This window comes from Cupressus sempervirens, chromosome 10 (genome assembly GCF_028749045.1).
Source record: "Cupressus sempervirens isolate cs-2001-9-10 chromosome 10, ASM2874904v1, whole genome shotgun sequence".
NCBI lineage: Eukaryota > Viridiplantae > Streptophyta > Pinopsida > Cupressales > Cupressaceae > Cupressus > Cupressus sempervirens.
Genome location: NC_143127.1, coordinates 155,223,800 through 155,295,888, shown reverse-complemented (window position 1 = coordinate 155,295,888; position 72,089 = coordinate 155,223,800). Strand labels below are relative to the sequence as shown.

The 72,089-nt window shown below is 35.0% G+C and overlaps 1 protein-coding gene across 2 annotated transcripts; it reads left to right on the top strand.

Moving 5' to 3' along the window:
• Positions 1 to 30,807: 30,807 nt before the first annotated feature.
• On the top strand, positions 30,808 to 58,124 carry LOC149533045 (DnaJ heat shock amino-terminal domain protein (DUF1977)). Of its 2 annotated transcripts, none has more exons than XM_089807635.1 (2): positions 30,808 to 32,120; positions 57,711 to 58,124. In XM_089807635.1, exon 1 carries the CDS (start codon positions 31,043 to 31,045, stop codon positions 32,108 to 32,110), a length of 1,068 nt encoding a protein of 355 aa, XP_089663761.1. In that variant the 5' UTR covers positions 30,808 to 31,042; the 3' UTR covers positions 32,111 to 32,120; positions 57,711 to 58,124. The 2 variants fall into 2 exon arrangements, with proteins under 2 accessions (XP_089663761.1, XP_089663762.1); XM_089807636.1 differs by having other exon boundaries at positions 57,166 to 58,124.
• The last annotated feature ends 13,965 nt before the right edge of the window (positions 58,125 to 72,089 follow it).

Below are 72,089 nucleotides of genomic sequence, written 5' to 3'. Positions count from 1 at the left end.
ACCTCAAGCAGGGGTTTAGACTTCTATGACAACAGTTTTTGGTACACCCGGTGGGACACAGATTCAGCTTCATAAGTCCGTTGGTTAGCTAGTTTGAAAATCCATTCACTAAGGAATTGGGTGTTTTTCTTGATGCAATCGACCTTTGGAGGCATTAATTCAACACCATGGCAACTCTATGCATTTTCTAGTTTCATTTAGACCAAGTGTTGGTATGTGTAAAGATCATCTTTGATCTTTTATGTTTTCAAGATTTTCTATGAGATTAGTTAATTGAATGCTTTATCATGGATTCATTTCATAGATATCCTTCCCACTTTCCCCCATATCATGATGAGGCTATTCCTCATCCCTCTCACTTCCTCCATCATCCTACCCAGTCCCCCTTGGAACCTCATAGTGTTTGCATATCAAAGGCAATATTACTCTATGATCACTTAGATAGCTTGGGTTTTAAGTTTGCTAAACTTGGAAGATTTTTCAACTATGTTGAAAATCCATACCTAGATACAGATTATGGGGATTTTTCTCACATTATGCTCATTATGACTATTTGGATGGAAGAGTTATAGAATGACAGGGAGACATGGGAAGATGGCCCTCTTATTCATAGCATGGTGTTTGAGGTTTATGATATTTTTGAGTTGGCTCATCATGTTCCCCTTAGAATGCAATAGAAAGAAGAGGAGAGAGAGAGACAAAGACATTTTGAGGAGAATCTTGCAAGGCAAGTTTTTATAGCAAGAGAGGAGGAAATGAGGCTACATTTGACTCATTTTCAAACCAAAGAAGTAGAGGTAGCCCCTTCTCCAAAATATATCATTCCAAGATTTAAGAAGCCCCCTCCATTACAAGAGCTTATTGTTATAACCCCTCCACTCCCTGTACAAGAAAGATGGTTGGGTCATGAGCCTTCCACACCTATCACCATTTCACTCTTTAAGGGTGGACTGGTTGTATGGACTCCTGATGGCCCAAACATGGAATTTTGGGAGAATGAAATGAAGCAAGAAGAACCACAAAGGAAGGAGTTGCAACCTACTAAGGAAGTAAAGGAGGTTGCTAGTGAGAAGAAGGAAGAGGATCCAATCCTCTTATTTGAAGAGCTTCCCTCCTTTGTTGAGGAAGAAGAGGACAATGAGGTTGTTCTTGTTCTTGAGGAACAAAATTTGGCTTTTGAGCCTAGGGTGGAACCTGAGGGTTTGCTACAAAAGGAAGAAAATCCAAATCATGTGTTGTAGTAGGAGGTCTCCCATGATATCAAAGAGGAAGTCTTGCCTTTATTGCCCCAAGTTTAAGAGCTATCATTTGTTGTTCATGAACCACCACACACTCTAGAGGGAGAAACCTTGTTGCAATAGCTACAAGCACAACAAAGGTGATTTGAGGTAGAGCTTTCAAGGAGGCTTGAGGTAGAAGTTGCAAAGAGGCTAGAAGCCCAACAACAAGAGCATGAAGCAATTCTTGCAAGGGAGTTGGCTACACAAAAGGAACAGTGTGAGAAGGAGCTACAAGATAGACTGACGAGCATGATGAGTACTACATTAGAGGTAGAAAAAATACAACTACCCTTCCCTCCCACATCACAAGAGCCTATAAAATTACATGAAATGAAACCCCTTGTTTGCAAGGTTTCAGATGGGCTTGAGGAGGAATACATGTTGCAACTACAACACGAAGAACACACACTAACAACCATACCATCAGAGCCAACCCTTGTTGCCCGAGAGGATACAATTGTCGCAAAGCACAATAGTGAGGTCAAGGCTATTTGCTTAGACCTAAAGCCATCAAGAGGATGCCCTATCAGGCACCTACCTTTGTAAAAATACAAGTTGCCCCTCGGTCATGCTCATTCCAAAGCACGAGGAAGAAGATCACAAAGAGGAGCAAGTATGTTTTTCTCCAAAAAGTAATGCCCCAATCTTGGAAGGATTCATTGTCTTTAGCATTTGGAAAGAGATTTTCCATGCAGCAACATGTTTGTCATGCTTGCTACCATTTTTAGCTACCCATGTGCATGGGAAAAGAAATCAACTTGTGAGGAAGGGTAGCTACTTCAATAAGCTAGTCAATGGCTTTGTTTGATATTTTTGTCTGTAATTACTTGTACATATTAGAATAGGTGTTTTTTGCTTTCCAAGAAGTGCACGAGCACATTTGCTCCTTTTTTGGAGCTTTTCTGAGCTTTTTGGAGCTTCTTGGAGCTTTTTTTTTTTGCTAGTTGCAGAATTTTGTGAAGTTGCAGGTGGGATAATGCATCATTTCTTACTGATGACTCTATGCCTAATGGATTGCTTAAGGCTACTAGTCTATGCTTATTAGGCAAGCATCCCCTCTGATTTGCTAAGAATGTTGACCATTTTTGCCCCCATTCAACCCATTACTGATAATTGATCTAAGAAATCTTCAATGGGCTAGATTCTTTGATGTGGGTTAACATGCTTCTCGGTCAGGTTAACATCTTGTATTAACTCAAGTTCTTCATATGCTGAGCTAGTTCAATTCCTTCATGTGTTGAGCTCTTTCAGTCCCTTCATTAACTAAGTTGGCCCATTTTTCCTTCATGTGCTAACTTGTGGGTTAACACACATTTCTTTGAGGGTTAATATTGTGCGTTAACCATTTTTTCCATTTTGAGAAGTGACTCTTCAACTACGTATTAGGGAATGTGCTGACAAATGAATGCCAAGTGGTGGGCCAGTTTACTCACCATCAGATTAAGGATCATCTATGGTTGTCATTGTGTAAGCTATGCAAATTTGCAAGGTACTTATTTCATCTGACATAGCGAGCACTTACCAAGTTGGCTCATTTTTCCTGCATGTGCCAAGTTGTGGGTTAATGCGCATTTTCTGTTGGGGTTAACATTTTGCATTAACCATGATCACTGCTACCTCTTCAACCGAATGGTCAAGAAATGTGCTGACCAAATGTTGCATGCCAAGTAGCAGATCCTTATTATGTTGGGTTGCTTTTAATCGGATGGTGGTCATATTTTTGCATTGCTTCCTTTTGCTCTTGCAAAGATACAATGGTCATTAGATCTTGGGGCATCTTATGGGTATTTTGAGTGCATCTCAACCATTTGTGGTTATAAAAGAAAATATACATCTACAGTTGGGTTATATTCACTAGTTGAGGAGATTTTTGCAGCATCTTGGTCGTCCATATTTGAATGAAGATCTACATCAATGGTTTACATCTCTATGGGGCAAATCTGATTTTTCCACATGGATCAACTTTATATTTTCATAGCAAGTTAACTTGTGTGTTATCCCATCCCATGTTTTCTTTGACAGTGGTGCAGATTTATTTGTTGCGGCCATGGCACATTGCAAGGATTGATCTTTAATGTTGAACCGACATTTTGGGGCTTGTTCCATGGTGTTAATGCATCTTCATGCCTCATTAATGATTGTAATGATCAAATCTAATGAGATTTGATTTCTTATAGTTGGATGCATTTGTCTTTGCCCTTCCTCTCACTTCTATAGCAAATTGTATTTCATGATTAGATTTAGTTTTGATATTCTTTTATTGTTGCTCTTTGAAACTTGACTCCATCTTGTGGGGTCTAAACTTCAAGTTAGATCTAAGTTATGCCTGAACTCTATAAAGGAAAGTTGTAAATACTTTTTCTGGGTTCTTCTCTGTTTGCATTTTTTGCATCACCACTATGTTATGTAATTTGTTGCCTTCCATTAATGAAATAGTTTTCTTTCCTTACCTCTTTTTTCCATTTGTCAAACCTGCATGTATCTTGCCTTTTGGTGGGTGTTTTTTTCTAGTTTTCAAGGTTTGTATGTTGTGTCCAAACTGTTGATGGTTGCTGTATAAGTGAAGATGTCTTTCCTTTTAGCACTTCAACAAGTTCCAAACCTACAAGTGGATTCTTGGAGATAGAATAGAGTTGAGACTAGTGTATTTTGAACTTTTCATTGATGTGTTGTGCATGTGTGGAAAGAGTCGTAACCACCATTCAATCTCAGTCCATCACCTCCCTTTCCCTTTCTGTATTTTAATTTTAGTTATGTTTCTCCCTTTTCCTCTCAATCAATAGTTTAGGTGCACCTTGATAGTAAGGAAACCAACCTTCTCTGGAGATTCAGCCTCAAAGTGCAAGTCCCACACTTGGAGGTCATTTCCATGTTGCACAAGGTCACTTGAGGGTCAAAATTCAAGTAGGGGTGTAGAATTTTGTGACAACACTTATCAACCTCAGCATTCGTGATAGGTCTATCACCAATCTCGTCCCTACTGAACAATGGATCAAGGACATCTTCAGTATCTTGTTGCATGATCTTCAAAGAAACCTTTATCTTTAAAGCTTTCTCTGCCAAATAAAAGTCATCCTACAATAATCCCTTATACAGATATTGTAGTCATCTACTACATTCATCCAGTGATCTTCAACTACATCTTCATGCTGAAATGTCTTACCAACCAAATACTACACCCTTCCAATATTATCAAAATAGGGGCATAGAGAATTATATTCATCCAAAGGATGTTGATCCGACTCGGACTCAAAAGATGGAATATCCTACCTCCGATCCACATTGAACAGTCCTATAGCAATAGGCCATGCCCAAGTTACTTTGTGCTTCCTTCGTACTTTATCGTATATAGACAAGAGTTGTCGAGCAATCTCCAATAGTATTAGTCTGTCAGTTAGGTATCTAGGGAATTTCTTTGGATTGATCTTTGTACCTGCTACCCTCAAATATGTGAATGTTTGGTACTAGATGTAGTAGGCTTCAACCTCTAAAATTTTAGCCACTGCCTCCTCTAACATCCTCTTCACAAAATCCCCCTCTATGAACTGAATTATTGTGAATATAAAAGCATCATTTACGATCCTATATTCCTTGCTATGCTCTTGAAGCATTTTCTTAACCAACTAAGGATATACTATATATGGCCATGTGTTTGCATCCTGCATGTTGCCCTTTTATAAAGCCTTGGATAATCCATTGCTCTTGCAACTAACAAGTATATCAAATATAATTTCATATAAAACTTTTGGTTATTCTTAACCATGACTAGCTGCTCACCCAAGTTCTCACTAAGAATGGAAGGCCAATCAAGTGGCATCTCCGTTGTTTTGATCGTCTCAATAAAATGCACCATCCAAATGTTTCCTCCTAATAATAATGAATGGTTAAAGTGCAGGCTACCGTACCAAGAAGATCATAACTGGATCCAACTTATCTAGTTTAGGGGTCCTACTATTACTAACCATCTTTCCAATAGAAGTTGGCAATCCCATGACTCTACTCAAGAGTATGATTGAATATCCAATATCTTCCTTCATTTAGCCTCTTGTTATATCCACTTTGCCTGCTTTACACCCTAGATGAGTCTTCTCAATGAGGTACAAAGACTAGATGATCTCAAAAGCTTCATCTACATGTTCCCTATACCACCTCTTTGCTTGTGATAAGCCAATCTAATGAACTAATCTACCCAAGGAAGATGGAACACCTTCTCTATGTTATTGGGTCAAAGATCCAAGATGATCTCTCTAGTTATGCTCTTTACGACACTTTCGTAATGAACATAATTCTTTGCTAAAGTCATGATCACTTCTGAAGATTACACTGATATTGGGTGTGATGTTGCACTAACAAGTCCTGATTAGATCAATGCAAATATCATCAGAGACCTTTCTGTGGCTTTATTGCACAATGCTAGGAATGGCCCAAATCTGTATGACCTAGTTCAATGTTAGATCTCTGAATAGTCATCTTGAAAGAGTGACTTGGTTGGAACACCTTGAAACTTGAATACTATGGGCTTTGGGATCATCTTTGTTGTAGGGGAGGATGATGAAGAAGCCAATGAATTTGCACAAAAATGATGTCTATTAGTTCGAAGTTGAATAAAAACAAATAAACTCAAACCCTACAATGACATGAAGAAAACCCAAAAAACCCAATTGCTTGAAAACACCAAAAAACTTGATTTTAACCCTTAAATGCAAAAAAATGGTACACCTAGTGCACCTTGAAGGTGTGCCTTTATCATTTTAGGCTTTCTTAATAAGGCAGTGTGCAGCAGCACATCCTATATTCACTTAGTGCAAAGGATGTTTTTAATCTAAGGGTGCACAGTAGCGCACCTTAAATAGGTGTTTGTTATGTTTTTAAAGTTTCTTAAGTTTTTAAATATTTTTCATGGTTTTGTAATGAAAAAAGGTGCGCAGCTCTAATGTTGTTTTATTGTATTTTTGAATGTAGGTGAAACAAAAGAAGGGTGATGTGCACCTAAACAGGTGCAGTGCTATGCAATGGAGAGCAGAAGAAGACAGAATGAAAAGTGAGGAGGTAAGGGGGTCCCTAGGTTATATAGACCCAAGACCCAACACAAATGTGGGAGGTGTGCAGCTGCACTGGTGCGCACTACAGAGAGTACCTTTTTCAAAATGATTTGGTGCACTTTCTTTTTGGAAAAAAATGACTTATGCTTTCTGAAATGAATTCTAGAATCTCAATTTTTGAATCAGGACCCAAATCTAATTAGAAACACTAGATGAAACCCTAAAAAAGACTCAAACCCTAGACTAGGATTTTGAAAAGCCAAAAAATAAAGGAGGGGGTCCCCATTTCTAAGCGAAATGGGGCATACATTATGAAACCACAATAGGATGTCTGGTCAGTTGATCCTAAACAAAGCTAGAGAAATAGAAAGTCAATTTTTTTCCAAGGCAAGAAAATTGTGTGCACATGTGCACCAATCAAGGGTGTGCAATGTGTGCCCATAGTTCCTAACTCTAAAAGGGAACACATTAGCATGTGTGCACCTTCAGAGGTGTGCTATGTGCACACCCAAGGCCTCCACTTATAAATACAACCTTTAACCTTGCATATACACACTTTGTATTTTGAGACCCCTCAGAGCCACACCTACACATAATCGCACATCCACATGTATGCATCTTCACACTTAGAGCTTGTCTTCATCTTCAATTGCCTAGGGTAAACCCTCAGTGTGCACAAATGCACTCTACGCATGTGTGCACTCCACTAGGGTGCACATTGTGCACTCCACTAGGGTGCACATTGTGCACAATATGTGCATGAACATGAACTCATAATTTGTGCACCCAAACAAAGACCACACAAATTGCGCACATGTGCATGTGTGCCATGTGTGAAACATGCACATATCAAGTACATTACAAGGAAATGTGTGCATCATATGCACATGTGCATGTACGCTTCGTGCACATATGCACCTTTCAAGCCATATTAGCCAATTTTGTCAATTTTTTGCAGTTCTATTACCAGTTCTATGTCAGTTCCCATCAGTTAGGTCATACTAATTAGCATCCCTCAAGCTTTTGACATCAATGTGTTGATGTATATTTTTTTTGTGTTGGTTAAAATTGCACCATCCACATCATCTATGGTGGCAAAGATATCACCTAAACTAGTTACTTTCAAGTTCCAAGGTGCCCCAAAGAAATCATGATTTGTGGATAAGCACTCAAAGGTTGGAGACACAAAGATGGGCCACATTGATTGGAATATATTCTTGATGTTGTACAATAAACCAAGAGAAAGGTCATAGATGATTTCATTGCTAATCCTAAGCAGACTAGTAAACTTAACCTCCCATCCTGTATTCATCCAATCCTCAAAATTGATCACGGCATAGGTCCACCACTATGTGCTAGAGGAGAAGGTCATAAGAAGCATTACAGGGTAAATGATTCTTGATGTACACCTAATAACGTAGAGAAGTATTAGAGTGGGGTTATTGTTGCACTAAAAGATTGATATGTCAATGCTCGATAAAACCACTTAACTTATAGTACACAAGAGGTGATTAAGCCCTTATCACGAATCGCAAGGGGAGTTTTGAACAAATTTCCAAAAAATCTCCCCCTTAGCATTACCCAAGAGTTTGAGGATTCAAACTTATGACCAAGCTCTAATACCACTTGTTAGAGTGGGGTTACCGTTGCACTAAAAGATTGATCTATCAATGCCTGATACAATCGCTAAACTTATAGTACACATGATGTGGTTAAGCCCTTTTCACGGATCCTGAGGGGAGCACTGCACAAATTTCCAACAAGAAAGTCTTCCTCCTACCACCTACAAACTAGTTCCAAAAGATCATGTATGAGATAGTAGATTAGTTGTACAGGGAACATGAACAAGAGGCAAAAGGCATAGTATGATAGAATTACCTTATCACCCAACACCCTACTACTAAAAGAGCCAAAAGGGTTGACATGACCTAGGAGTACATGATAGATGACATTGGCTACAGTATAGTACTCTTGAGTAGAGTCATGAGACTCCCAACAACTAGTCATCTTGAAACCTGGATGGTCCATTTCATTGAAACCATCAAGAGAAGGGGATTTCCAATCAACTAGATCACCATCATCAACAATAACTTGGATAAGAAACTCATTTCGGTAAAGATAAACCCTTATGTCTACATGACCTCCTACATCGTGTATCTCTTGGGAGCTAAGCCAACATATTACCTAGGTTTAGTAAAGCGAGGGAGCATGCAAGATACAAATGCATGGTTGTACAATGTACCCATAGTTGGTATAAAAGAAGCTCCCGTTCAAGATCCTAGAATGCAGGTTGGTGAACGATGGCTTCATCTTTGCCATAATTTAGTTCATTGAAGGTGATTATGTGAAGAGATTTCCTATAGAGGCTGCTGCCTGAGTGGCACAAGTGGGTGCTTACTATATTAATTTCAACATGTTTACATACACTGGGGTGGTTAGGACTCTCCTATGTCCGAAGAAGCTTCCCCACTATCCATCTAACAAGTTGATACTACTAGAAATAGCTAGGCAATTAACCTCGACCTATGATAGGGTTAGAAAGTAGCATAAAAAGACATGGGTATGACTCATTACTATCAGAGCTTTCGAGGTCAAACAAAAGCAAAAGATTATCACATATGAGATGGAATGGGATCTGTATCCATTGGATGAGTACCCAGTAGCCCACCCACACTTTGACAACATCGAGATGGTACACCTTATGGGAAAAAAATTCATACCTAATGCATTAATCAAAAATCACTAGATGAATTTCATAAATGACTACAATGTTTAGATTACCAACTATTGTAGGATGAGTCTACATTTGGAAAAGAAAGTCGTCAATTTGAATATCCCTATGAAGATATGGAATAATGATAGTGAATATGTGTTAGACCCATTATATAAAAGGATAGAATTTTTGAGAGGTTGATAATGAATGCCAATATTAGTTGAGAAGAAAATGATGACATACAACATAGGGCTAGGAATGTCATTTAGTTGACTTGAGATTGGGTAAGGAAGCCTTTTCAATTGGAGCTAGTTCTAAATGTGTTGACGCTACAAGAAGAGGTCAGGCCCAAGAAAGGTAAAGGGTCCAAAGTTACTATCTTGACATACCAAGAGAAGCCCCTGGTACGATCGGAGATGGCCTGCAAACATGAGCAAGAAGTGGCCTACTTCTGTAGTGACAAGGCTAAGGGGAAGAAAAGAAAGAAGGCAACATTGGAAGAAGAAGCCCAACCAAAGGAGGTTCCCAGTGAAGAAACATCAATTGAAGAGGAAGAAGCTCAAGCTCCACCAACAGAGACCCTAGCCCAAACAAAAGCCTCTCTGTCAATTCCTAAGAGGGCTAGGACCAAGATAATGATAGTGGGGTAGAAAAGGAGGAAGGTAAAGAAGAATAAGAGTGCCTCATCCCCTCAGATTCTAGAAAAAATACCAGAGGTAGAAGAGGAAGAGAAAGGGTAAGAAATTGAATATCTCCCACTCAATAAGAGGACCCGATCAACCAGGGTAATAGAAGAAGAAAGATGGAGTACAACTCAAATGCCTCCTTCCATTCCATAATAGACAATCTAACTCAAGGAGTCTACATACTAGGAGGGATGGATAAAGTCCATAGAAGGAGACAACTCTAATGTCTTTGACCTCTCAAAGTTTGAATTTATGCCCACTAGGACACATCTCAAAGGCGAAGTAATAAGAGACACACCTCAGCAAGAATCTCTAGGTGTGGACTAGAATCAATTGCCTCCACTACTACAAGGACCAATGTGTTAAAATTACAATAGAAAAGGTAAACTTCTTGGGGCGGGGGGGGGGGGGAGGTGAATCTATAGTTTAGACTTTGACCCATAAAACATTCACCACACATCCATCTCATACATTCAATAAGTAAACTGAAATATCATGTAAAACATGTACATCTAAATCATGTAAACAAGTAAACATTCACACATATATGACACCAGATATGATTACCCAAAAACCCTCCAATTAGAAGGTAAAACTGAGGTGGGGATGAGACCCACAAATATTCACTACTGCAATAGTAAAGTGTATCTAATGAAGGTTACAATGTTTGATCATGAGACATGATCTACCCTATGAAAGGTTTGCCCTATTAAAGGCTTACAGAGACTGTTAGGTCTTGCCCTGTTAGAGGATTTCAAAACCCTGTTAGAAGTGTGCCTTGTTAAAGGACTTTAACTCACAATTAAGTAAGCACCTTGTTAGAGGATTTCAATACAGCCTATTAGGACTACTCTGTTAAGAGATTTAACTGATTCACCTATTAGAATGTCTCAGCATTGATCCTGCAGTTAGCACTTTGTTGCTTGATGACAAATCACCTCTAAATTTATGTATTCTTAATCCTTCTTGATCAAATGTCTCTCTATTGTATCATTATTCCCTTCCCGTGTTCCCCTTTAACTGATTCTATAATGCAATTTCAATTCACAATTCCTTAGCCACCATGAATGCTCTGTTTTTGCATGCAAACTTCTCTCTTCGCTCCTTCCACACGTATATGAAGTTTAGGTTTTTTCCTCCTTAAGAAGACCTAGGTGACTTAGGGTTAGGTATGAATCAAAGGCTATGATTCATCCATTTTTCTACTTAAACCTTCCCTTTACCTGATTGGATACATGTAATGCATAGGGATTCCAACTTAAGATTCATCCTTATCACCAAAATATTGTAATTCAATCTTTAACTCAACTCAAAAATGGTTTACATAGTATTTGTGCCATTACAAAAAACTATGACAAAACTGTGTCTCTTGACATTTAAAGTCTCTAATGCTCGACATATACTGATTTCTATACTGAGACTTGACATTTGAATGACTTGGCATGCACTACTTACTTGGCTCTTGAATTACTCGGCATACATTATCTGCTCAATGCTTGAGTGACTCGACACTCACTATGGACTTAGCATGCTCTATCTTATACATGTTGTGCTTAGCATGTACTACTTGTTTGGCATGAACTAAGTAAATTACTTAATATTATAGACACTCACTAGTCAAAACCTATCTGAGATCAACACAGTGTGACTAGTACCTCCACTGCCAAGGAAGCCACCTTCACCTCCTCCTTCACCAAGACAAGAAATTATCCCTATGCCCCTGCCATTCATTCAATTAGACATTCAAGTGAATGGTAGCCCGATGACTTTTAACAGTTGCATACCGATGAGGTTTTGGAGGAGGTGCAAATAGTTGAAGATAGGGAACATACACCATAGGTAGAAGGATATGAATCTCTCCTCTGAGGACTATAATGACCACCCTGTCAATTGATTCATCTGAGATAGAAAACACCCAATAAAGAGTGATAGGGGAAAGAGGTTAGTCTTTAAGATGACCTCATATTTATGCCAGTATATTTCTCCTATGGGCACTACTCTAGCATGGCTAAAGCGAGAAGTGTTAACTCACCAGAGAAGATATGTAGAATACCTAGAGGTTGAGGGGTTAGAGGTATTGATAAAGGTAGTATAGACACCAACACCTATTCTAGATGACCCAAAGTAGGTTGCCTTTGTCATGGGAAATCAGAGAAATGATCTAATAGCACATATAGCTATTCCTCCTCCATATGTGCACATTCAAGACATCTCCCCTAAAACTACTAAATGTAGGAGATAGTACTTGGGAAGGCCACCTATGACATGGCCAAAATTTTGACAACAATAGGCCTTAAACAGGTATTTTGACACCTAGATGAAGATGAGGTCGAGATTTTAAAGCTGAGAAAGTAGAATGAACTACTTTAGGAATATGTAAAGAAGGTAGTTGATCTATTAGACTCTGCCCATCCTAAGGTTACACTAGTAGTTTCCCTCAATAAACAAGCTCTAACCTCACCACCCACAAGTTCATTTGTTGGATGCATGCCAAAAGTGGTGTCATAGTTTTGAGGATAGAGGTGTATGAATAATCGAAGGTGATTTGAACCTCTTGCACAGATTCCAAAAGAACACTGATAGGTTGGTCATAGTGGTAGAACAAAATTTTGGACTAATTGATGAAGTGAGTACGTGTACCAATGACCTAGAAGCATTGAAAACCATCAAGGGTCAAAGGTATCAAGTCCTCATAAGTGTATATATAGTAGATGAGCTAGATAAAATTTGATGATTGGATCAAGAAGGTGTTAAAAAAAAATAAAGTTATGATGGGATTATATGAAGAGATCCAAGATATGAAAAATAAAGCTCAAGAATTGTTTTTGGAGGCAAATAACTACTATAGTGTCGCCAACTTGGAGGTTTTTGAAGATAACTCAAGGAAAAAGTTATGCTTAGTTGAAATAGTGGTGCAACAATTCAGATAATTGTTCGAGACAACATCCTTTAAAGATTATGTTAGAAGAATATTCAAAAATGAGGAGGCACTGACCAAGTTGGACTCCAAGCTAGAAGATTTTGTAGAAACTAGACTAGAAATTAGAAACTACCGAAAAATGGTGTGTGCTAAGTACAAGTCTTTAGACTTTCCAGGAACTAAAGAAATTTATCATTGTCATCCAAAAGTTGAAAGTGACACATCCAAACATAATTTTGGTACAACAATCATAGAACCCAGATGGTGGAAATTAAGATTTTGACAGTTAGAAAATTCTGCCAATTTTGGTCTTGTCATCTAGAGGGGCGCTAGTGAAAAGGTGTGCAAAATACTAAGGTGCACCAATAATTTTGATAAGTGATGGTGTCACCAATAGTTAACTGCTAGTTTTTATTTTTTAGCATTCCATGCATCAGAAACACATTTTGATGGCAGTTCAACTCCCAAAAATCCTAGGGAAGATCGAGCTTGCATTTTTAGAAGTCTCGATGACTCCCATATCTTCTCATGAATTCTTTCTTCTTATCTTCTTCTTTTTATTATTATTCTAAGTTCATGTAAAGACTCATGCCTATTAATTTATTTAAACAAGGGTGGAGACCTACTTAGCACCATTTAGAGAGTTAGTTTGTATATAATTAGCTTTATTTTATTAGTTTTAGCATAGTATTTCCATTAGAAGATATCTCACTCCTAACACAAAATAAGGAGAGGGTATCTTTTACATATATGAATGTAATATGTACTCCAAGTGAATACTTTGATGAAATAATAAATACTATTGGTGTTCTCATTCAGAGTGTAGTAAATCTCATTAGAGTGTGTTACTTTTTGTGAATTAACATAATAAGTAATGGAGCTAATAGTTTTATGGTGTTATGATAACTATGCAACCTTTTAATTTTGGTTTTTACCTTATGTTAACAAATTATATTATTGTAATGAATTAGAGAAAGGACCACTATTGTTCTTACATAGCATTTTATCTCATGTGCGTGCACTTTCCGTGGCTACACAATTTGATGAATCATGAAATATCTTTTGGTTTTTATTAAAGTTCTCATCGATGATTGCATTAGTGGAGTTAAGGAAGCATTGCTCCTAATTTTATTGGTTTCCTACCAGGTCCTTTTTATATTTTAATTCACAAATGTATTATTTCTTTGGTTTATGTCCATTAGGATTTCCCTTTCAGTAATTTTATTTAAACTCTCATTACTTTATCTTCATTATTTTCTTTTTAACACATGGTTAAAATATGAATTCATACAATTGCATTGATTAGAAATTACATTCATCATAAATTGGGAAATACAAAAATATCTTGATATTGTGGTTATGTTTCATCAAAGTTGTGCAGAATTGACAGATAACAAGAAAGGCCTTGTTGTGAACATTCACATTTATCTTTGATTGAGCTACCCAACTGGTTGAAAAACAACCATCCAGAACCTTGGAGTTGTCCATTGATCATCTTTCTAAGAGAGGGATTCATGAGAATTTCTTCCATTAGCATCATGCCAAATGATCACTCAATAAGTAGCATTTTCAATCAAGTTAATCCAATTATTTTCACTTCCCCTTCGTCTTTCAACTACATATGTCATTAGATGCCTGATGACTTCTCCCCTATCAGCAGTTTCAATGACATTTATTGATGACTCTATTCATTTTTTGTCCAATGATAATGTGTCAAAATTAGTGACGAAGTGACATTAAAAATTGGGCCCAAATATAGTAGTGTCTTGTCATCTATGCAGAGATAGTTTTAAAAATGATAAAAGGAGGTTCTAAACTTTATTCAACAACCTTCATACAATCAACAAGCTTTACTACAACATTGTCACTGCAATACAACAACTCATGGATTGTGCTACTAGGCACAATACAATGAGTTGCATTCCTTGTCAACTATGCATAGTCTTGTTCACATGTAGTAATAAGGGATTCCAAGGCATCGCGATTTCTCTTTTCCAAGTTGTCCAATATTAATTTCGACATAGTGGAGACACTAAGATTTATGCGCTTGGATTAACTCTAAAGACATTCAAGTATTGGAGAACAAATATGGTTTTCCCTATCATTCATATCATACAGTGCATAATTAGTAAGGATTTGTGATGACAAGTAACTATTGACTATGTCATTCAATAAACCTTGTTTTGGAAGGATTCGTACAAGGTGATATGGAGAATTAGACCTTGGATTTCCATTATCATTTAATAACATGTTATTACTTCCACCATCTGTGGAATTTGGAGAGAACAAGTCTCAACAACATCAATGGAATTGTTCTCAGACAATAGTTTAGGGAACCTATCACAAGGCACCTCTATGTCATTGGGGATTTGTAGTTAAGGTCACCTAAAATATCAAGGTGTGATTTGGAACAAGAACTTGTGCAACTCATACCTTCTCTTTCTATCATTGAAGAGGATGTAGTTGTTGAATACAAAGTTGGAATTTCCATTATTTCATTTTGTACTTCCAATGTATCATTATGGAAATATGGGTTCACTCTAATGCCTTTCATGCAAATTATTGTATTGTTATATGTTATTGCAACCTCCTTCATTGTATCAAATGATCCCAGCCAATGATGGTATTTAGTACTATGATCCCTTATTTATACACCAAATAAACCCCATGGTCATTTTCTTATACCTCTATACAAACTTTATGTTCCAAGTTTCCTTTATTGCTTGAAGTTTGTTATTGGTTTCTGATAGTTATCATCGTCTCCATTGTAATCTTTGAAAAATCAACACCCTTGTAAAATTGGTCATTGTAATTTTGGAAGCTATAGTTAAAAGAAACATTTGTGTGAGGAAATATTCAATGTAGGATAATGGTATAATTAGAATTAGAATGCCCTAACTCAAAGTTTGCTATAATAATTACAATATCCTAGGTTTACAAAGAGTGAGCTTTGTACTAAAAGTAGAAAAGAAAGTTGTTTTAATATTATTTATTCATGTATGAATTTACTAGTCATATGTTATTTGTACATATTTATTTAGTTGTAGAATATAAGGTCTCCAATAGAGAATATATGTTTCTTTACGCTAGCTTTCAAACCTTGTACATGTTTTCAACAACAGCAAGAAGAAGCTAGTTAACAACTAGGACATATTGTATTGTGATCAATAGCTACAATATCATATTTCATATTTTTTAATAGTTGTATGAGGATAATAGGTAATACATAGTCTCAACAGACAATGAAATACTCATAGAAATTAGGAGCTTGCAGTTGAAGGAGTTGGAGCAATCACATCTGCTTCAATTGAGAGAGGTTATCTAATTGGCAATTTTGTTCACTTGGAACACTAGTTCCCTGGGGTAGATGTGTGTACAGAGACATGAATGCATTGTACACATTTGACACTCTTGTCACAAGACATTCACCCAAGTGAGCACCATGTGCATTTAGTGCATGTACCAAAATAAGATCACATTGATTCACGGTAGCTATTTGCAAAGCACTATAAACACATGATACAACCCCACATCGTTCAAGTGTCTCATGGGAGAATAGTCCACTAGAAAGATATTCAAGATAAGATCTTTGATATGCAAATATTGCTTCATGATACCCAGATGGTGGAACAAATTAATGTTGTACATAAGTGTTCTATAGTTTCTCAAAGACTCTTGGTTATTGCACTAAGTCCATACCATTTGACAAGAATTGTGAAACAATATTTACATAGAAAATTATTCCTGAAGCATTTGTTAAAAAATCTTCACCTATCACTGATCTCAAAAAATTCTCAACACATGAATAATCAAATAGTCAAGCATGCCACATTGTGGTAAACTCAATTGGCCCTATAATAGGCCAATCCCAATGCAGCCTTGGAATATATATTTGTTCATTCATTTTTCAAGTTGTGCAATATGCTTTATTTTACAAATCAAAATAAAGTAAATGGACATGTCAAAAAACTATCCACATGCATATTTTATCATCTAAAAAGTAGGTAATCATGTAATGTCACGTTATTAAACCAACAAAACATGACTTAGTGCACAAGTATGAGTCTTGTTGCTCAAATTGAAAAATATAAACTTAATTTTAAATTCAATAATTTCTACTCTTTTACAACAATCTACGAAATCAATCATTTTACTCTTTCACAGTGATTCTTGATTTGATTGCATCTCAATGTAAGAAAAATAACACCAACATTCACAATGGTCAAAGTCTATATTCTACCCTCTTTGTCCACCGCAATATTGTATCTTTTCCTAGTTAGAGACGAGCTCAAACGTCCACAAGCAATGACAAAGTGTATGATGTTTCATCATAATCTAGATGGTGCACCATCTTATCAATAATTTTTCTTGTGACCATAAATAGTTTCTACTAATTTTAAGTAATTGCGAGTAGACTACTATATAGAATTTTTAAGGAGCATTAGACAATTACTTTGCATATGTGTCTTTTCTTCTTGATAGATTTGCCTATCTTATTTGGTCATATATTTGTACTTAATTTATGAAATTTCTAACATAAATTTGGTAAATAGTTGATATGAAAAATCATTCAAAAGGAAGAACTGAATAGTTTATATATTTTACAATACTTTTATCCCCTATATGTCCATTTCGCTTATTTAGGGGTTGTTGAGGGGAAAATGTGAATCAAGGATGTACAACCCTAAGTTTATCACATAACCATACTTACACAACTCAAAGAGGGAGTCAAGGGAATTAATCCTTTCAATCCAAATTCTAAAAGACTGGATCTAGAAATATTAGTGGTAGCCAAGTGAGAAAGGAGCACTGATGCAAGCTAGATCTAGGCAAGGTAAAATAGGGGAAAAGATACAAAATTCCTTAGAAACCCTTGATTATATTGAGAACTAGGGAAAGATATGTGTGTAGGGGGAATGTGAATCAAGGAAACTAGCTCTAAGTTCATCACACAACCACACACACCTCAAAATGATTAAGTTCAAGGAAAGAGATTTTTTTAAACCAACCCTCAAACATGTTAAATCTTAGTACGTCAATGCAATCCAAGTGATAATGGAGTGCCAACACAAGCCAAGATTTAAAAAATATGAAGGTACGAAGGAGAATACATCTTATCCTTGAGATCTTCTAATTAGTTGCTTTTAGATCTATGTAAGATAGGCATGTAAATTAATGGAAGTGGTAAATGAAATGATGAAATGACCAAGAGGCATAAAGAAAATTATCTTAGAAATTTGAACCTTGATTTTTGTGTGCTAAGCTACTTCCAGGAATGAACATAGCTAGATTTGGACTAAAAATTGTGAGACAAACAAAACCTAGAAGTTATTTGGTGATCTGTCAAGGCCAAACTAGATTATTAGGAGCGGCCTCTTCATTGTTGACACATCATGGGCAATCTAATCGACCTTGATGGAATGAGTGATGTTGATTTTGATTTCACAGTTCCAGTAAATAAAAAAAATTGGGTATTTTGATCCACAACTAATTTTTCTTTTTGAGATCTACTAATATATGAGTTTTTGTGTATTGGGTGGCTATATGGGGGTTCACCTTAGTCAACCCCCCATTTCAGTGGTTTCCACTTCCATGAATAGCCAAAATGTCAGATGTAATGTGTGTAATTATTGTGCATAAGCTTTGAATGTGTAATATAAGATCCAAATCCTTATATCCAAACCTTATCATGAAGTTTTGTCCTTAAATTTATGGATGAAGCAACAATGCATATATACAAGGATAATTTAGAAAGCATACCAAACCCTCAAGGATAAAGTACCTTAAGCCATACTCATGATCTATATTTTCTACTCCATGATTGAATCTTGAATGCTTGAATGATAGAATAAGAAGAGGAAGATGAATAACTCTCTTGCTTCAAAGGATGTTTCTAATCCTCCTTACTTCCATGTTGCAAATATGCTAAGACAAATTGGGATATCCACAATGGCTTATCCACATGAGATATGTTTGCTTTGATTTTTCTTGGGCTCATGTATGCTTTCTTTCTTGATTTCCATCTATGCTAAATGAAGCAATTGAGAGTGTTTATATAGGGTACGAATTAACTTTCTCTTGTAAGCTAATTGTGCTAAAAAACCTATTTCCAGACCAAACCCCAAGAAGGGGCCAACAACTAGGATCCAAAATGAGACCTATTCAGGGTTGCACTATGACCCTGACATCTAGGTGCAAAAACCATCAGAGTAGTCTCAGAACCCCAGAAGAGGTCTCACAATCCATAAATCAGGTCCAAATTTTGAAGAAATTTTATTTGAGTGCAAAAAAAGAGTTATGTTGATTAAATGAAAGGAAATGGGGAGGACCTAAGTAGATAGGCCCTACCTCAAGTTTTGCATTGTGAGATAGGAATGCCAAGGAGTAGTCATTAGGTCCTACCTAGATCTCATTTAAGAGGAGGATAGGAGATAGGTGTAAATACATCTAAAATGTGAATTTGCATTAAATTACATTAAATAGGTGCTAAATAGTCATAAATTTAAGTGCTTCCAATTTAGGACGACAAATTTAGCCCCCACTTTAGCTAAATATGACACTATGTGAATATGCAAGCTCAAGTAAAGAATTTTTTTTAGAGGAAAAATAATATACCAAAGTCCAAAAGCCATGATCCTACAAGAAAGTGTTAGTAATTGCATCCTACTGAACACATGTCAGTGAAAATCCAAAATCACTTAGAGCTTACTAAGAATGATTTTGTGAGGTTCATGGGTGCCCATATGCTCCACTATTTTGGCTTTCTCTTTTTCCAAAGGTGAAACATGGTGATATAGCTAACCTTATTAATAGACAATGCATATTGATGAAATATACCTTCAAACTTAGTAGGAAAGTTATCAAAACATCACTCAACAAACTTCAAAGGGATGATAACTAAATCACAATTCCAATGCTTTTGACTATGAGAAAATCATATTTATCTAGCTCAAGTTATGATGAAAAGAGTGAATGCCTATTCTAAATGCATAGAAAGGAACCCCTAATTACAACCTTAATTTACCTTGAAAACATCATAAATAGAGGGTTTTACCATTAATTTGTTACCTTTGTAGTTTGAAGAAGCTGAAGAGAAAAAGTGTTGAAGATGATGACAGAGCTAAAGCCAACATGGATGGAGAATTTGAGAGCAGGCATTGCAACTAGTGATCTGCTTGCTGAGGTGAGTGCTAGTATAAAGTGATTTTTGCCTCGATATGTGTGTTTCTAATTTTTTTGGAGAATATTTTTACTCTCTATGATATATATTTCATGTTTAGAAGAGACTCTAACTGTTAGGATGGACATATGTCAACCTTGATCAACCAAGTTGACCTTGATCAAGGGAGGTCGACCCTAATCAAGGGGAAGTAAACCCTAATTAGGAGGGTCAACCATGTGTATAGTGATCAAATTGGGTCACATTGTGGTGTTGATGTCTAATTTGATGTGATTTATAGGTACTTGTGTCTCTGAGGGAGCATCAAATGTCACAAGTGATGCACTTTATTCAAGATAGTGCAAAGAACATAAGAAGAGAGGACATCCAACTACTTAGAGATGTGGGCTTATATTGGGTAGGCCAACTTCTATTCTTGAGATTCTATTTGGGCATGATTCTAACTCTAATAGAGCAACGGGACAAGGATACTTGTACATTCCATCTTCCCACATGAGAGATCAGTGTTACCCTAGAAGATGTATATCAGATACTCTGCCTTCCTATCAAAGGGATCTCACCGAAGCCTCATGCTGGTAGATATGCAGAGCATATATTTGTAGATGAGGAGTATTGCATAGGACATGGATCACTGATGAGATATAGGGTATATCAAAATAATCTATATGACATCATTATAGGTGATAATCCTTTGGTGAGATAGTGGATATATTATATTTATCTGCATTGTGACCCCAAATGGTAAGTGGATAATATTTCTATTACCTTTCACATATTTGGTACAAATAGTGGAGAGAGATTAAGCATTTTTCACATGGGGTAGGAGTATGCTACCTACTCTATATGTAGAGTTGAGCAAACTTACCAAGTACTCGAGAGATAGCCTAATAGTATCTACGCTCTTATAGGTGTGGTTGTTCATGACTTTTACATGCACAAGGCCAACAAGAGTTCATGTAGCACTAGATTAGAGCCTTTTGAGAGTGTATACATATCCTCATGTTGAGAAGTGGTAGTTTGAAAACATACACTTTTGGAGGGTTAGATTTGATCACATGTGAGGAGATGAGATAGTATGGATACCATACCTTTTGATGGAGGATTGGCCTAAGACTCCATACCAGATAAAATACTCACATAGGAGATTCCTAAAGAGATGAAAGAGTCATGTGATCATGTCACACTGCTATGATCAAGTACTCAGATAGTTTGGCTTACAACAGGGAGTATCGAGAGCAATGTCATGTTTATCATCTTAAAATGGAAGCACTTCAATGTTAAGAGCATTTAGCCCTCCGAATAAGTGGTCTGGGGTCATGTCAAGCACCTTGAATGGATCTTTGCATGAATCTAGTAGTTTTCCCCCTATTTTACTTTTCTCTCTCTGTTTCCAAACTATTTTTGACAAACTGCTCTATGAAGCTGAGGACTTTGGCCTTTGGGTCAAGGACATCCTTTTGGGTCAAGGTCAACCTCAAACCTAACCTAGGTCAAGGATGACCTCTACCATGACCCAGGGTAGGTTCAACATCGTTCCTAACCCCAAGTCCCATTTTTTATTTGTAGGAGTTTCAGGATCTCGGGATTTGAAAAGTTTCTTTTCCTACTTTTGGGTCGGTTATTTCGAGTTTTGAAATGGGAAACTCTTAAATTACATTTAATCTAGGTCCATTCCTAGGGGTTAAGGTTAAATGGGATTTAATGCTCCTATGTTGACCTTCTCTAGGAGTTAGTGCCCTAGATCTTTATGTAAGGAAGCCTTCTTCCCTCATTTTAACATCCACAATCTATTATTCATGAGAGCATCTACAATCTATGCACGAAAGACTGCTATCTACTTTTCAAGATCAAGCATTCAAGTTCTCCATTGAAGATCAAGGATTGAAGCATTCAAGCCTTTGAAGGGATTTGGTTCAAGCATTCAAGATTCATCATTTAAAACCCTAGAGCTAGCCATCATGGTGGTGTGATCTTCCTTCAAGATCCTTTGAACATCTTCAAGATTTATTTGTTCTTCTATCAAGGTGGATTCTAAGCATACAATCATGGAGATTTTGATTTACATTTGTTAATGTTATGTTCAAAGCTTTCATATCAATATACTTGTTTACATTTCAAATACAATTGCATATCTATTGAATATCATAGCTTCATTGTTAGATTTACCTCTACTACTTGCTAGCATTCTTTATTTAAATTATATGATTAAGGTTGACTCCATACCAGGGTTTGACCAAAGAAAACCCCTCATCCAAACAAAAAAACCATTTTTCTTGCAAATACATGTGTGGAATAGCGAATTGGAGAGTAGATTCAAATACCCTTTTCATCGAACTTGTGAGATCCGTGAACATAAATTTTGTTGGAGCAGTGCAGGTTAAGGTCAACTTTTTAGGGTACGATTGTGCCCTAAGGTAAGATTGTGCCCTATCAATAGGGTCAAGATCGACCTCCCTTCAAAAAGGCAAAACATTTATGGGTTTTCTCCGTTTCAACATTTCTAGTCCAAAACAGGTTGTAGATTTTCCAGAAACTACATACAGACATCAGAAAACCATTTTTTTCCTAGATTCAAGGTTAGTATTTGTCTTTTATCTATTTTAGGATTTAAGCACATACTCCCCCATAATAGAAAGATCATATAACCTCCTTTCTCCCTATTTTCCATCACTTGATCCTTTTTTGCATTTAGCATTTTCTTGTGCTTAATCAATTTGGATCACTCCTTTTGGAAATTAGGGTTGTAGAGGGGGTTTCCATTTCCCTTCTATTCACTATGATATACCCATCCTTAGAGATATGTTCAGAGAGTCAGAGCTAGACATTGACCTATAGTTGTCAATATCATCTCTAGTGATACAAATGAGGGAGAGGATATCCCAATGCCAATAGATTTATATGTTGGTTGTATAGAGGAGTGTATCACCTACTAGATAGATGGGGCATGGAGTGAGACCCATCTTCTCACCATACTATCCCACAAGAGATCCATATCCATTCTACAAAGCTCAAAGAGGATCTAAGAAAGAGGAGGATGAGGTGGTGAGAGAGGATGAGGACCAACCAGACAATGAGATGAGAGATAAGGAGATATTTGAGCCAAAGGAGAGAGGATATAAGATACAATTCCCCTTAATAGAGGAGGCAACTACATAGGAGATTCCCCCACAAGATCATGTGATGGATGAGGATCCAAAGTTTACTATGCATGCTATACCATTACGATCATGATGACCACATTCCTAGAGTGGCTAACCACTCCCACGACCAAAGAAATGAGAACATGGAGAGAGTAGTAGGTCCATGCCCCCATCTTCAACATTAGAGAGAGATGCATAACACTCTAAGGGAGAGCCATTTAGGGTTGAAAATAAATTATAGATTAGAATTAGAATTTGAGAAAGAAAATATGATGCTGATGAAATGATATATGCTATGATTGCGGTGATAGAGAGAGAGGGAAGAACTTTGTGAGTGAGGTCATGAAGGACCTAACTATATCTTTGAGGATACTATCCACTCATTGTCATGAGGTCAAAGGACATATAGATCCAAAAAAATTTGCAAATATCTTCACACCTATTTCTCTAGAGCTAAGACCAAGACATGAGAATGAGGAGAGACTCTAATGTCACATAGACGAGTTAGAAAATGAGCTACGAATGATGTAAGAGTACATGATTGAGTGTAGCTCATGTAGGAGCTATATCCACAACACTACATCCCAAAGGGCATCCTCCTCCCACCATATACAAGAGAGATCAAGAAGTCATCACCTGATGGAGCATTGAGATAGATAGAGATATATAAACAAATGATATATTAAAAGCAACTTTTGTATGATTCCTTCATGTATACCAAATTTTGATCATATATGTATGGGAAATTGGTATTTTTATAATTTATGTTTAATTAATTGCATAAAATAACAACAATAGAGAAAATACTAATGTTTCTAAAGTAATATCTAGATAATCTAAACATTATACACTAATAGAACATAATGAATTTTCTATTAGGAGAAACATAAGTATAATAAGAAAAACAAGTTAAACATAATAATGACAAAGATGCACAATAGTAATAGGTTCCTTGAGAAGAACACCATCTATATAAACAATCTTATAAGCACCAGTACCATAAACTTCAGTAACCATAAAAGGTCCTACCAATTAGGACTAAACTTTCCTTTTTTATCTAGTAAAGCATTAACATTCCTTTGATTTTCATAAAGAACAAGATCGCCCATGAAAAAATATCATTCAAGTAATATATTATTATAATGATTTTGAAGACATTTATGATAAGCTCTTAAATTTTCCAATGCATTGATTTTTTGTTCATCTAATACTTCTAATTCTTGTAAATGTTGCTTTCTAAAAGTGTCCTTATCAATAATCCCATGAAACGATACTCAAAGAGAAGGAACTTCTAATTCCAAAGGCATAATAACATCAACAGCATACACCAAGTTATAAGGGGAAGTACCTGTAGAATTAAGAACACCTGTCCTATAAGCTCATAAAGCATATGGTAACTAATTATGCCAATTCTTTCCATGCTTGTTCACCATTTTTAGTAAGATTTGCTCAATGACTTTATTAGATGCTTCATCTTGACCATTAGATTGAGGATAGTAAAGAGTAGAAAAATACTAATGAATGTGACATTTCTCCATAATTTCTTAACTTCTTTATTTTTTAGAGAGGTTTCATTATAAATAATAGAAGAGGGAATACCAAATTGATAAATGTTATTGTGAAGAACAAAATCATGAATAACTTCTATTGTAGTATAATAAAGAGTAACAAATTTAACCCATTTTGTGAAATAATCAATAGCTAAGATATATTTATGTCATTGCGAGGAAGGAGGAAAAATCATACCAATAAGATCTATATCCTAGACACTGAAAGGCCAGGAAACACAATCTTAATAACATAAATGCAATTTCCATTTTACAAGCACATATGGTTTTTAGGCTAATTTGGGGAGTAGTAAGGGCACGTTTGAAGCCCATCTTTAGGTCATGCTAAATCATTCATAAATGATCAATGAATCTTGGTGAGTTTGGTTGGTTATAAATACACAACCTTCTTCTATGACATAACTGTAAATGCCTTTTTGCTTGTAAACACCACATGGTCCATGGTCTGGGTTTTGGGGGTGGTAAGGGCATGGTTAAAAGCCTAGGTTTGAAGGCATTCTACTAATCTAAATTGTAAAGTCATTTCATAATGGCATAGGGTTAATTAGTAATGACCTAGGAAGGTCACTTGGGGTTGGCTTATTTTTGGCTGAAGAATAATTTATGCAAGGTTGAAGTTAATTTTTTATATGCAATTTGTAGCGTTTATTGTCTATTGATAAAATCAAAACTATTACCAAGAAAAAAAATGAAGACCACACTCTTTGTTTCATTTTAATCTTGACCCGCCATGGCACGTGGTGCCCCTTGATCAAACTTTGATTAAAAATGTAGCCCTTCTAACCATACGACCCACAGTACCCTGACTTTGTTGTTGAATCACATGGATGTAAATATGACTTAATTTTTATTTTCTACAAATTGGTTATGGAACACTAATTCACAAAAAAAAAAAAAAAACTTTAATTGAATTTTTTAAGATTTTGATGAGCTATTAGCAAACTTGAAAAACTAATAATACTAGAGGAGAGGGTTGGTATTTTATGTTATATAGGGACTTCAATGGGCCACTTAAGTGACTTTGACCAAAACTTATGATTAACTTCAAATTATAATAAAGTGACATTTTGTAAATCCAAAGGTTTTAAAATAGGTTTTATACTTACAGATTTTTCAAGGACCTTTCAACCCTTGTTTGTGAATTCTTACATCTCTAGATGAACTACAAATCCAACCTTGTGAAGTTTAAGTCCTTAAAGAACTAATATTTTGATGTTGATCAAATATGATCAACACCAACCATTAATTATGATATGATGTGAAGTTGAATTCCTTAAAGAACTAATATTTTGATGGTGACCAAATATGGTCAACACCAACCATTAAATGTGATATGATTTTTGGAGTATCGTGGAAGGAATTAAAAAAGGGGGGAAATTAGGGATGAGGGATCAAATATATTGTGATATACCATAGATTGAGGTTTTAGGGATTTATCAACATGTATGTTGATAAATATAGGTTGGAAAGTTTGACAACTAGAAAGGAAGAGTGGGTGAATAATGAAAGGTATGGCAAGATAAAGAAGTTTGAAAGTTGAATGGGGACCAAGAAAAGTTTGGACTAAGATGAGAAACCATGTTTGGATAAGGAACTCTAAATTTTGATGATTGGAAAATACTCACAAGATTGAGCATGCCTTTAAACTTAGAGACTTAAGGAATCTTATAGGCACACTGGGGGAAATAAGAGGAAACATATGAATGAAAAAGTGTAACCAGAGATATGAAATATAAAAGATGTAAAATTTAGTCCATAATTCAAATTATTACAAAATAAGACATGACAATCACACTTTGCATATTTGTGTGGCTTGATTATTGCCACTTTTGCATCACAAAAATGTTCAATTATCTTTAATATGCTAATGTCTTGAATGGAATCTCAAGACATTGTAATAAAATACTAACAGAGGACACACTTTCATGCTAGGTTTGACTCATGGTTGAATCCCTTGTATCCCTATTTACACTTACATTTTTTTCCATTTAAAAATGCTAATTCCCACTTTCTTTCATGCACTTACCTCATGTCTTGAGACTACTAATTTTTTTTCCATGATTCATTTCAATGTAGTGCTAGAATGAATCAAAATTTTAAACATTAAAATTCAAACTTCAATTTTCTTTCCCCTTTCTATTAGTTTTTATAAGTTGATAAAATACATGCTTGTGTGACATGTTGTCATACCATGGTACTTAAATACATTCAATGTTCAAGTGATTCATTAGGAGAAACATGTTAGATTTGAAGAAAAAAAAGTGAATCGAGACAATATTCAAATTTGTAAATGATAACTACATTTACATATATGTCGTTTGCATGTCAATGACTGATTTCTTACTATTTTTTATTATTGTTGACTTAGACCACTAAGGTGGTTGATCTAGGAGAACATAGACACCTAGCAAGCAATTTTTTTATTAAAATGGTATCCCTAAACACTACCTTGAAAGATAAATTTTCATATTTGTATAGTTTAAAATGGTGAGCAATGTCAAGGTGCATATTACTCACCAAATCCACTATGGGTATCCCTATGATATGTCATGGGATTGCTCACTATACATTGGAAACAATAATCCATTGCCTACAAGGTAGATCTAGCAAGTACAACCTAGTGAGATAGGGTACAGGCTCAAGATCTAGGCCTTTTGGGCTTGGATGTTATGTTTTGATTCCAAAATGAGATGAAGGAAGGATATTTAATTTTGATCTATGAGAGTAGATTCAAGAGAGGGGATTAGGAATATGTAAACTTCAAAATGAGAGGAAAAAGGTATTTGGAGGGTAACTTCTTGACTGTCAAAGTCCTACAATGATTTAATTTCTAGATATGATAGATTGCAACCTAAAATTGTGCAAATTGGAACTTTCTAATATGTGTTAGGAATAGGTTAAACTAGATTTGACCTATACTAGGTATAGGTGAAAAGTTAAATCCATACATGAAACTATCAAAATGAATATCGCAAAGGTGGATCAAGAAAGGTTCTCAAATTGGCTTCTTGATCTATAACTAATGTGCACTCTAAAACCTATAAGTTTAGAAAATGCATTTATGTGTGTAGCTATATAGGGTTTTTCATTAGTCAACTCCCATCTCGTGATTCTTACCTCCATTGATAACCTGTAACAAATGTATAAAGTGCGACATTCTTATGAATCTAGATTGTATGTCTAGAATGAAAATGAATTAGTATATATCAAAGTAAATTCCCAGATCTACCCTACATGTGAATAGAATAAAACCCTAACATGAAGATGCAAATAACATGTACTTGAATGCATGTAAATATGAAGTACCAAAGCATAGATATAAAAATAACAAGGAAATTTCTAATCTCCCAAAGGAAAAAGTACATAAGTAGTCATCATCATACTCTGTTTAAAACTCTATGATGCAGAAAATGATGTCTTGAATGCTTGATTGGAATGTTTGAATGAAGTATTTAATACTCAACCCTTACTTCAATGGATAATATCAAGATAGAGATTTCACCTTGCAATTGCTAATTATAATCAAATTGGCACGTTGACCCTTCCCTTCAGACATTCCTCCCAAAATGAAGTAAATGAGTTGCTTTTATAATGATTTCAAGGGTCAAATTTAAGCAACTAACCACAAATTTGAAAATCATTTCAATTTATCATAATGGGCCCAAGACCTAAAGAGAGAATAAAGCCCTAGAGTATGGGTTGAAGTAGGTTCAACCTATACCAAAAGGTCTTTTTTAGTTTCAAAAATTTGAGCCATAAGAGATTCAATGGTGTAAGGTTTAGACATGTAGCTGATTTTGACGACTTGAATTTCAAGGTAAAATGGGGCCTAGAAGGGAAATGAATTTAGTGTTTGGAGGAAAAATAGAGGAGGATGCATAGCGATTAGATCCTACCTTAATTTTTCTATAAGTTAGAAAGCGAAAGTAGACGATGATGCATATAGATTAATTCCTACACCGATTTGTGCATAAATCAAGGAGGAGAAGTGATTTAATTTGAATTAGGTGTACATTAAATACAATTGTAAAATATTATCATGCAAATACATTAAGGATGGTGTTAAACAACCATTAAATTATAGAACAAACAAATCCTAATAATTTATGATGATACAATATCATGTCCATATAATACATGCATGTCAATATGAGTTTACACCCATTGACCTCTCCAAATTCATGATTGAGCCACAAAAAATTAGGGACTACATAGACTTTGACACACTCATAGAAATAAAAGTACTATTTTTTAACACAATTGTGAATAAGATTCAATGTGACATCAACAATATTTCATCATCACTTCTAGAACTAAAGTATCTAGATCTTGTCTTTCTCTTGAAATATTTATTACACTTGTTGAATGCTTAGTGACTATGCATATTTAATTAACTTAAATTAATGTAATGTCCACATCTTTTTAGCAACTAAGTGGAGTTCTTAGCCTTCACGTTCTCCAAAGGCTAAGTAAAGCATAAGAGGAAATTAAATTAATTTCCTATAAAGTCATTAAATAAATTAAAAATTAAAAGGTGACTTTATATTTAATTAATTTAATTAATTATTGCATTACAAGGGAGAAGCTTCTAGATTGTGAATTAATTATTGGAAAGGGGGAAGCCTCTAGTAATTTAATTTTCTAGAAACACAATTAATTATTGTATTGCAAGGGAGGATTTTCCAGAGAGTGCATTAATTATTGGAAGGGGGAAACTTCTAGTACTTGCAATTAATTAATATTTGATTTCCCTCTAGAAGGGTGTAGGGAAAGTATAAATAGAGGTGAGAGCTTCATTGTTTAGCATCAGATGATGGTGAATTGCATTTGATAAGAACTTGGATGCATAGTTCCGTTCTTGGCATTAGAGGACGTTCATCCTCTCTTGTAACATTCTAGATGTCATTCGCTTGGGGTTTGGCCTTTGGAATTCATTGTTATGTACTTGATTTTATTAGTTTGAGAACTAATATTATTTCAGCATTGGTTTAATCTCTAGTTTGCATAAAAAATCTATTTCAATTGTTGGTTCAGTTCTTGGGCATTTCCAGGGTGCCCATTACAATTAATTTTTGCTATAAAAGTGTATTGCAATTTTAAGAAATTTGTTAGACATTGTAATTAGTGAATCAATATATTATAATCCTATAGCAAAATGCCATTCAAACTCTAATGATATAGGAGTACAACTAACGTCGATGTTTATTGAATAAATTTTCAAAACAAGATTTTTTTTTTATAAGGTAATTAATAATGCTAACAACGTGTCCTCAGACCCTATGCGAGGTCACAAACAGGAGACCTCAACCTCATCATGTAGTTCAAACCTGTGATCCCATTGGATCGTGAAATGCACAAGCCCACGATCATAATGGTCCAATGGGGTTTGAACCTAAGTGGACACAACACCACCACAACTACTTAGCAACACATTAAGTGTTGAATCCAAAGAATAAACTTTTTAGACTAGTATTTTTTTCATTAATAGTAATTATATAATATCATGAAATCCTAAACTAAATTACATATCTAGGGGGAAAGACCTAATTATTGATAGGTGTCCAATAACCATTATGGTTTTTGTCATAGACCCCCCCTCAATTACTACCTTTAAAGAGCCCAAAAAATGAAAAGACATGTACTAATAGTCGATCATCTTTAGCTTTTTTAGTTGGTGATTGGTGGCCCATTTCTGTACTAATATTTGGACATTTCATAAAGATTAGTAGGACATTTAGCCACAAATATTGACATTTTTGAGTGAGCAACTATTGGTGCATGAATGTAGTGAGTACTAGGGGAGCATTTCAAAATGACAAATTTGGACCACTTTGCGCTCCATGATCCCTAAAGAGAGATTCATGAATACCCAATAGACAAAACCTTAGCTTTAAACACTTCACTCACCTAGGAAGGTAAATCGAAAAAATCAACAAAATTCAATGGTGGTTTAGGAGTTCTCGATGCACAAAGTTAGTTCAAACAGCTACTAAATGCTTTCTCCTATTATATGGAATATAAGAATATCTCAAAATAAACTTTTTTATATTTTAAATTATAAATATTTTATCAATATTATAAAATTATATTATATTATTTTATCTTTATTTAAAAAATGTGGTATATTAAAGAAGCGCTCGAGGTTTTTGTTTGCACCAGAGTAGCTCCTTCCTATTGACCTTTACCGGCGCATGTAGGTAACCCTTCGCTTTCCCTGAATATCTCTCCGCTGCATTATTCGTGGCGTCCTTTTTCTTTTTCTTGGTAAAGAATGAGATAGGAGAGGGTTAAGGAAGGATTTAAAATACCTTTGGTTATGCGGATCTGAGCAGTGGGCAACGAGTGTTGAACGCTCATCCTCCATATTGTTTTCGTATCTAAATGGTAGAACAAAATTTCTTGATTTTCCTAGAAACATCCGGCGGTTTTACCCGTCGAATTGATCGAAATCTCCACAAATTTACGAGAAATCTTGCAATACTGGAGATCGGGGGATCCGAATAAAGAGAATTCATGGATGGCAATAAGGACGATGCGCTCAAGTGCCTGAAAATCGGCAGAGAGGCTCTGGCCGCTGGAGATTCACAGCGCGCTCGCAAATTTCTGTCGAAAGCCAGTCGCCTCGATCCGTCTCTTGATGTCGATGAGCTTCTGTCAGCCTGTAACGGAGAAAATGGTAAGGAATCCTCTGCCACAGAAACCCCAGTTTCTAATAATGAAAACATTCCCCCACAGCGTGAGAATTCTGGCGGAAATTCCAGCGGCGGAGTGTCTCGAGGGTATACAGAGGAGCAATTAGAAATCGTTCGCCTAATTAAGCGGAACAGGGATTATTACGCCATTCTAGGGCTAGAAAAGGGTTGTTCTGTCGAGGAAGTCAGGAAGGCGTACAGAAAACTTTCGCTTAAGGTGCATCCAGACAAGAACAAGGCTCCTGGTTCCGAGGAGGCTTTTAAATCCGTCTCAAAGGCGTTTCAGTGCTTAAGTGATGACGAAATGCGCCGGAAGTATGACGTGTCGGGCCCCGACGAGGACTTCGAAATAGCGCACCAGCAGCAACACTTTGCCCGGAGACGCAGGACTCATCAGGGGTTTTACGAGGAAGGGTTCGATCCCGATGAGATCTTTCGGCAATTCTTTTTTGGCGGGGCGAGTCCTCAGGCCGATTTTTTCACTCGCGCACACGTTGCCAGAACGCGGGCAGCTGCCGCCGGCGGCCGGACGCAAGAAGGGGGTTTCAATATGTTCACCCTCTTGCAGGTTTTGCCGATTTTGTTCCTGTTTTTGATCACTTATTTGCCGCATTCCCAGCCTCAGTATTCTCTGGAAAAGGCGCACCCTTATCAGATTCGGAAAATTACAAAGGAATTCGGTGTGCAGTACTTTGTTAAGTCTCCTGATTTCGAAAAGGAGTTTCCACCTGATAGCACAGAACGGGCGAACCTCGAGTTTCAGGTTCTCAGGGACTATAAGGGGCTTCTTATGAGGTATTGTCAGGTGGAATTACAGAGGCGTCAATGGACTGGACAAAAGGAAACCCCGTTTTGCGATAAGCTCAGGCAGTTCGAAAGAGTTAGATGAATCCTCTCTGGTACAGCAGCAATCTCAGATTTTGTTTACACTTAATTTAGATTGATAATTTTATAGGTTGTTAGTGTCGGTAGCTTCTGGGATACGACATTTTTTAGCTATGTATTTTCTTTGCCTTCGTAGAATGTCTGTGGTTTATTTCGGTTATTTACTTATATCATGTTTAGACGAATAATTGGAAGGGCAATTTGAGCCTATTCTGTATGGATATTACATGGCCATTTTGGCTGCATAACTAGAGAAGTACCTATCCGTCTCTACTTTGAAAGTTGTGTTCTTTGCTTTGCAATATAAATTTTGTATTGAATTTTTTAATGCACGCATATATATTTCCTGCCGAGGTTGGCAAAGAGAATGATTGGAAACGAGATTTGTGATAACCGGTAGACCTTGGATGGTGCTATCTGGTGATCATTTATAGTTTATTAGTAAGAAACAGACAAATACTCGATGTTCAACATAAGGTTATTATATTGTAGAAAATATGTCTTCAATGATTGATTCTGTAGGTTTTCATTCAAGATTTTAAATCAGTCCTTTTTAATTGGGTTTTGAAATTTTCCATTGTTGCCACTATCATTGGTTCCTTTTGGTGGTTATTTTCATTCATGTGAGGCAATCTGAGAGTGATTCAAAACTTTCAACCAGGCATGTTATTTGGTTATGAATGTCAGATGCATAAAGGTTCTGGCAATCATTATTCCTAGGTAATGGTGTAGTTACACTATTGATGTTTAGTATTTTGCATTAGCAGCGCTATCTCTCATGATCGGCATATTCTCAAATTCTAGTCTCTAGATCCTTGAGCTGAGTTGGGCATCTGAAAAGTTAATAAATAATCCACAATTCAGGAAGACTTAATTAAATAACTCAATATCAACAACATCTCCCTTTACTATTTTGTTGTTCCACTTCTCTCTTTCTATGTGTTATTGCAATCTGTTTTTCCTGTTAAAGTGTTAAGACCAACTAAGGGCCATACCACTGGAAATGGCTGAAGAACCTAGGATATTCTCCTCATTTTTCTGGAGATTTCAAAATCCATGAACTTATTTTCAGTAATGAGTGGCTTATCACAGACAACTCTGGCCATTTTTAAGGTTTATGTGCCTAGTTGCTAATGACTTTCAATTAATTATTGACTTGCTTTATCAACATTTTAGGAACAAGGATGTTTGAAGGTGTTATAATATCACATTGGGCAAGATCGCTTGGTGTTTTTGACAGGCCTTTTTACACTAATAAAGCCTCCCAAACTACACAAATCTTTATTCTAATTTACCCTACAAGAACTCATGTTCAAGTTGGAACAAATGAAATGCCGCAAGGATGGAGATATTCACAATGCAACATTCATGAGCAGGTTAAACACTATGTACAACCTTGAAAGACAAAGTAGAAACATTCAACACAAGGCAAAATGTGCACAAGATGGTTAAAAAGAGAAGGAAAACATGGATTTCTATTAATGCAAGGCAAAGGAAATTACAATTGCAGGACATAGCCACAACAAGAGAACAAGAGAAGAACTCAAATATTTGCAAAGATTGCCTTTTTAAAGAGCTGGCATAACTTAAATTATAACCTGAAGTTCAATCCCCAACCACAGTGGAGTTCGCAAGTTATAGAGGACAACAATAAATAAATATGAGATTAATTTGATCTCTGTAGCAACTTGATCATGGAATTGACAAAAAATACCAAATGAGTGTATATAGCAGATGGAAAGGACACAATTATCCTTGCGAATCAATAAAGGGGCATGTGGGTGCAGTGGTGTCATGATTACAGCGCAAAAGAAGTCGTTCAACAATAAATATTCAGCTATGGTAACTTGTGGTTTCCAACAGTCAATTCAGGCTGCTGGCAAAAAACTATCAAGATAGTTAACGATGTGTTAACCCACCACACCGGTATGAAACACCGACAAGAATAAAAAAGACCCAAGCCATTAGTAGAAGTGAAATTTGTCTGAAGAAGATTTTTATTGTAATGGATGACTCCAATGCAACACCAAAATCCCACAATGCAAGTTTAAAACACAACCATCAATGTATAAAAGCTCTTAATCGGTCAATTGGTGTAGTTTTGCAAATAAACTAAGAAGGAATTGTGACATGGCAAAATTTTTGCCATTTGGCAAGCTGCCATCCCCCCTCCCCTCGTGAAATTGTGAAAAGCGGACAAGACAATGTATTATCCTACCTTGAGGTGTTGACTTTTAACTGTCACCATTTCACAAGGAGCTCTAGCAAGCTACTGCAAAAACACAAAAGAAACTTGGGTTGCTAATCATTGTGAAGATGCACAACATAAATTGGTAAAACGTGACACTATTATTAGCCCATAACACATGCCAATCAAACAAAATGGATTCACATTGCAATACCTTGACTGATTCCACCATTTTACAAGGGGCAAAAGGAACCTTGCTAAATGGTGCAACAAGAGTAACACAAAGGTTAGCTGTAAATAAAATGATGTGTTAACCCACTGTAATATATTTCAGCCCATTGGAAATATCTAGGCAATGACGACGATTAATGATTCCATTTGATAGACAAATTTGAATGTTTAGTTTTTTGCAAATGAAAAGCCATAGCTAGATAGCTTGATATTTGGTTTCATTTATTGTGGTTGTAAGTTTTTTATTGTTGCACCTACCTAAGTTCCTGTTACAAGATTCAAGAATTGGCAGATTTCTGGATGACTGATTGATTAACAGAGGAACAAATGTGTTCCTTATAAAGAATTACAAGGACATTTCTAAAAGAAACAATGTAGACTAAAGACGAAATTAGAAGCAAAACTGAAGACAGGATAGGAAACATTCCTATCTAGACTGAAAGACGGACTACAAACAAGGAGTTGACCATTACAGAAAGTATTTAACTAAGGAGATAATATCTTAATAAAGATATTAAAGATATTATCTTAATACCCTCCCTTAATGGTCAATGTACAGATGTCAGAATGTTCTAGGATAACTGAGACCTTCCCTGGATCTACAGAATGTTGAAACCAAGAAGCTTTGCCAGAAGAGTGCTACGACTCAAAACAGATTGCAATTACAAAACTTCTTTTTTGTGGAAAAAACGGTAAAACCCAAAATCTCACACAACCTTGCATATTATAGAGAACATGAAATGATTTTTAAGGAGAAAATCAGCAAACCTAGAAAAACAAAAACAGATTCAGAAGGCGAAAAATGCAGCTTCGCCTTGATCAGGAAGCTCGACAACTTGTGCTGCTTCGAGTGGTTATAATTGCGGCCATTGAATCGTAGACTGCCCTCCAACATCAAATTAGTCAAAGATGCCATTTTGAAGGATTCAGGTACAAACTTCAAGACTGAAATTCAACAGGCATAGATTTTTCACGAGTTTTGGATGACACCTTTCAATTGCAGACTTAGGCCGACCATCCACACCGCGGCTTTGGAGGAAGAAATCACGGCTGGAAAGCGTGATTTTGGAGACGAAAAACAGATCCCAAGAAAAAATACCCAGTCTTGAATCCGCGATTTGCAGATAAGTTTGAAACTTAGTCTCAAAAACCCTAGCCTGAGATTGTGATCTGATTCAAATTTCTCTAGATAGAAAACCCTAGGAGAGTTTTAGAGAAAATCAACTGAAATTTTTTTGAAAAAATTTAAACAAATAATTTCAAGAAGAAATTACAATAAAATTTAACTATTAGCTCTGATACCATGTTACAAGATTCAAGAATTGACAGATTAACAGATTTCCGGATGATTGATTGATTAATAAAGGAACAAATGTGTTCCTTACATAGACTGAAGACGAAATTACAAACAAAATTGAAGGCAGGATAGGAAACATTCTTATCTGGACTGAAGACAAAAGAGACAGGAGGAAACATTCCTATCTAGACTGAAAGATAGACTATAGACAAGTAGTTGACCATTATAGAAAGTATTTAACTAAGGAGATAATGTCTTAATAAAGATATCAAAGATATTATCTTAATAGTTCCTTCATGATTCTCTGTAATGCATTCAACTCTTAATGGCTTTGAATTTCCTTCAGCCACACCTCAAGTTTGAGCTTGTGCCATCTCTCATCCAAAGGGATTTGTGATCGCTCCATAAATAGAGTAGACTATTGTTCTACTCCAATATTTTTGTTATGTCCTCTGTTTGGTGATATCCTCATCTTTTATGCACCAATTTTGTGAAGTCTTTAAGAGACAAAATTACAAAAATGGCAAAGAAAGATGATTTATTATGTATATATTTAATAATAAAATATAAATAAATAATTAATAATATATATCAATATAAAATATTAAATGATCATATTTCTAGCATAATTTATTATAATATTATATAATACATAATAAATTTTAATATACATCAATATATGATATATGATATGTAATATATAATATAATTTATATATCAATATGATATATCAAATGATAATATAGTATGTCAAATACAAATTGTAGGCTTGAATACAAATAATTAGACAAGGCATGATTGAAGGTAGAGTCCTGACTCATGAAGAAGAGACTTCAATCATTGAAAAAAACTTCTCAATTGAGCTATAGATAGAAGTTTTTGATCATGGAAAAAAGGGAATATATACATGACAATTAATACTCCAATCGACATCCTTTTATCTACTTAACAATTGACATTATGTCAACAATAACAATAGGAAAAATATAGTATCGGTTTATGAAAATATTGATTAAGGAATACAAGGCAAGAAGACATAAGCTAGAAAATTCCTTTCACAACAAATGAATATCTAGCACAGTTTTTTTTTTAAATATTAGTTTGGTTTGCCGTCTAAGATCACCAATGTAATTAGTCAAACCCATGTTTCATCAACAAATAATACTCTATAAATCACGACATTGGGTTTCACAAACTAAAAACAAGGCTCATAGACATATTATGGAATTCAAGGAGTAAAAGGCTAAAAGTAATTCGAGTTAAGTAGTCATTGGCATCTCTGCTACAACTATTGTGTGAATGATTATTTTTTAAGTTGGGACCAGTTCTTGGCTCTATATTAGGTCTAACAAAGTTTAGAGGGGACTGGATTCTGGAACACACTTATCTACTGAAGAAGGCTGTGATGAAGCATGACTAGTAAGTGGCCGAGGCTATGATTTGCACTAGCCATTCACGCCAAATATTAAGCCCACAATTTAGATTGGATTTCAAGATATAGCCATACACAAAGAGTACTTGTTTCCCATGCCATAAATACAACTTAATTAGCCTCTAGTGTAATCCCAACCACACAATCTCTAAGGCCTATATATATGGAGGATATGAAGCTAAATAGTGACTAAACAATGATACAATCACTGACAAGCCATAACCAATATCTCGATTGAGGAATTTTATCGGAAGACTACTAAGGGAAGTATTCAAGCAAGAGACTTTAACTAATGGAGAGTCTAGGCTTCAAGGATTGCATAATAGCATCTAAATTTAGAATAATGTGATTGCTATAACTATTGACAATATTATGCATAATAGGAGATCATAGAGGAAAGATTAGTCATTGATGACTCATCAAATGACTAATCTTAGTTGATGAGTCGTAGAAGTAAATAGAGGAGGGATATTCGTGGCAAACCAAAGACCATTTTTGTCAATACTAAGAGAGTTTATATTTGTATTGAGCATATTTGCCATCCCCTCCGTCATCCCCTCCATCCCCTAAATGGCAAAAAAATTCCCTCTTGTAATCCCATTTCCTTGTCTTTTGTCCCGATAAATTTGGGTAGCATAGTGTTGCTTATCCTTTTCCACATTATGATGCAAGACATTACTATTTTTAACTTTGTGATTTTGCTAATGGAGTAGCAATTTTCGTTTCGAAGAAGTCAAATTTGAATTACAATTTGGAGCAAAAGACTCCTGCATAGTTGACTTACTTACCTTAACAAATAGGGGGATGCCACCCCAACAAATAGAGGGAAGCCAAGATATATGCTTTGCAGCTAATTGACTTTGAAAGCATGGATGCCAATGATCTCTTTCTGTTTACATAAATCATTGTTAAAGAGAAAGATTTCCACTTTTCTCTGATTGATTTGTTGACTTGAATGAAGCAAGAAAGTATATATCTTTTGATGTCTCTATAACCTTGCCTTCTTGTTACTTGCTACTCTAAAAAGAAGCACATCATTTATGAATTGCTGATGTGGGATTGCAATTAATGTTTGGCACCACCTTGACACATTTCCATCTGTCCATTTATCCCCTCTCTCCAAGCTTTGGTCATGATTATGAATAAGAAAGGAGAGAGAGGGTCCCCTTGCTTAATTCACTTAGATGAAGAAAAGAAACCGTGAGGATTTCAATTAGCCAAAAATCAGAATCTTGGAGAAGAAATGCAGTCCAAATCCATTTTATCCATTTAGCACAAAACCCAAATTTCTTCAATACGTTTTGAAGAAATTGGTTGCTAAATTTATCATATGCTTTCTTGGTATTAAGTTCTATAACAATCCTCTTTGCATTGCTTTTCCCTATTGTTGCTTCATGCATTATGATTATGCCATATGTAATTGACCATCGTAGTGTTAAACCATTTTGTTCTTCCAAGATTATCTTTGATAGCAAAACTTTTAGTGAATTAGCCATCACTTTGGACACAATCTTATATATTGTATTATAAAGTAACATAGAGCAAAAATCATCTATTAGTTTCAATGGAAACTTTTTAAGAATTAGCACAATGAAGGTATTCTCCATATCTTTAAACAATGTGTCTTTATTTCTTAATCTTCTCATGAAAAAGATTGAGTTTGTTTCCAATGATATTCCAAAACTTTTGGACAAAGTTTGTGATGAAATCATCAAGCCCGAGATCCTTGCTTGGGGCTAGTTGAAAGGCAACTTCATTTTCATCCTTTTTGGAGAAAGGGCTTTTTAGAAACTTGTTCTTAAGGGGTTCAACCAAGCATGGGATTTTGCTCACAACTTTTGATTTGTTTTGATCATCAATTGGTGTTAATTGCTCGACAAGATTTTTAAAAATTATTTGCCACTTCACAAAGTTTACTTTGCTATTCTACACTAAAACCCTTGTTGCTATCTATAGTCGTGATCCGTGTAGTACCTTGTGTGTTCTTTATAGTATTTTGAAAGAACTTAACATTTCTATCTTCCTTTCAATTCTTTCTCCTTTGTATAGGATTCATGCTCCTTTTCAACTTGAATGACCACCTCTTTCTATTTTCATAAATCATTGTTCAAGAGAAAGATTTCCACTTTTGTCGGATTGATATATTGACTTGAATGAAGCAAAAAAGTTTATATCTTTTGATGTCTTTATAACCTTGCCTATTGTTACTTGCTACCCCAAAAAGAGCACATCATTTATGAATTGCTGATGTGTGATTTTAATTAATGTTTGGCACTACCTCGACACATTTTCATCTGTCCTTTTATCCCCCCTCTCTGAATGAATCTTCCTAAAGCTTTGATCATAATTATCAATAAGAAAGGAAACAAAGGGTCCTCTTGCTTAATTACCTTAGATGAAGAAAAAAAACCTTGAGGATTTACATTAACCAAAAATCACAATCTTGGAGAAGAAATGCAGTCCAAATCCATTTTATCCATTTAGCACAAAACCTAAATTTCTTTAAATACTTTTTGAAGAATTGGTTGCTAACTTGATCATATGCTTTCTTGGTATTAAGTTTTATGATAATTCTCTTTTAATTGCTTTACCTTATTGTTGCTTCGTGCATTATGATTATGCCCTATGTCATTGACCATCCTAGTGTTAGACTATTTTGTTCTTCTAAGACTATCTTTGTCAATAGCAGAACTTTAAGTGGTTTAGCCATCACTTTGGACACAATCTTATACTTTGCATAACAAGGTAATATAGAGCAAAAATCATCCTTTAGTTTTAGTGGGAACTTTCAAAGAATTAGCACAATGAAGATATTCTTCATATCTCTAAGCAATGTGTCTTTAGTTCTTAATCTTCTCATGATAAAGATTTGAGTTTGTCTCCCATGTTATTCCAATTTTTTTGGACAAAGTTTATGATGAAATCATCAAGCCCAAGCTTGGGACTATTTGAAAGGCAACTCCATTTTCATCCTTCTTTGTGAAAGGGCTCTTTAGATTCTTGCTTTTAAAGGGTTCAACCAAGAATTGGATTTTGCTCACGACTTTTGATTTGATTTGATCGTCAATTGGTGTTAAATTGCTTGAGAAGACTTTGAAAAAGTTTTTGCCACTTCATGAAATTTTCTTTGCTCTTCTACATTAAAATCCTTGTTGCTATCTATAGTTGTGATCTGTGTAGTACCTTGTGTAATCTTTGTAGTATTTTGGAAGAACTTAATGTTTCTATCTTCCTTTCGAGTCTTTCTCCTTTGTGTAGGATTCATGCTCCATTTCAACTTGAATGACCACCTCATTGAGTACAACCAATTGCTTCCCTATCTTTTTGGCAAGGAAGCTAAAGTATTGGAACACCCTTTCACACAAATCTTGAGATAACGGTAATGTAAAAACTTTTCATATCTTTAAATCCGTTACTAAAATTAAGTAAAAATAATTCAAATGTCGTGCATACTTAAGCATAGTGATTTACACGGGGAAATATCTTTTGTTAGAAGAATCCCATAATAATATATTTGTGGGCAAGCTTCTCATATGAGTATCACAAACTAGAGATTAGGAGGTAATATAGTAGTTGCAAGACACGTATACTTAATTTCCATCTGAAACTTTTGATAAATAGGAGATAAAATATACGAAGCCATCAAATGGTATTGCAAAACCACAAGCTAAAAGTCACCCAAAAATTGGCATCTATCTTAGATGCCCTATCATGTGTCAAAACACAAACCAACATGTGCATCTTGTCTTTACAACTCATTTATGTGCTCACCACATGTTTGTAATTCCGACTTGAGGAGGTCTTAATTGTGGAGGCCATAACATTTGATTTGAGAGTTTGGTCGACAAATTGTTTGAAGTGTCAAAAAGCCTGTACTCTACCAAGTTATAACCTTTACAATGGTTACGACCACTTTAGGTCACAAAGAATGCCTTTGAAATTAGGCCTGCAAGTTGAGATTTTAGTTAAGAAATCATACGGTTCACTTACCGATTAACATATTGTTAACACATGATGCAACTAACTATCGAAACAATCACTAGCATATTCATAATAAATGCAATGATTTGATTTAGAATGCTCCAATCCCAAACTCGACACATGTATCAAATTTTTGGTACATCCGAAGACTTTGTTTGAGCCCATATAAGGTTTTCTTCGATTTACAAACCAAATTGCTTTAACCTTTCACTACATGCTCGAGCTGTGTCGTACAAATATGCTCCTCCAAATTACCATGAAAGAAAATATCTTTCACATACATTTGTGCAACCTCTAAATCATCATTAGAAGTTGTAGAAAGAAAAAATCTAATAGAATGCAATTTTGGCAGCTGGACAAAATCTATCACCATAGTCAACACCGTCAACTTGAGAGTAACTTTTTGTACTTGTACTTGCTTTGAATTTGTCAATTCTTCCATTTGAACATTTTTTTCTTAAGCACCCTTTTGCAACAAACAGGTTTTTGTCCCTCAACAATGGTGTACTTCCATGTCTTTCTTTTTCATAGTTGCCATTTCTTCTTGCATAGCAATCTTTCAGAATTAAAAAATCATGCCTAATGCATCTTCTATAGATCTGGGCTAATTCATGTTCGCATTCAGAGCAGAAATACATCTCTAATTATTAGGTGAACACCTTTTAAGCTGTTGTTTATGCCTTGCAAATAGCTGAATTGGAAGCACTTCCTACTCTTTCAAAGATTCAGAGCTAGATGGTTCTCCTCATCTTGCATATCTAGGGATCTTGATTCCAATTTCTAAGGCATAGCAGAAAGTTGAATTGCATCTTTTTGTTCAATGTGTTCTACTATATATTACCTTCTATGCAACAAGGTCCTAACATCTGTATCATTTCACTCCATGATTGCACTTGATGATGTATTTCACGGCCTTGTTCCCCATCTTTGCTTCTCCATTGGCACATGTGCATATTACTCACAACCAGCAACTTTAAGATTTTACATTGAGAGCTTGTGGCCTAACCCTCTATAGGTTTATGTTCAACAAAAGTCAATATAGGAGTATATTAACCAAGTAGCAGCTAGTGGCAACAACTTTAACCCAAAATGTTGTTCTAGATCAGCAACCTTAGGCATACTATTGACTTTCTCCTTCAATATCCTTTTCATTCTTTTTGCAACTCCATTCTATTGTGAAGATTACAGAGTTGCCTTTTTTGTCAGAATGCCACAATCTTTTTAAACGTTTTTAGAATCACTAGAGCAAAATTCATCACCATTATCAGTACTCAGACATCTTATTGTCTTTTTAGTTTACAACTCAACCTTTGCTTAAAATTCTTTAAATGGCTGAAAACATCAGATAAGTCTATAAAATATGCTCGCTCTACAATGGTTTTTCAATAAATGAAACACAATATGTGGATTGTCGAATGGAAGGAACATCTGCAAGACCAAACACATCAAAATGAATAAAATACAACACACTAGTAGTCTTATGAGAATCTGTATTGTAATAAACGCGGGTTTGCATTTCTGTAAATGCAATGCTCACAAAAATCACAATTAAAATTATAACTAGACAACCTTTCAACAAGTTTTTTCATTTTTGGAAGTTCTTAGTGTTGAGTTAAAGAGTACATTGTCCTTTGCTAGATGTGATATATATATATATATATATATATATATATATATATATATATATATATAAAATACAAGAGAGACTCTTCACTTCACAATGCAAGGTCTCTTGAAATTTCCAACAATATAACTCTTTATTACAAATACAACTCTTCGTATTTCCATGCATTAATGCAAGATGAATGACATATGATTTATTTAATTTACAATTAAAACATAGATATCCTCTTCAGCTGAAGGTGACCATAACAATAATAACATTCATACTTCTAGAGATAAAGATCTCTATCGCAGCTACAAACTTCAACACTCCCTCTTAGGCAAAGAGAGATCTTTAGCTGAACAATCAAACAAGGCTGCAACCAAGATGTCAATGGTATAATCTCATCACATAGATCCTATAAAATTCATGGAATCACTCAACATGAAAACCTGTAACAATTGATCGTATTCATATAATCACTCAACATCAAAACCTTGCCAAAAATCATAATTGACAATCATCATAGATTCACTCAACGCGATGCTATCATGGAATCTCTTACACGACAAGTTAGTAAGGTTTACAATCAGCATTTTATCACGCACTCTCTCACCGTGATCTGTCATGGAATCACTCAAGGTGACATTCAACTCCTAGCACGGATTCTCTCTACGTGTTGTCATAATGGATTCTCTCCACATGATGATCACTCCCAGAGTGAGAGAGTTATCAGATTGTCCTTTAGTAACTCATCAAGAATAAGAACTTACAATCAGCAAAAAATGCAATCACAGTTAAGACACGTTTCCATTAAGAGTCTCAAAAATCTACTATACCAAAATATTAACAAAATACATATATAAAAGACCCTCCAAACAAAAACTCCCTCTCAGCAGGGGTGACTTTGATCAACACAAAAGGATATTTGATGTAACCTCCCTCTGAGCCTGAACATCTCCCTCTGGAAAATATCTCCCCATGATTGCAATAAACATTCTCATGTTCATTAATCTCTCATCATTCAAGATGCACCCTGCAACCACGATAGACAAAATTCAATCCATCATAAAAGATAAACACTGAAAATGAACATTGTTTCCATTAAATAGAATGCTTATGTTTTTGTGTCTAACAACATGCAACCAGATACATACACAAGAGTGCTTCTATAATCAATGAACTACTCAAGGCATCAATACAAAGTAAAAATAGAGCACATCACAATAATACTTATCTCTGGACGCACAAGAAATTGGTAGATGAGACCTCCTTCTTCGACAACGTTCTCATTCAGAATGCATAAACTCTTAACATCCCATTGCATCCTCTAAGCTCTGAAATACAAGCATACTGTCTTATCATCATTGCTATACAACAAGTATCCTTCATGTTATTTAGAACCCCGGCCAACGAGTAGATGATGACAATGCCATCAAGCCCAAATGAAAAATCATTTCCTTTTGTCACATCTGGTAACCTCGTGCCCCTAAATATTGTTCAGGATTAGAGTCCGGTTTCTTGCAAAGAAGAAACACCTTGATCTTTGCTCTTCAAAATGCTTTGAAGCAGCCACGAGTATCGCCAATGTTGCCAACAGAGTTTCCACCATATTCTCACTTGTCATATTCTTACCACGTGCTGTTCTCTTTCTGTTCGGATTCAACTGACATACAGTTCTGTGACTGGGTAAATACCTGGCAGCCCAACTCGTCATCTCTCATGGTCTATGCTTCCCTGACTGAAAATATAATTTTAACTTGAAAGTGGAAAGAGAGAATGAATCGAAAAAAAATCCGCAGGAAATCTTGAAAAGAGATGATCCCCGACCCCCTTAGCTATAGTATACATAAATTTTTGACACTTTTCATGGTGACTGTATACAATGAGATTTATCAGTTCTGCCTATGATATTCATGAGCCAACAGGACCTGATATTCCACCAGAATAAAAAAATGAAAGAACATTATTTTCCTTTGAATAAAGTTGGCAACTTTAGCATCACTGATCATCAAGGAGGCATTACCATATAATATAATAGAAGAACCATATCGGCAGCTCCCAAACATATCCAAATAAGAGAATAATAAAATGAAGAGTCTACACGAGAACTGGAAATATGATGCTTCCATAATGAGGACTGATGCATCTTCAAAAAGAAACTGTCAACATGATCAGTCATTGTTCTGCTTGACTTCACGCAAGATGGTAGAAGACTCATCATACGATCCAGAAGATGTCAAGAAAGATTGCAGACCTGGTAGAAAGGGCATTCACGATCCTTTGCAATTGAAATGATCCTCCAGTCTACAGAACCACTGCACTCATTCTCGCCACTGGAACCTAGATGATTAACCACTTATTTCAGCTCCTCCAATTTGGACCCTTTTAAAAATCTAAATTTGCTGTCTTGGGATCTGCCTCCTTGTTGTCGTCATGAGCCCCTCCTCCATTTGATGTTTACGACAAAAGCCAACACTCGACTTCAACGCCCTAATAATCGTGACTCTCTGTGCTGCTTCTCTTGTCCAAGGATGCTCTGCCTTCTTCCACTCTAGAAGAATACCAAAACGAAGAAGAATACCAAAACGAGAAGACTACCAAACCGAAGAAGAATACCAAAACCCAGAAGACTACCAAAACAAAGAAAACTCAAACCCAGAAGAAGAAAACCCAAACCCAGAAGAAAAAAAACCAGAAGAAGAAAACCTCCAAGAAGAAGAAACCGAGACCCTTGAACTCGTGTCCATTCCAATCATCATAATATTGAAGCTGCTTATTTAGTGTCACAATCCTGCATAGAGTTGTTACAAAATGTTTAATAGTTAATAGAAGCTTGTTAAATGCTTAACTAGAATGTACATTCATGGAATTCAAATGAAACCCAAACAACAAGCTTGGCATGCTTGGTAGAGGAGCACTTTCAATGTTTGAAACCCTTCAAGGCCATGTAAGACAACATCTTACTCGCACAATCGAGTAGCTTATAGTTTTTGACGCTCCTCGCAACAACCAACCACATATGAAAAAATTGACGATGGAAGAATGAAGATCCCCAGGTCCTAATAAGTGGCATTGAGTCACTATTCCAGCTGGAGGAAGGCACATGCACTTACAAGACTAACAACTATAATAGATAGCCGAAACATGATCTGGTCTCGAAGAGGAATTGTGCAGCCAACATGGGCACACACACGAAAAATTCTAAAATAGATGAATGTAGAATAACACAATAGGTATAACCGTATAATGACACTATTGCGGTTATATAAAAACAACGCATATAGATTATTGAACAGATACATGAAAAGAAAATTCTTTATTGCTGTAAATAAAATTCTCTATTGCTGTTAACAAAAAAACTTGGCTCTGATACCATCCATGTTGAGTTCGAGAGTACATTGTCCTTCACTAGATGCGATATATATATATATATATATATATATATATATATATATATATATATATATATATATATATAATACAAGAGAGACTCTTCACTTCACAATGGAAGGTCTCTTGAAATTTCCAACAATATAACTCTTTATTACAAATGCAACTCTTTGTATTTCCATGCATTAATGCAAGATGAATGACATATGTAATATTACAATTAAAACATAAGTACCCTCTTCAGCTGAAGGTGACCATAGCAATAATAAGGTCCATACTTCTAGAGATAAAGATCTCTATCGCAGCAACAAACTTTGACACTTGGACCTTTTTTAGACCTTTTTCTCCAATGTGGCCAAGTCTTTAGTGCTTAACATAGAAGCACCGTTAAGTAGGTAGAAGATATTTCCATTTGTGGAAGGTGAAACCCATACATTTTCCTCTTTGGTGCCTAACATAGGAGCAATGTTGGGTACCTAGAAGACATTAACATTTGTGGAAGGTGAAACCCTCACATTTTCCAATGACGCACAAACTTTTCTTAGATAAACTATTGTGCTCAACAATTTTTGTGTCAAGCTTATACAATGTGCCAAATCCAACCCCTCTAGCAAATAACGTCACACCCCAAACTATCTGGTATCTAGCATCAGACAAAGATTACCTACACACTCACATCCATTAGGTTGCTCACAAATAACAAATTTATTTCTAGTTTGGGAAAATGCAATACAAGTTACACGACATTAATGTGTTTTTAATTCCACCATTGGAGAAACTGACTCTAAGTTTACCATGGCGAACAATATTTAACCAAGAATCATTGTACAAGTGCATGAGGTTACCTCCATTGAATTCTTTATAATCAGAAAATCCAATCTCCATTATAGGTCACATGGAAAGATGTATTTGAGTCAATTTACCATGCATTATTTTTTTTAGCATGAGTTTGCAAAGCTTGCAATGAATGAATCACCATGAATCATAATCAAACTTATTTATTTCATCTTTTCTTCTACGCACTCTTTGCGAAACTGCTCATGCTTATTGTGTTCGCACTGAATAGCTTTTGAGTTTTTAGAAGATTTGGTCTCCGTTTGGAATTTGATTTCTCATGCTTCACATTCTTCTTGCTTTTGTCTTTTAAGTCTTAAACAAACAAATAGGATTTCTATGGCATTGATGAATGCTTTCAAAAAGCCAAAATCCACCACATGTTTAGTCTTCAAAATAATAGATGTATTGCCGATAGTCATAGCAAGAGAATCTCATGAATCAAACTACGAGAAAAGCAATATTTAACATTTTTCCTCATCCATTTTGACACCAATAAATGCCAATCATGACACTAAACATATTAAATGCTTCCAGGTTGGCTGTAATTGTTCACCCTCTTCCATTCTTGAGGAAAACATTTCTTTGAGAAAATCTTGTTCATTGAAGATTTGACTTCATACATCTTACCAAGTTTCTTTTGTACCTTCATTGCATATGTCTCTCCATGGCCATGGATTAAAAAAGTGTTTGCAAACACAATCTAATTAGACCCTTGGCTTTAGGATATCATAACATGATATTGAATAGACAAAGTGGGATCTACATTTTTATCAGCAACATCTCATGGATCTCAATCTATTTGGAAATCCTCCATCTCTAGCTTGCATATCTCAAATTTAGTCGGAAAAAAATAATTCACATCTATTCATCTTTGATGAACTTGCCATCTGAAAATTCCTAGAACAAGTTTATAAAATAACTTCTGCACAAGCTCCCTCTCAAATCTGGATAAATTTAAAAAACAACTCACAACTAAAACTAAAGGTGATTAGGTTTTGATACCACCATATGAGAGCCAAGGCAATGTAAGAACTTCCCATAGTATGATAATAGATAATCCTCTATTATTAGTTAATGGTAAACTATTTGTACTCTATTGTAAATATTAGAATGTTTCTAATATTTAGTTAGCTTTAGTTAGCTGTAACTTTTTTAGCTTTATTTAAGCTAGAATAGAATGTTTCTATTCTTTACGATTGTTTCCTAAGGAAACATCGTTCCATTATTTTGTATATAATGACCTCTCGGTCTCTGTTAATAACAAACAAGTATTTAACCGGTTACTTCGTAATATGGTATTAGAGCAAATACTTTGAATTATTTGAAAAATTTATAATTTCTTTCGAAATTATTTGCTCAAATGTTTCAAAATAATTTCTAGGGTTTTTTTCCAAAAACTCGTCTAGGGTTTCCATATTTGAGAAAAATCCCTTTGTTCACATGTTGGTTGTTGGCTAGGTTTTGTGATTTCTATAGACCGTTACACTCAAAATGCGTTTGAAAAATGCGACTGCAGTTCGTGTCCTCTACTCGAGATTATTTCAGATCCTTTGCTCGTGGTTTTTTTTGGTTGATTTTGGCCTACCAATCACGATGCCCATCCAAATCGCCTGTTCCAAGCGTCGATCTTTTCCTCAGCTCGCGTCTGAAATTGTTGGGAGAGCTTATTTTTTTGCAAATTGCGAGGTCACACCAGCCCTCTAATACATCTCGTAGCTTTGTTTTTTAGTGCTAAAATCCTACAAATCCACAACTCCTGCAACGTTTAAGCAAAGCAAAAGGGTTTTCTGTTAAAAAGTAGGCGTTTCTTACCAGAAAACACCATTTTTTCTGCAATTTTTTTACCCCCTTGGCTACCAAGGTTTTCTTTGAAACCCTAATTTTTGAGCTCGTAATTTGTTTTTGAATCCAGATTCTTGGTGGGTTTTTCAAGAGCTCAACTAGGTTGTCATCAGATTTTTCTGGGTGTCTCGATTTTCGAACCAACGGATGTAGAAATCCACAACATATTTTTTATCCACAACATATTTTTTTGGGTTTTCTAAGCTCTCTTTTGGGTCACTCCAAATTTTTTGGGTCTTCCCTTTTTTTGCCTCGAAGAATGTGCCTTCACAGATTTTCACATTTTTCAATGAAAAACATGCCATGGCATCTCTTATAAACATTCTGCTCAAGCGTAACTCTAAATTCAATGGTCAAAGTTATGGCACTTGGAATCAGTGGATCATAGCAATTTTTGAATATCGGAATACCAATCAAATTGTTTTGGGGTGTTACGAAGCGTCTGACTGCTCGTGGTACTGATCAAGATACTTGGGTTTTGAATAATGAAGAGGTGGTGATGCTTCTCAAATTATCCATGGCTGACGATTAGCTCTCTCAAATTCCATTTGGGAAGACGACTGCCGAGATATGGACAGATCTCAAAGGTCTTCATGAGACTTTTGATAAAAGCAAAGCTTTCTTTTTGAAGAACACTCTGTTTTCTATTATCATGGATGAGCGAACCTCGCTTCAGGCACACCTGAATAGAATTCAGGAAATCCGTGATCAGTTGGGTGCCATCAGTCACAAGATGGAGGAAGAGGATATAGTGGTTATCACTCTCACTCTTTGGAGTTTACCAAAGTCTTATGAACATTTTATCGAGACTCTCAACATCACATCTTCTGGTGTTGATATGAAGTGCACTGGTCTCTGCACACTTCTGTTTCAGCAAGATCAGTGAAAACAACAGCTCGGTAGCAGTTCCAGCTCCATCGCCACAGAGCAAGCCTTTGCTTCTAAATTCCTTCAGAAGGATAAAGGCAAGTTTCATTAGTTGTCTCAACATAAGTCTTCTACTCTAGTGTTAGATTGCTCCTGGAAGAAGAACATTCAATGCAACTATTGCCACAAGTTTGGGCACATGAAGGTTAAATGTCGGAAACGCTTTGCTGCACAATCTAAGCAATCAGGTTCGCAACTTAAAGCGAATAGTGCAAAGCACACTAAGCAGACGAAATCTGCCTTTTATGCCTTCATGGCTAAAAGACTTGTAGATCATGTGAAGTTGTCTGACTGGTACCTTGATTCAAGTGCCTCTTGTCAGTTCATCCATCATAGAGACTGGTTCACTGACTACATATTACATAGATTCTGTTATTTTTGGAGGCGGAGAAGAGTACACTGTTGTTGATAAAGGTAACATTTAGATATAGTCTGTTGGGAGGAATCTCATTTTCCTTGATGTGTACTACGTTCTAGGGATGGAATTAAATCTACTCTTAGTAAGTCAGTTATTGCAACATTCTTCACAGTTGGATGTCACCTTCAGTTCACATCGGTGTACCTTCACTGATAGGGTACCTCGTCTATTGTAGCAGTGGGTCTTGAGGATCATGGTCTTTTCCGACTCACTGATTCTGGTGATTCTCGGGACTTAGCTGTGGCTGCTCAGCGATCTTCGGTTAGCACACTTTGGCATCAGTGATATGGGCACTTAAATGTGCATTATCTCTCACAGCTTGCTCGGGAAGAGCTTGTCTTTGGATTCCCAGAGATTCAGATTCAGCAGCTTGGAGTTTGTGATGCATGCCATGTTGGGAAACTACATCACACACCTTTCACCAGTGGTGATTCATAGCGAGTTTCACTTCAGTTTGTTCATGCCAATATTTGCGGCCCTATGGCCACTCCTTCTGTTCTTGGGTCTAGGTATTTTCTGTTGTTTGTTGATGATTTTAGTAGAAAAATGTGGGTGTATTTCCTTAAAAAGAAATCAGATGCATTTCCTGAATTTCAGAAGTTCAAACCTTTAGTTGAAAAAGAGTCTGGGAAATCTAATATTACTCTTCGATCAGACAATGGGGGGAATTTCGTTCTAATAATTTCTCTAGCTTCTTGAATACTCATGGCATCAAACACCAGTTAACCACACCCTACACACCACAACAGAATAGTGTAGTTGAATGACGAAACATAATAATCATCGAGATGGCTCGAACACAAACATGTTTCGAAGAAGTTTTGGGTAGAAGCAGTCAACACTACAATTTATCTTTTAAACCGGTCACCCATAGTGGCGGTCAAAGGTAAAACTCCGGAAGAGGCCTGGTCAGGTCGCAAGCCCAGAAATAGTCACTTGAAGGTTTTTGGCTCCCTTGCTTTTGTTTGGATTCCTGATGTGTCACGCACCAAGTTGGATGCAAAGAGTTAGAAACTCATGCTTGTTGGATACAATAGCCTTTACAAAGCCTATTGCTTGATCGACGTTAAGACATCTTGTCTCATTTACGTCATGATGTAGTCTTTGATGAGCAACGAGGACCTTTCATGCTTTTTTGTTTTTGTTTTTGATCTAGCAGACCAGCCTATGAAGACTCATGATTTGGGAGATAGGCTTCCATTAGGTCCACCTGATGGGAGGGCTCTAGTGGCTCCTGCAGCTCCAGTTATACTAGTGATCCTTTTACAGACACCTCCAACTTCTCCTGCAAGATCACCTCGATTTGTAGATGCTTCGCTTGAGTTTGATCCAGATTCTTTTGATGAGGAACTTGATCACCAAGCATCCCCTGATACTATTGTTGGTCATTCTCCTCTTCGGCCTAAGTGGTGGGCTAAGACACTTGTTGATCTTCATGATGATGAGCTCATTGATTGGAGAACTGCTCGGAAAAAGAGAAAACCTACAGAGTTTGTTAACTTTTCTTTGATGGCCAATATTCATAGTGTGTTTGAACCTTAAACATACTCCGAGGCGAAAAGAATTCTAGAGTGGGAACATGTCATGACATCTGAACACCAGAGCTTGTTGAAGAATAACACCTGGGTTCTTTTTGATCGTTCACTAGGGAAGAAACCTATTGGCTGCAAATGGGTTTATAAATTCAAATACAAATCGGATGGTACTTTGGATAAGTATAAAACTTGTTTAGTTGCAGAGGGTTTTTCTCAGTGTCAGGGCATTGATTATTAGGAGACCTTTGCTCCTACTGCAAAGATGAGCACCATCAGATTAGTCCTAGCCATGTCAACACAATTTGGCTGGAAGGTCCATTAGATGGACATCAATAGTGCTTTCTTGAATGGTGATCTCTATGAAGAGGTCTACATGACTTATCCTCTTGATTTCAAGGTTGGTAAAGACTATCAGGTTCTCAGATTGGTAAAAGCTCTCAATGGCTTGAAGCAAGGCCCCTGAGGCATGGTACATAAAAAATGATAAGTACCTCAATGATCAAGGCTTCAAGAGGAGTTCTTTAGACTCAAATTTGTACATCAAGACTACTGATAGTGACATCATCCTTTTGGTTATTTATGTGGATGATTTGATCATCACTGGCAGTTTGACATCTTTGATTCAAGGAATCAAACAAAATTTATGCCAATCTTTTGATATGACTGATCTTGGGCTCATGCATTATTGCCTAGGTGTTGAGGTTTGTCAACAGTCTTTTGATATATTCATCTCTCAGTCCAAATATTCTAGGGCTCTGTTAGACAAATTCCGCATGCAAGATTGCAAGCTTGCATCTACACCTATGGAGAAGGGTCTTAAGTTATCAACAAAGTCTGATTCTCTTTCAGTTGATGATATTGCATACAAGCAACTAGTAGGCAACCTCATCTACCTCTTTGCTACTAGGCCTGACATCAGCTTCACAGTCAGCTACATCTCATGCTTTATGACAACCCCCAAGGCTGATCATTGGATGGCAACAAAGCGTGTGCTTCGTTATGTGAAGGGCACTTTAGAGTACAAACTTCTTTACTCTCGAAGTTCTAATCCTAGACTTAGTGGGTTCACTGATTCAAATTCGGCAGGTAGGCTCTGTTGACGAAAAAAAGTCAACTTCTGGATATGTGTTCAATTTGGGATCTGGTGCAGTCACATGGACCAATAAGAAGCAGCAGGCAGTTTCTCTCTCCTCTGTAGAGGCCAAATACAGAGGGACTGTTAAGGTAGGATGTGAAGCTGTTTGGCTTCATTGGATGCTTGGGGATATGTAGATGTCACCAGTTGGATCGACTACTCAGTTTGTTGATAACGAAGGTGTTATCAAGTTAGCCTGTAATCCAGTCTTCCATGAACGAACCAAGCATGTAGATGTTCACTGTCACTACATACGACAACTGAGACAATAGATTTGTAGTATGTTCTTACCACAGATCAGACTGCAGACATTCTCACCAAGCCTCTTGGTCCTGATAAGTTTGTCAAATTCAGAGGACAGCTTCTTGTTGTAGATAGATTAACCATTAAGGGAGGGTATTACGATAATAGATAATCGTCTATTATTAGTTAATGGTAATCTATTTGTAATCTATTGTAAATATTAGAATGTTTCCACTATTTAGTTAGCTTTAGTTAGCTGTAGCTTTTTAGCTTTCTTTCAGCAAGAATAGAATGCTTCTATTCTTTACAATCGTTTCCTAAGGAAACCCTATTCCTTTCTTTTGTATATTTTCGGTCTCTGTTAATAACAAGCAAGTATTTTACCAGTTACTTCGTATCCCATACTCATCTTGTGGGGAGGGAAACACAATTCTTTTATAGATTTTTACAATAGTTACGAAAATTAAACCAAAATAATACAAATATCCTGCATATGACAACATAACAATCTTTAATATCCCTCCCTCAAATTATACTTTCAAACTTTTGAAACTAAAAACTTGAATATCTTTTAATTCAGACATGATCTTGTAATGAAACTTTATTGATGTGCTTATTTAGCCAATCCATAGCTTTGGGATAATTGTATTTGTTGTGTCAATCCATGCTTCAATGTAAACTTGCTAAAAATAGTAACTCTATGTTCATACACCATTTTTCTAACATTTTCCCTTAAAAAGTATTATTGAAGCGAGATGTTTTCTGCTCTTTTAATTGTTTCTTTGACAGAATCTAGTATTTGTAAAATTTGAATAATTTGAATTTACTGAGTTTGGGGCCTTAGACTTGTTAGGTTTTATGCCCAGAAATTAGACAAACAGCAACAAGGAAGAGCAAAAATAATACACAAAAGACTATACATTGATCTTGGGAAAACCCTTCCACTTGAAGGGAAAAACCCAGACACCAGCAAAATATCTATTTTATTGATAAAAATGTTTTAGTACAAGGCTTTCTTCTTCTTTGATTATGATAACACCAAGCAATCACATCTGACAAGGTGGTCTCTTTGAGTCCCAAAAATAAAAAGGTCTCTTTGAGTCCCAAAAATAAAACCCTTCATATTTCCACATATTCAACACTACACATTTCCACACACATGCCTCTTCGCATGATGTATGCGACGTTTTTTTTTTGTTGCATAATAATAACTTAAATATAAGCACAAACATCTCTTTTAGCTGAAGATGACCATAACGGTCATAAGGAACATATTTCTCTCTCATAAAATCAGAGATAAATATCTCTATCGCAGCTACAAACTTCACCAAGATCACCATTCAATTATTCTGTTTTCCAATTGGTTCTGCAGCTGCATATTTTTCAAACTTAAAGAGACTTCTAAGGGGCTTGAAATCCTTGGAAAAAAATTAACTGAAGAGGGAAGTGGTCTGGAGACAAGAATGAATGAATGGAGTTGTCACATATTAGAGCGATGTTGGAACAGTTTCCATGTAGTAATCTATCAGTCTTAGCAATTTAGCTATGTTGGTAAATCCTCCTTGTCTGAACTCTGAGGTATTGTTTTTCGAGTAATCCTCAATATGCTTACACATAATTTTAAGGCATCTAATGTAGCAATAAATTCACCACCTAAAACTATTAATTGACATCAATTTTGTTTCTTGAATTATAGATCGAGTTTGCTCAAGTTCCATTTGACACTTGAGCAGGTGTCTTTTGTTAGCGGCATTGATGCCCTTGACTTTCCAAGTTGTTAGACTCGCTCCTCAAGATGGCTGATCCCCTTCCTTGATCTCAAATTCATCTATCCTTTTGCCCTTATCTCGGATTTCAATTTTGCTTTGTTTGGATTTTCTCCCTTGGAGCTTTTCTGCTCCAAGTGTGGCTTTTCAATTTTTTATTCAGTTGGACTAATTGTTCTCTTTTCCTAGACAAATATCTACATCATCTTTTGAGGATTCACGTTCAATTTCTATGTTTGTGTTGATATCTACTTCTGAATTTTTGGACGCTGGTGGTTCATCTTCTTTGTGAATTTCATGACCAGTTAAATATGAAGCAAGTCCAAAAGTTAACTTCATTTCAGACCTTTTCATTTTTCTCATCCTTAGATAGATTTGCATCTTCATCCTGGTTGCAGGATTTATCACTTCTCCCTTTTGGCTCCCAAAGTGTCCAACTAAGCCACTGGATCAAAGCCAGTGAAAAGGGGTCTGTTGATGTTTGCTCAATCCACAAGCCATGGTTCAAAGTCGTGTATTGAGTCATGCTACTATTTCTGGCTTAAACAGTACAATACAAGGTCCTCAATCCTCCCAATCTGATCCGATGCCCGTAAAAATCAATCTGTTGATGTTTACTCGATTCTAATGCTATGGTGGTTCAATATTGTAAATTGTTAGATATAAGAAATATCAAGATTCAAGGCCAGATGGTTTCTCTAGTACTTAGAATATTCTATATTACTCTCATCATAACACTCTCGTACTTCCCACATGTACTGAGTTGCATTAAAATGAAGATGTACCCAACAATGACTTTCATAACTACTGCAGCTTGCATACCAACTACTTGGACAACAATATGAAGTAGTTATGATTTTCACAGCAAGTAGTGTGTTTTTATGCAAGTAGTTATCAAGAAATTCATTTTTTGTATGAGTGTCTTTCCTATGCAAATGCCAAAGATATCTAAAAATATCAAAATTATTTGAGGCTTGAAAAACTGTAAGCATATGAAAATTTTGATCAAAATAGCTATCAATTTTTTTGTTTTGGAAATATTGTGATTTTTAAATGAAAATATTGGGTAGCAGTTTGATATCCAATATGACGAAATAGCTGCTTCTGTTAGTCAACCTGAAATCTCATAACTAAATTAAAATTTACTTGAGTAGTTTTCAATTAGAATTTCTTTAATTTCTTTAATAAAAAATGATTCAAATAAGCATAATATTAACTTTGAGTTAATACACAGATGTGTATACCTGTACTGCATATAAATACTACTACAGTTGTGTTATATACTTATGTGTATATGCATATGTATGCATGCATGCCATATAGATATGAATACAGATGTATAATCTATATGCATTTGTTTCTATACATATCTATAATGTATGTACGAAGGCATGCATAGTGATCCTTATATGTGTAGTACATATATGTGTGTGTAGATGTGAATTTCTTTTGTTTGAAAAATGTCCTAGAATATAAATCTCATTGCCCCAGTTTTTGATTTTTTGATTTTTTATTGCCATGTTTACTAGTTTATGTATATTAAATATATCTATATAGAATATGACACAATTATGTTATTGTGCCAATCTTGGATTTGTCTTGCTAGTTGGATTGACACCTCAAAATCGATATCTCAGTGTTCCTAAACTAAATATATACGTGCAAGATGCCTAATAACCTTAGTGGTGCAAGACAGCTATGGGATTTCATCAACATGAACATGCTCTGTACATACTAGTGCTAGTGGTTGGTTGATTAGAAAATAATAGCCTTCAATCAGCGAAAATTAGCCTTGCATCTTCTTTGGATGCGGGCATTCAACTATGCAGAGGTGGAGTAAATTGAGTGCTTTTGAATCAATTTGTCTACAGTTCTGTAAGGAGTGTTAGTTGTCTAGATTATCCTATCTATCAACTAAACAATGCAGCATAGACCAACCAGATCATTATAAACAAACTGAGCCGTTTTCTTTGAGAACACATTTACAATAAGCCTTTCCAATTAACCTGCTGTAATGCGGCTACGAGAATGGAGATGAATTGTTGATGTGTGATGGACACACATCATCAGTTAATGGTAAGCACTGTGCTGAGGATTGGGTTTTTTACTAACTTCCTGTTGATATGATGTTTTTGTTAAATATCAAAAACTGAATGTTAAGTGTACAATGGAAGCTAATCAAGAATTCTTAGGAAGACTGTTCACATTTTTCTTCATGTATCATGGAACAGTATTCCAGCAAACGTGGAAACAATTGAGTTAAAGCTGCACATATCTTGCTATTGGGTTCAAACTTATACCAGATGACAAGTCCAGTAGAGAGGTCCAAACTGTTGGACAATACAAGTAGAAGGCATTTGACTCCGCCATGCATATGGACACCATGCAGAGGATTGTGACTTTCACCAATTTCCATTGATGTGATGGATTTGTTAAATAGCAAAAAGTAACTGTTTAAGTGAACAATGAAATTTAAACATGCATATCTCAGGTAAATTATTTACACAAAGTTTACATATTTCTTCATGTATAATAGAACAGTAATCCAGCAACAGAAGGAAAGCGATTGAGTTAAAGCTGCAAATATTATGCTATTGCCTTCAAACTTACACCTGATGATGGGTCCAGCTGAGATGTCCATACTGTTGGATAGTATAAGTAAAATAAAATCATTCCCTTTTTATGTAAGATAGAATGGATAGTATTATTCTAGGAGACTTGTTCACATTAATTGAAAATTCATTTTTTTTTTCTGTTTTTCTGTTAACATGGACAGTGAAGCAAGCATATATGATGTGATGCGAGTGGCTGTCCTAATGACGAGTCCATATGAAGCTGTGGCTGGATCCAAATAATTTGAGACAACCTTTTCATGTCTAAACTTTGATAGTACAAACATCTTTGAATTGCATGAGGAACCAAAGGTAGCTGCTTCCAATATTGTAAGCACTTTTCATCTGCTATCGAAACCTCAAATCTTTAAAGCTTGTGACTTGGAGATGAAAGTGACAGTTTACCAGGCCTGCCTTAGAGAAGAAAACGGTAATCACACATCTAAAGCATTCTTAAGTAGGCCATGTAGGCATAGTTTATAATATATATGGTCTGTACTATACTATCTGAATTGAATCTGTTATTTTCTACTTTGAGCTTTGTATGAGGTGGCCACAAATTCAACTATTTTTAGGCATGTGTGCAATCAATATTCTGAGTAAACTTGATAGCTTGCGACCATTAATATGATAAAAATCACGTGGTGATTCCTAGCATATTGCAAGAGTTTTGAAGCTGGAATAACTGAATAAGTCAAGCTCTATATTATTCATGTACGTAATGGGTTTGTGCAAGGCTTTCTTTATGGGCATTTTGATGCTCGACTGTAAAGCAGACTTAAATTGAAGGCTGATTTCTGAAAACATGATGTTAAAGAATGGTTTATGCTATTGTCATAAAAAAACATACTGAAGACCGTTCAACTTAACTTATCAGCTGTAACCTTATATAAATGTGAGTTGTTTATGCTATTGTCATTAAAAAATATACTGAAGACCGTTCAACTTAACTTATCAGCTGTAACCTTATAAAAATGTGAGTTGAGACATTATTTTTTCCTTCTCTTGACGTACATCATTGATTTAACTATGGGCTAACAAGGTCCATGGTCTCGTAGCAACTTTCAAGGTGTTTACAGTTATAGGTAAAGAATTGCAACATGGAATGTTGGTTTTCACTCTAATTTGTCATTGGGTTTTCTCCAAATCGTAAAATTTTCTTTCAAACCAAATGACTTATTTACAAGAACGTGTAGTTATGCACTAACTTTATTAGTGGACACAACAATTACAACTTGTTACTTATCCATCTAATCATGTTACTACTTAGAGCGTACACATAAACCCTGATGTAATGCCTATTATCAGTGTTAAATGCTTTAGCTTGAGTGTACATAACCATGAATATCAAGGTAAAATTTCTTCTATGAAATAGTGCAATAGCACAAGGAATACTTTGAGGTAACCCACAAATATTTATCCCAATAAAAATTACAAAGAGTGGTCATATATTTTGAAATATCTTGTACTACGTGGATAATGTTGAGTCTAGTGTAGGCCATAGTATACATCAAACATTCAATTGCACTTTGGTAGGCTACATTGTTCTACTTCCATCTTGATGGGATGTTGGATGATCTAAGCAAATAAATATAAAAGGAACACTTTGTTTCTACTTCCATATTCAATTGAACTTTGGTAGGCTACATTGTTCTACTTCCATCTTGATGGGATGTTGGATGATCTAAGCAAATAAATATAAAAGGAACACTTTGTTCTACTTCCATCTTGATGGGATGTTGGATGATCTAAAGCAAATAATTATAAAAGGAACACAATAGTCTAGATTCTTGAATATTAAACAATCATTAAATTGAATTAGTATACTTATTCTATCCAAGCCCCAACTTTTTGTTCATTTAATCCAAAACTCTTGTTCTAGATCATCACGACTTAACACATTTGTAGTCTTTTTCATCTCTTCATGACTTATGTTGTTGTGGAGAACACATAGTTGTTTTTGACCTTGTATGTCATAATCTTTACAAAATTCATCAAAAACATGATAATTAAAGTCATCATCATTACTAGTTCAATAGTTTATTTCGTTATAAGTTTTGCAACTCAACTTTTTTTGTAAATTATTAAAGTATACTAGAACGAAAAATATATATCCATGTCCACTAGTTTTTTTTTTTTTGATATGGCATGTCTTTGGTCTCATAACTTAGTCTTCTAGACCATTGTGTGTTCTGTTTACAATTATTTTCTTTAGATTGTCCAACATCTAATTAAAGATGGAAGTAGAAGGAAGTAAACAAAGTAACCAACCAAAATGTGATTGAATGTTTTGATGTTTACTATAGCTTGCACTGGGCTAAACATTATAAAAAAAGTACACGATATTTATAAATATATGACCAATCTTGGAAGATTTCATTGGGACTTAGGTATTTGTGGGTTAACTCAAAAGTATTCCTCGTGCTATTGTAGTATTTGACAGGAGAAATTTTCCCTTGCTATTCATGGTTAGGTACATTTAAGCATGCAATGTGTAGTTTGTGAGTGGTGGGCTTGTTTCCCTTGGTGTGGGGGTGGCTGCTACTTCATCTACATTTTCTCTGCCTTATTTGTTTAAGGGAACAAGATTTGTTGGTTTGAATGAGGGAAAAGCTTCATGTATTGTTTCTTCTTTGGTGGTTGGGGATTCTATAGTTGATTTCCCAATGGGTCCAGTGGTGAGACTTCTAACGTTGGTGGGTAAATAATGTTGTTGCTACAACTTGGTGTCCTTTTCACTCGTTTTAGGTAAAGAGGCTAGTGGAGGCCCTTCTAAACCCAATGGAAGTTCTTATGCACAGAGAGTCATGATTGGAAGTGGTAGCGCTGAGGTTGTTTCATTCTTTCTTTGTCATTCTATTGCCATTACACAAGAAGATGAGATTTTGGTAGAGACTAATTAGGTGGCCTCTGACTTATTGCATCTTGTGATTACTTGCAGATTGTTTTTTTGGCTCCCTCTCCCTGGGCTTCATCAATGGATTACCAATCATTAAGGATTCTATTCACATCTTTCCTTTAGCTAGGTTTTTTTGTTGCCTAAGTTTGGAAATGATTCAAATAAATAGAATATTATATGCAAGCATATATTTATTTGGGATAATCACTTCCCTTTGATGATGAAACCGCATCATGAGGATCTTAACCCTTCATAACTTTTTGCAAGATGCTTATCTTGTTTAGGGTTCCCTACTGTAGTGCCTACCCCTAAGTTGCATTTCAGTTATCCTTGCCAAACTCTTTTAGGCCAATTTTATGTTTGATGATTACTATTATTACTTTCAGATTATCAGATGTTGTTTTACACTCAATTTATTATATGATGAGATGACTTGGTACTCTATATTTCATGCATGTATGATGATTATTCAATGTTTTCAATTATCGATGATGATTAGTTAGATGGTTTATTATCACATGTGCTTTCTTATGGATATTTACCCCATACTGCATGTGTATGGTGTGTGTGTTTATTTTCCTTATGTATGGTGTTTCTGATGTGGTTAAGGAAGGGAGTCGTAGTCACCTGCTAGTCGGGATCTACACGATGCACCACTTCCTGCCATTGTCTGTTTAGCTTAGAATATTGTGTCTGTACATGCGTGGATTTTATGCAGGTTGCAGGTACCGGGTATCGACTTCCCTGAATTGCCAGGATGAGCGTACCCTATCGCATTATCTCAATGGTAAGAGAGGGGAGATAAACTCTTAAGTCCAAATCCTAAACCCTTTAGCCAATTGTCCTAATTGATAATTAGGGCAAGTATCTGAGTTAAGTACCCTCCGAATGCATCAAATGATGTTATTTCGTGATTATAACCCTTTTTGTTTGATTTAGTATGTATTTTTCTATGATGGGTTTTCGTATGTTGCTTTATGAGTCCTTGATGTATTTTCTATTAATTAAGTTTAATTAAAAGGATTAATTAATGATTTAATTTAATAGAAAATTATTATGATATTTTAATATTTAATTAATTGAGAAATTAATTAAATAAAAAGAATTAAATTTGGAAATAAAAATTTTAAGTATAATTTAAGAATGTGATAATATTTATTTAATTTAATAATAATATATATATTTAGAGTTCATTTTTAAATAAATGCTAAATATTATTATTAATTGAATTAATAAATATTTTATCAATTAAAGTTTCTTAAATAAATTAAAAGTGGAAAAGATATTAAATTATTAAAGGTTTCTAGATCGCATGATCTAAGCATGAGTTTAAATATATAAAAAATTAATTAAAACGATTAATTAATGATTTAATTTAATAGAAGATTATTATATTTGATTATATTTAATTAATTGAGAAATTAATTAAATAAAAAGAACTAAATTTGGAGATAAAAGTTTAAGGATAATTTAGAACATTATAATATTTATTTAATTTAATAATAATATATTTAGAGTTCATTTTTAAATAAATGCTAAATATTATTGTTATTTAAGTTAATTAAATATTTTATCAATTAAGCTCTAAAATAAATTAAAAAGTGAAAATATATTAATTATTAAAAAGTTGTAAGATTGCATGATGCGAGCATGTGTTGAAAATAAAGAAATTAATTAAAAAGATAAAATAAGAGGAAATTATAATGTTATTTTAATTTTATAAAGTGTGCATGGATTTAAAAGTAATAAAGATTAAAAATAGAAGTCAAGTGGAATATTAAATAAAGTTGTTTAATAATTCAACTTAATGTGCATGAAAAGATGAATGCAAAATAAAATAAAAGATTAATAAAAGTTAATTTGAGAGTTAACTCAGTTGAGTAAAGAGTCTTCTTGGGTGAACGCACAATTAAGTGCTCCGATTTGAGGAGAAAATTCTTTATCACAACTTTAGGGGTTCATTTTAGAGCACGGCAGATATTGGACACGAATGGGGATCGGGAATTTTGGGAGACAGAGAATTTTGGAAAGACAACTTTTAGAAGCGAATTTCAGAAGAGGAATTCTAGGAAAGATTTTCAGAGGAAAGTAATTGAAGAGGAGCAAATTCTCTCACAGTTTTTCAGGGATTTCATGTTAGCATCAGGACCAGGTAGGGTCTTGTGCTTTGATTGTTAATTAAATACGTAATATCTCTTTCCTGTCTTCTTCGTGTTTGTGGATTGTACATCTGAATTCTCTGTGATATAAGCGTCAATATTTCAATATTTTAAATTATTAAATACTTGCCAATATATTCGACATACATAGAGATTAAAAGAGTGATCAGGAATCCTCATTTTTCTAGATTAAAGAAATTAGAATTATAATTTGGGAAGGGTTTGACTCTAAAACGAAGATTTTAAATTGAAAAATTCGAATGGTTAATAGAATTTTCTCTATCAGATTATAGTTGTAAATGTTATTTAAAAATAAATTTAAAAATAAATAAATAAATAAAAATTTAAAACACACACACACACACACACACACACACACACACACATATATATATATAAAGCAATTTACTTGTTGTCCACAGTCTGAGCATTTTGGTGTTGAAAAGTTGGCAATACACACTGCATGAGGCCATAGACCCTGTTGGGAGGCTGACCAGCGGTTGAAGTGTTAAATCCAGAGCTTAGAGATGTACTTGAAAGAGATCTGTTATAACCTGATCCAGATTGGTAGAATATGTACTGCCGCTTGTGAAATTCAAGCACTGTTGCAATTAGATTATATGTAACCGGCTGTCACAGACGAGAAATTCATTACAATGAACAAAAGAAGAATAGAGAAGTACGAGCTGGATTTCATCTTGTTCTTCTTGAGTCTCAAATCAGAACTATGCTCTGCATCGCTGTTAGACGTTTTACCCTACCCCCACCCTTATAAGCCATACGTACAAAGTGTGGAGCCGCTGCGATTTTTAATCGCACGACTGCCTTAACTGGTGGCGTCTGTTCTTATACAGCGCCTGCATTGATTTATGCCGCAGGTGGTAATTTAGGTAAAAATCATTAATTTTGATTCAATGTTTTATATGATATTTAATATGAATTTTAAATATAATTGTTAAGTAAGTTTATTGAATGTATTATTAATTTTATATAATTAATTATATATAGTATATTTCATATATACATGTTAATATTTATTCTTTTAAATAATATAATATAATTAATTAAATTAATTTTATAATTAACTCATTAATTAATAATAATTTTTAAGTAATAATTTTATCAGTAATTATTTAATTAATTAGTGAATTAATAAATGTTATTTACAAAAGGATTTCATTCATAGTTTAAATATTAATTATTAATTTAATTAATATTATTTATCTAAGAATTTTGTCAATAACTTGATTATTAATTAATTAATAATGTAAATGATTATTAGAATAAGATTGAATTAATAATAAATATCAATTAATAATGTTAGTTATATTTATTATTTAATAATTCGATTATTAATGGAATTGGAAGTAATGTATTTATTAATCAATAAATTATTAATTTAATAATTTAATAAACGATTATTATTACTTATAAGCTATCTTATGATCTGTAATTGTAAATACGAGAATGGGTTAAATAATAAGGGTTGAAGTATTAAATTTATATACTCGAAAACTGGTACTGAAACGAAATCGAAATCTTGCTATGAACTGAAACTTTACTTCTAACTCAACAATGTGCTTTCTAGATTAAACCCAACTAAGAGATTATCTTGTTTTTATGTGATGTTTATGTTTTGGGGGTTGGCTTAGTTGTTGACCAGTTTAGGTTGTTACCAGAGGCTCGGGGGTTATGTGTTTGTGATGTCATGTTGATGTTGATATCGATCTTTTATACCCAACCATGGTAATGTGATGGCATGCTTTATGATGTGTGTGTATTACTGGTTGTTATGGCTTTCCAGTTTTCCTGGTGTTAAGCTAAAGTGTATGTATTTGAGATACCTGACTTAACCATTTTTGAGTCTCGATCAGTTATACTTGGATTGCTTTTCGGTCGCTTGAGAGGACTGAAGTGTTTGTTATGTTCTTGATGATGTCATGTTTTGACTTGACCATTCTGGAGTCTTTGATCAATATTGTGATCTATTATTGGGATACCTGTTGGTTTCTCATTGGAGAACCATTAGATATTGTGACTTATCATTGATGCCTTCAGTTTCTGATAGAGAACTGTTGTGATCATTATGATTATCATTTGATGCTTTCTAGTCGCTTCTATAGGGCTGAGGTGATATTTTGTGTTTTGTGTTTTCATGAGCCTAGGGTAGGTTATCTACGTGTAGTGTCGGGAAGTGGCTTGCAATGAGGGACGGGAGACCCGAAGTGGCTCTGGGGATGACTCATTGTAAGTTGTTTGTTTTAATAAGTGAAAACATCTCACCTAAATACTGACTTAAATGAACCTAATAAGATAATTGTATGTTCTCTCCCATGCTTTGAGTGCTAGTACAGGCTAGGATGGGGTAGAGAGAACGCTTGGTTATGACCTTGCATTCCATAGTATGCCTCGTCAGTACTAGAGGATACTAGTGGCCGCAGGATCAGTAGGGACCCGGGATTCCTAAGGGATTGCTCGGGTAACTTCTACATGACTTTTGCGATGACACTTTCCCGCTTGCATAGCAGGTTTCCTACGTGTCTTTGTGGTGCCTCTGGGTCTAGATGTCTTTCTATGTTGGAACCTTTGAGTTAGTATACTTTTAGGATTTCCCAGACTTAGAGAGTACTTGTGTTTTGTGTTTTGATACCTTGTTTGGGACTTGAGACTATCTCCTCAGCGCGGTGGGAGTGGACCATTTAGGTTCCACGCGGTCGGGTGGTAGTGCTTTTTACTCTTACCATTGAGATCCGTCTGTGGTCACCGTGGCTGGAGCTTTCTTGGTTGGCATTTACCTTCACTATGCTCTTGGATTATTATGATGGATGGTTAGATTTTATGATAGATGTTTTATCATTATGGATGTATGGATGTATCAGGTATGTTATTAGTTTCATTTATTTTACTGTACTTTGTATCATGGATTTGAGGATGATGTATCTTTATCTTTACATATGTATATTCTTTTAAGCCTTTCATACCCTGTGACATGTACAGTGGATGATTGAGCATTCCGAATTAAATTGCCAAGAGGCATTTGGAGGAAATGTATATTATGGACATTGGACTTTCTGATTATTCTTTCATATGTATCTGGTAGTTGTTAGACTTAGAATTAATTAAATTTAAATGTGACTCAACGTCTTGGGATCCTTAAGGAATGTAACTTGTGATGTATGTTTGTTGATGATTACATATAATTGCTTCCGTTACTGTGTGTTTGATGTGTATGTTATACATTCTTACTTTAAAAAAAAAAAAAAATGTTTAGCAAACTTAGTGAAACTCTAGGTTAATTCTTTTGGATCCTTTGGCGGGGCGTTACACCTACCTCCCTCTTCATGTTTGGGTGGATTTGCTCCTTGAAAATGTGGGTGATGCACTTGGAGATTTTCTTATGTTTGATGAGGTGTCCTCTAATATTCTCCACTCTACATTCACTCTCATTTTAGTTGATATTGATATGCTTGTAGAGGATTTCATGTAGAGATTAAGCTCAAGCCTTGAAAGGGTTATTGGATCCAAACTTTGGACTATGAGGGAATCTCTTTTAGATGTGGAAAGTGTTTCAAGACTGGACATGTTTGGCTAAATGCAAGCTAGAGAAAGCTAAACCAAAAAAGTCTTCTTCGTGGTGGAAGAGTGGCGCTACACATCATTATATGGTTCTTAAGGGCTCTCCTCAATTGCACGGGCAAGTTCATTCCAATGAACAAGATTTGGCCCTAGATGGTCAATCTCCCCTTGATCCCACTAAGGGTTCTTCCTCTTTGAATGTTGTTGATGTTCCTTCTAATGCTGGAGCTGAAGGTGTATCTATTGTCCCTGCTAAAAGTAACTCTATTGGTTTGGGTGTTGACGTTGTCTCATCTTCTCCTCTTGCCCCTAAGGTGCTCGCTGCCCTTGTCGTTGTTGGAGGTGTTCTTTATTCTGCCAGTGCTGGTTCTTCATCTATCCCTGCCACAACTGGTTCTAATAGTTTTGTGGACTTGTCGGTTTGGCAAGACAAGGCTACCAAGGTTGAAGAAGGATGGATCACAATCAAAGGAAACACTCAAAGAATCCCTCTCCTTTTGACATCACCCTTATATACCATAAGAAGTGATCTAAGGAGCAATCTTAATTTTATGTTGTTTTTTTCTTTGCTGGACAATGATATGGTAAATCGATGATGTTGTAGTCGTATTAAACAAAGGAGATGAAAGCTTCTTATATACATTTACAAAGATGATGTTTCTAAAAGAAAAAATCGTGAACTAAAGATGAAAATAGAAACAACCATGTCTAATTGATGTCTTTTGATCATGAATTCTTTAAAACATGTTGCTATTGTTGAGATCCTCTTTGGATCTGCAAAATGTGAATGACCAAGAAGCCATAATTTGCCAAAAATGAACAGATAAGGGTGTCCCCTTCTTCGGAATGCTTTGCCACAAAAGACATAAGCCTGCCATTGACTCTGCCACTGAGATGAGTCTGCTACTAACTCTACCAAAATAAACAAAAGATCAATCTAGAAATTATCACAAAAACTTCCAACTTGATTTGTATAATGAAGTTACTCTTCCCTAGAGATAGAGACAAACGTTGAGAACAACTACCACGATATTGAGGAAAAAAATTTACACCCTCCAAACGTTGCAATTGAGCATGATGCTCCAAAATAGACTACATAAAGCCACATTTTTTTGGAGAAAAATCAATGAAAACCTAACACAAATTTTGAGGTGAAAAATTGATCAAAACCTGCCATTATTTTTTAAGAAAAAAAAAAAAAAAACTAGATAATAAAATCCAAGACACAAATCAAAGATTACAAAGCTTCTTTTTTGAGAAAAATCAATAAAATCCAATAAATAATTTAAGAGGAAAAATTATAAACCTACTAGATAATTTTTTTCAAAAAAATTAAATCCCACACAACTTTGGGTATTACAGAATCAGTTTTTTAAAGAGAAAAAATTATGAAAATCCATTAGAATTTTTTAAGGGAAACAATTATGAAAACTCATTTGAAAAATCTTGATCAGGCAAAACATGAGGTTTTTCTCGGTAAAATAACACATGCATGTAACATGAAACAAACATGCAAGTACACACAACCCTCGAAAATCAAAGACTTGATTTCTTGTAAAGATCTTCATAGACGAATCACTAAAGTTTCATAAAAAAACTCTAATGATTTATTATTTCAAAAAATAAAATAAATAAATTTTTGGAAAGATTTCTAGATCAAAAGAGGCTCAATTTTTTCTAGAGAAAATTTGCCAAATTTTATGAAATCCCACCGCCATACTTTGATACCATGTTATGGTAAATTGATGTTGTCGTAGTTGTATTAAACAAAGGAGATGAAAGCTCATTTTGTAGATTTACAAAGATGATGTTTCTAAAAGAAACAATGGTTAACTAAAGACTAACTAAGATGACCATTAAAGAAACATTATAATATTCTAATAGATAGTATGATGATGGATTGTCATATCATTTCTTCACTGCCAGTTTTGTTTCTATGGGGAAAGTGTGTTTGCTTGACTCTCCTTTCTTTCTCTATGTCCTGTTTTGTCCTAGTTTTGTTTCTCTTAGTGGATCTTATTGCATATCTTACAAAGTGGGTTTCAAGTCCTTCGATTAAAAACTTACCTTGTGTTTTCTTGGTTCCCTTCAAATCTTGCTTTCACTTAATCAAAAACTTTGATTTAGAGAACACCTTGGTTACCTAAAAACTACAACCATTTGTTGTAGAGGAAACACACATCTGTAATGAAGTAGCCATGGATTTTCTTTTTGCATAAGTACTTGTGCACCTACATTTGTGCATCCTTTCTACCTTAAAAGACACGATTCTAACTTAGTGAAGCAAAAATATACTTAAACAATTATCACTCAAGAATAACTTATTAAAATTTTCATATTTAGAAAATTAACTTTTAGTAGAGGTCATGTCAAAGGTGCACTTGAGTCGATTAATCGTGCATTATTACTAGCATGAATCACAAAAGTTCAATTTGAATATATAGGCATCTTCTTAGATCCAAAATTAGAAATTAAAAAATGAAAAAACTTTCAACTTTTGGAGATTTGATTCTTCCCCAAATTTGGATTTAACACACCTCCTTGTTGCCTTGTTCCTTAGATTTCACACAAATATTTAGGGTCTCTTTGGCACTAGCAAATAGTTTCATCTCTTTATAAAGAAAAAAAAACTCATTAACATATTTCAATATTCAAAATAACATAAGTACTTGTAATAACCATTGCAAAAGAATAGAATGAATTATTCAAATAATGAAACAAGATTAATTCATCCACCCCTTTCATTATGAAGGACTATAATTTATCCTTCAAGAAATATTTACTTAGGATTTGAATTGTTACGTCTTATGAGTCTTTTTCGTAGCTTCTATCTAGAGATTACTTCATGAACATTGACTAAAATGGAATTTGTAAAACATGTTTTGATTAAACCCTTTGTTTTATAGCCCATAAAACTATATTAGTAATCAAATTAGCGTTTATAGGTCTTCAAACATTTTTATTAACAACATCCCACAAATCTCAATGCATTCATCTTTATCTTACACATCTCAAAATTGTTACTAGAAACTTCATTGCCTTTATTCTCTTTGATGAACTTGCGATTGAAATTTCATTCAACAAGATCATAAAGTATCTTCTACACAAACTCTGATTTAAATATGGATTGATTAAAAAAATTCAACAAATCACAATTAAAATCAAATGATCAAGTTTTAATACCGCTTTTTGAAAGTAAAGTAGTGAAACAATTCCATACACTAATCTTGAAAGGAGGGATATTTTTTTTGCTCAAGATCTTTATAACAATAATCAAAATTGAAATAAAATAATTGCTTTCATACCACAACATGGTGACTTACATGGGGATCTTTTTCTCGAGAAAAACTCCACATTCCAAAAGGCACCCAATATCTTATTCTAAAATCAACAAGATTATAATTACAAGAAAAATTAGGGAAATTCTAATCGAAATAGTTAGAGCATGCCAAGCTTATTGGTTATGTGTTACATCATTCCAATTTGATTTGTGACTATCCATAGACATGCAACAATGGTGTATTTGAAGTAGCAAATGATTCCCCAAAAACCTTCCTTCAAGCTCTTCAATCTCCACCAAACTTGTAAAACTACTAATGAGACTCCACAACCTCTCCTTTTCTTCACCAAGTTCTATTCTATTTCATTTCCTCTTAATTTCCACTCCACTTTCCTAATTCAAATTCAAATTTGAAATCTTCATTAAGAGTTCTTACAACATGCTAATATTAGTTGTTTATGCAAGACCACTGCACTCCCACTTGATTCCCAAGTTCAGCTATATAATTAAATTTATACAAAATATAATTTGGATTATTTGGTTCCATTTGAGGTGTATGTGGCCCCCACAAGTTCTCAACACCCACCTTGCCAATTGTTTAATTTTGACAATGTTAAATGCCAACAAAATTTACAAAATTACAATCACAACTTCAATATAAGCCATGCCAAAATATTTTATACAAACATTTGGCTAATTAAAATACCAAAAATTCACAGAAGGTCAAAATTCCAACAAAGCATATAATGTAAATATTTTTGGTTAATGCTAATTGCAAACTCACTTGGGTTGCTCCAGACACCCAAGGTAGAGAGAATGTTTTATGTGTTAAACTCAAGAACATTTATAAACTCTATGCCTTTCAAGGATTTACTTTTCTTCTTTGTCCAATGGTATTTTCTTGTTCTTCATTTCTTGAAACCTCACAACATTATTCCCTTTCATCCAAATTTCAATTCTACCTTTCTTAAAATTCAAAGTATCAAATTTGACTTTCCACCAACATAGTCTATCAAAACCAAATGAAACACTTGAGTTCATGCCGCCTTCAACAAAACATCTCCCTTGACCTCTTTTGCTATTTTACCTTTCTCCTCTCCATCCACTTCGTCTTCTTCTTGCTTAAATGTCTTTTGAAAGACATCGTTGTTGCAATAAGATCTCCTTTGTTCAAAACAATGGTAATACAAGAATCAAGAGACTCAATTTCCTCATTCCCTAACAAGGAATCAATATCACCAATCAAGGGCCTTTCATAAGTATATTCTCAAGCAAAGTGTCTTTAGGAAATCCTTATATTTATTATTGCAAAAGGTTCCTCATATTCAATTTTATAGAGGATATTTATGGCTTTAATAGCCCTCTCTCTCCCTCTCTCACATAAAATAAACTAATAAAATATTATTTAAAACCTCTCATTTGCTTCAACCTTTCTCTCACTTGAAGTCAAATCTTCGGTCAACTACTTCAATACACATCAACAAACCATGCTTCTCAACTTATTCTTGGTTAGTTTCAACAAAACCAACATGTTCTTGCTTAATGCTATCTATATCATTTATTAGAAAAAACCTTCAACTTTTACATACATTTCCTTGTTGCTCCTTACAATGGCTTCAACTTATGCTTCACTCTATCCTTAATCAATGAGTATTTATTAGCATACCCTTTGTACACTACTCTTCCTTCAAATTGCTAAGGCCTGCCTAACAAAACATGACAAACATTCATATGAATAATATCACACATTATTTCATCATAGTACTTTCCTATATTATATTATGCTAGGCTTTGTTCCCTGACTAATTTATTCTTGTCATATTGTAGCCAACTTATCCTATATAGATGCAATTTTTTCCTCCTCTCTAGCTGGAATTTACTCACCATCTCTTTGGAAATGATATTTTTTGCATTTCCACCATCTATGATAACATTACATGCATTGCGTTGCGACTTGTATTCTTTGAATTGGTTCAACTATCACGACTCTCTTGGTGATTCAAACTTCAAAGTTTTTGCATCATTTGATTGTGAAGATTCAACTTCCTTAGGCAACATCTGCAACTTTTTCTTTTCTATCACTTCTTATTTTTTTATGTTTTCATCTATTGAACATTCATATGCTCCATGTCCTCTACAATCAAAATGAGGTACTTTGTCATTTCCTCTTCCAAAATCTCTACCCAACCTTCCTCTAGAATCTAGTTAACAAGGTTATGAAATTTGTTTTTTTGGCTACCACAATCTTCATGTTTATAGTTTTTAGATTTGGGCCCTTATTCCAATCACCATACAATATTCTATCTATATTTGCATTGTCATCTCTTCCTCTTCCTCTCGTATGCTTGGCTTCAATCCATTAATTTATCTTGCATCATTCTTTGCAACTTTAACATGTTTTGCACTAATATTGATCCTATGAAACTCCTCTATATAGTCCTTGCCTTTTTTGGTTTCTTGCTTTGAACCTTGTACTTTTTGAGCAAATATATTTTACACTCCATTGGGATAAACTGTCTTATCAATTAAACCTCTTTTGATCAAATTGAAACATGTCCCTTTAATCCAACTTTTGCAAATATCAATTTATTAGGGTCTTCAACCTCTTAAAGTTAAAAAAATTCCTTCA

Coding starts and splice junctions, on each gene's coding strand:
- LOC149533045 (XM_089807635.1), top strand. CDS start 31,043: ATGGATGGCAATAAGGACGATGCGCTCAAGTGCCTGAAAATCGGCAGA.